This window comes from Acipenser ruthenus, chromosome 45 (assembly GCF_902713425.1).
Source record: "Acipenser ruthenus chromosome 45, fAciRut3.2 maternal haplotype, whole genome shotgun sequence".
In the NCBI taxonomy this organism is placed as follows: domain Eukaryota; kingdom Metazoa; phylum Chordata; class Actinopteri; order Acipenseriformes; family Acipenseridae; genus Acipenser; species Acipenser ruthenus.
In genome coordinates, this window is record NC_081233.1 from 1,615,493 (window position 1) to 1,683,906 (window position 68,414).

A 68,414-nucleotide genomic window follows, 5' to 3' on the forward strand; every position below is an offset into this window, starting at 1 on the left:
TCGTTCCTCTCTTTCTCTCTCGTTCCCCTCTTTCTCTCTCGTTCCTCTCTTTCTCACTCGATCCCCTCTTTCTCACTCGATCCCCTCTTTCTCTCTCGTTCCCCACTTTCTCTCTCGTTCCCCACTTTCTCGATCAGTCCTCTCTCTCTCGTTCCCCTCTTTCTCTCTCGTTCCCCTCTTTCTCTCTCGTTCCCCTCTTTCTCTCTCGTTCCCCTCTTTCTCTCTCGTTCCCCTCTTTCTCTCTTGTTCCCCTCTTTCTCTCGTTCCCCTCTTTCTCTCGTTCCCCTCTTTCTCGATCACTCCTCTCTTTCTCGATCACTCCTCTCTTTCTCTCTCGTTCCCCTCTTTCTCTCTATTTCCCCTCTTTCTCTCTATTTCCCCTCTTTCTCTCTCGTTCCCCTCTTTCTCGATCACTCCTCTCTTTCTCCCTCGTTCCCCTCTTTCTCGATCACTCCTCTCTTTCTCTCTCGTTCCCCTCTTTCTCTCTATTTCCCCTCTTTCTCTCTCGTTCCCCTTTTTCTCTCTATTTCCCCTCTTTCTCTCTCGTTCCCATCTTTCTCGATCACTCCTCTCTTTCTCCCTCGTTCCCCTCCTTCTCGATCACTCCTCTCTTTCTCTCTCGTTCCCCTCTTTCTCGATCACTCCTCTCTTTCTCTCTCGTTCCTCTCTTTCTCTCTCGTTCCTCTCTTTCTCGATCACTCCCCTCTTTCTCCCTCGTTCCTCTCTTTCTCTCTCGTTCCCGTCTTTCTCGATCAGTCCTCTCTCTCTCGTTCCCCTCTTTCTCGATCAGTCCTCTCTCTCTCGTTCCCCTCTTTCTCTCTCGTTCCCCTCTTTCTCTCTATTTCCCCTCTTTCTCACTCGATCCTCTTTCTCTCTCGTTCCCCTCTTTCTCGATCACTCCTCTCTTTCTCTCTATTTCCCCTCTTTCTCTCTCGTTCCTCTCTTTCTCTCTCGTTCCCCTCTTTCTCTCTCGTTCCCCTCTTTCTCGATCACTCCTCTCTTTCTCTCTCGTTCCCCTTTCTCTCTCGTTCCCCTCTTTCTCTCTCGTTCCCCTCTTTCTCGATCACTCCTCTCTTTCTCTCTCGTTCCCCTTTCTCTCTCGTTCCTCTCTTTCTCTCTCGTTCCCCTCTTTCTCTCTCGTTCCTCTCTTTCTCACTCGATCCCCTCTTTCTCACTCGATCCCCTCTTTCTCTCTCGTTCCCCACTTTCTCTCTCGTTCCCCACTTTCTCGATCAGTCCTCTCTCTCTCGTTCCCCTCTTTCTCTCTCGTTCCCCTCTTTCTCTCTCGTTCCCCTCTTTCTCTCTCGTTCCCCTCTTTCTCTCTCGTTCCCCTCTTTCTCTCTTGTTCCCCTCTTTCTCTCGTTCCCCTCTTTCTCTCGTTCCCCTCTTTCTCGATCACTCCTCTCTTTCTCGATCACTCCTCTCTTTCTCTCTCGTTCCCCTCTTTCTCTCTATTTCCCCTCTTTCTCTCTATTTCCCCTCTTTCTCTCTCGTTCCCCTCTTTCTCGATCACTCCTCTCTTTCTCCCTCGTTCCCCTCTTTCTCGATCACTCCTCTCTTTCTCTCTCGTTCCCCTCTTTCTCTCTATTTCCCCTCTTTCTCTCTCGTTCCCCTTTTTCTCTCTATTTCCCCTCTTTCTCTCTCGTTCCCATCTTTCTCGATCACTCCTCTCTTTCTCCCTCGTTCCCCTCCTTCTCGATCACTCCTCTCTTTCTCTCTCGTTCCCCTCTTTCTCGATCACTCCTCTCTTTCTCTCTCGTTCCTCTCTTTCTCTCTCGTTCCTCTCTTTCTCGATCACTCCCCTCTTTCTCCCTCGTTCCTCTCTTTCTCTCTCGTTCCCCTCTTTCTCGATCAGTCCTCTCTTTCTCTCTCGTTCCCCTCTTTCTCACTCGTTCCCCTCTTTCTCACTCGATCCCCTCTTTCTCTCTCGTTCCCCACTTTCTCTCTCGTTCCCCTCTTTCTCTCTCGTTCCCCTCTTTCTCTCTCGTTCCCCTCTTTCTCTCGTTCCCCTCTTTCTCGATCAGTCCTCTCTCTCTCGTTCCCCTCTTTCTCTCTCGTTCCCCTCTTTCTCTCTATTTCCCCTCTTTCTCTCTCGTTCCCCTCTTTCTCACTCGATCCTCTTTCTCTCTCGTTCCCCTCTTTCTCGATCACTCCTCTCTTTCTCTCTCGTTCCCCTCTTTCTCTCTATTTCCTCTCTTTCTCTCTCGTTCCCCTCTTTCTCTCTCGTTCCCCTCTTTCTCTCTCGTTCCCCACTTTCTCTCTCGTTCCACTTTCTCTCTCGTTCCCCTCTTTCTCTCTCGTTCCGCTCTTTCTCGTTCCTCTCTTTCTCTCTCGTTCCCCTCTTTCTCCCTCGTTCCCCTCTTTCTCGATCACTCCTCTCTTTCTCCCTCGTTCCTCTCTTTCTCGATCACTCCTCTCTTTCTCTTTCGTCCCCCTCTTTCTCTCTCTTTCTCTCTCGTTCCCCTCTTTCTCTCTCGTTCCTCTTTCTCTCTCCTTCCTCTCTTTCTCTCATTCCCCTCTTTCTCGATCACTCCTCTCTTTCTCTCTCGTTCCCCTTTCTCTCTCGTTCCCCTTTCTCTCTCGTTCCCCTTTCTCTCTCGATCACTCCTCTCTTTCTCTCTCGTTCCCCTCTTTCTCTTTCGTTCCCCTCTTTCTCTCTCGTTCCCCTCTTTCTCTCTCATTCCCCTCTTTCTCTCTCGTTCCCCTCTTTCTCTCGTTCCTCTCTTTCTCGATCACTCCCCTCTTTCTCCCTCGTTCCTCTCTTTCTCCCTCGTTCCTCTCTTTCTCCCTCGTTCCTCTCTTTCTCTCTCCTTCCTCTCTTTTTCTCTCGTTCCCCTTTCTCTCTCGTTCCCCTTTCTCTCTCGTTCCCCTCTTTCTCGATCACTCCTCTCTTTCTCTCTCGTTCCCCTCTTTCTCTCTCGTTCCCCTCTTTCTCTCTCGTTCCCCTCTTTCTCTCTCGTTCCCCTCTTTCTCTCTCGTTCCCCTCTTTCTCGATCAGTCCTCTCTCTCTCGTTCCTCTCTTTCTCTCTCGTTCCCCTCTTTCTCACTCGATCCTCTTTCTCTCTCGTTCCCCTCTTTCTCTCTCGTTCCCCTCTTTCTCGATCACTCCTCTCTTTCTCTCTCGTTCCCCTTTCTCTCTCGTTCCCCTCTTTCTCTCTCGTTCCCCTCTTTCTCTCTCGTTCCCCACTTTCTCTCTCGTTCCCCACTTTCTCTCTCGTTCCCCTCTTTCTCTCTCGTTCCCCTCTTTCTCTCTCGTTCCCGTCTTTCTCGATCAGTCCTCTCTCTCTCGTTCCCCTCTTTCTCGATCAGTCCTCTCTCTCTCGTTCCCCTCTTTCTCTCTCGTTCCCCTCTTTCTCTCTATTTCCCCTCTTTCTCACTCGATCCTCTTTCTCTCTCGTTCCCCTCTTTCTCGATCACTCCTCTCTTTCTCTCTATTTCCCCTCTTTCTCTCTCGTTCCTCTCTTTCTCTCTCGTTCCCCTCTTTCTCTCTCGTTCCCCTCTTTCTCGATCACTCCTCTCTTTCTCTCTCGTTCCCCTTTCTCTCTCGTTCCCCTCTTTCTCTCTCGTTCCCCTCTTTCTCGATCACTCCTCTCTTTCTCTCTCGTTCCCCTTTCTCTCTCGTTCCTCTCTTTCTCTCTCGTTCCCCTCTTTCTCTCTCGTTCCTCTCTTTCTCACTCGATCCCCTCTTTCTCACTCGATCCCCTCTTTCTCTCTCGTTCCCCACTTTCTCTCTCGTTCCCCACTTTCTCGATCAGTCCTCTCTCTCTCGTTCCCCTCTTTCTCTCTCGTTCCCCTCTTTCTCTCTCGTTCCCCTCTTTCTCTCTCGTTCCCCTCTTTCTCTCTCGTTCCCCTCTTTCTCTCTTGTTCCCCTCTTTCTCTCGTTCCCCTCTTTCTCTCGTTCCCCTCTTTCTCGATCACTCCTCTCTTTCTCGATCACTCCTCTCTTTCTCTCTCGTTCCCCTCTTTCTCTCTATTTCCCCTCTTTCTCTCTATTTCCCCTCTTTCTCTCTCGTTCCCCTCTTTCTCGATCACTCCTCTCTTTCTCCCTCGTTCCCCTCTTTCTCGATCACTCCTCTCTTTCTCTCTCGTTCCCCTCTTTCTCTCTATTTCCCCTCTTTCTCTCTCGTTCCCCTTTTTCTCTCTATTTCCCCTCTTTCTCTCTCGTTCCCATCTTTCTCGATCACTCCTCTCTTTCTCCCTCGTTCCCCTCCTTCTCGATCACTCCTCTCTTTCTCTCTCGTTCCCCTCTTTCTCGATCACTCCTCTCTTTCTCTCTCGTTCCTCTCTTTCTCTCTCGTTCCTCTCTTTCTCGATCACTCCCCTCTTTCTCCCTCGTTCCTCTCTTTCTCTCTCGTTCCCCTCTTTCTCGATCAGTCCTCTCTTTCTCTCTCGTTCCCCTCTTTCTCACTCGTTCCCCTCTTTCTCACTCGATCCCCTCTTTCTCTCTCGTTCCCCACTTTCTCTCTCGTTCCCCTCTTTCTCTCTCGTTCCCCTCTTTCTCTCTCGTTCCCCTCTTTCTCTCGTTCCCCTCTTTCTCGATCAGTCCTCTCTCTCTCGTTCCCCTCTTTCTCTCTCGTTCCCCTCTTTCTCTCTATTTCCCCTCTTTCTCTCTCGTTCCCCTCTTTCTCACTCGATCCTCTTTCTCTCTCGTTCCCCTCTTTCTCGATCACTCCTCTCTTTCTCTCTCGTTCCCCTCTTTCTCTCTATTTCCTCTCTTTCTCTCTCGTTCCCCTCTTTCTCTCTCGTTCCCCTCTTTCTCTCTCGTTCCCCACTTTCTCTCTCGTTCCCCACTTTCTCTCTCGTTCCACTTTCTCTCTCGTTCCCCTCTTTCTCTCTCGTTCCGCTCTTTCTCGTTCCTCTCTTTCTCTCTCGTTCCCCTCTTTCTCCCTCGTTCCCCTCTTTCTCGATCACTCCTCTCTTTCTCCCTCGTTCCTCTCTTTCTCGATCACTCCTCTCTTTCTCTTTCGTCCCCCTCTTTCTCTCTCTTTCTCTCTCGTTCCCCTCTTTCTCTCTCGTTCCTCTTTCTCTCTCCTTCCTCTCTTTCTCTCATTCCCCTCTTTCTCGATCACTCCTCTCTTTCTCTCTCGTTCCCCTTTCTCTCTCGTTCCCCTTTCTCTCTCGTTCCCCTTTCTCTCTCGATCACTCCTCTCTTTCTCTCTCGTTCCCCTCTTTCTCTTTCGTTCCCCTCTTTCTCTCTCGTTCCCCTCTTTCTCTCTCATTCCCCTCTTTCTCTCTCGTTCCCCTCTTTCTCTCGTTCCTCTCTTTCTCGATCACTCCCCTCTTTCTCCCTCGTTCCTCTCTTTCTCCCTCGTTCCTCTCTTTCTCCCTCGTTCCTCTCTTTCTCTCTCCTTCCTCTCTTTTTCTCTCGTTCCCCTTTCTCTCTCGTTCCCCTTTCTCTCTCGTTCCCCTCTTTCTCGATCACTCCTCTCTTTCTCTCTCGTTCCCCTCTTTCTCTCTCATTCCCCTCTTTCTCTCTCGTTCCCCTCTTTCTCTCTCGTTCCCCTCTTTCTCTCTCGTTCCCCTCTTTCTCGATCACTCCTCTCTTTCTCTCTCGTTCCCCTCTTTCTCTCTCGTTCCTCTCTTTCTCTCTCGTTCCTCTCTTTCTCTCTCGTTCCCCTCTTTCTCTCTCGTTCCTCTTTCTCTCTCGTTCCCCTTTCTCTCTCGTTCCCCTCTTTCTCTCTCGTTCCCCTCTTTCTCTCTCGTTCCTCTCTTTCTCACTCGATCCCCTCTTTCTCACTCGATCCCCTCTTTCTCTCTCGTTCCCCACTTTCTCTCTCGTTCCCCACTTTCTCGATCAGTCCTCTCTCTCTCGTTCCCCTCTTTCTCTCTCGTTCCCCTCTTTCTCTCTCGTTCCCCTCTTTCTCTCTCGTTCCCCTCTTTCTCGATCACTCCTCTCTTTCTCTCTCGTTCCCCTTTCTCTCTCGTTCCCCTTTCTCTCTCATTCCCCTTTCTCTTTCGATCACTCCTCTCTTTCTCTCTCGTTCCCCTCTTTCTCTCTCGTTCCCCTCTTTCTCTCTCGTTCCCCTCTTTCTCTCGTTCCTCTCTTTCTCGATCACTCCCCTCTTTCTCCCTCGTTCCTCTCTTTCTCCCTCGTTCTTCTCTTTCTCCCTCGTTCCTCTCTTTCTCTCTCCTTCCTCTCTTTCTCGATCACTCCTCTCTTTCTCGATCACTCCTCTCTTTCTCTCTCGTTCCTCTCTTTCTCTCTCGTTCCTCTTTCTCGATCACTCCCCTCTTTCTCCCTCGTTCCTCTCTTTCTCTCTCGTTCCTCTCTTTCTCTTTCGTCCCCCTCTTTCTCTCTCTTTCTCTCTCGTTCCCCTCTTTCTCTCTCGTTCCCCTCTTTCTCTCTCGTTCCTCTCTTTCTCTCTCGTTCCTCTCTTTCTCTCTCGTTCCCCTCTTTCTCTCTCGTTCCCCTCTTTCTCTCTCGTTCCCCTCTTTCTCTCTCGTTCCTCTCTTTCTGTCTCTTTCTCTCTCGTTCCCCTCTTTCTCTCTCGTTCCCCTCTTTCTCTCTCGTTCCCCTCTTTCTCTCTCGTTCCTCTCGTTCCCCTCTTTCTCTCTCGTTCCCCTCTTTCTCTCTCGTTCCCCTCTTTCTCTCTCGTTCCTCTCTTTCTCTCTCGTTCCTCTCTTTCTCTCTCGTTCCCCTCTTTCTCTCTCATTCCTCTCTTTCTCTCTCGTTCCCCTCTTTCTCTCTCGTTCCTCTCTTTCTCTCTCCTTCCTCTCTTTCTCTCTCCTTCCTCTCTTTCTCTCGTTCCCCTCTTTCTCAATCACTCCTCTCTTTCTCTCTCGTTCCCCTCTTTCTCTCTCCTTCCCCTCCTTCTCTCTTGTTCCTCTCTCTCTCTATCACTCCTCTCTTTCTCGATCGTTCCCCTCTTTCTCGATCACTCCCCTCTTTCTCTCTCGTTCCCCTCTTTCTCTCTCGTTCCCCTCTTTCTCGATCACTCCTCTCTTTCTCTCTCATTCCCCTCTTTCTCGATCAGTCCTCTCTCTCATTCCCCTCTTTCTCTCTCATTCCCCTCTTTCTCTCTCGTTCCCCTCTTTCTCGATCACTCCTCTCTTTCTTTCTCGTTCCTCTCTTTCTCTCTCGTTCCCCTCTTTCTCGATCACTCCTCTCTTTCTCGATCACTCCTCTCTTTTTCTCTCGTTCCCCTCTTTCTCTCTAGTTCCCCTCTTTCTCTCTCGTTCCCCTCTTTCTCTCTATTTCCCCTCTTTCTTTCTCGTTCCCCTCTTTCTCGATCACTCCTCTCTTTCTCGATCACTCCTCTCTTTCTCTCTCATTCCCCTCTTTCTCTCTCGTTCCCCTCTTTCTCGATCACTCCTCTTTCTCTCTCGTTCCCCTCTTTCTCTCTCGTTCCCCTCTTTCTCTATCACTCCTCTCTTTCTCGATCACTCCTCTCTTTCTCTCTCGTTCCCCTCTTTCTCTCTCGTTCCTCTCTTTCTCTCTCGTTCCTCTCTTTCTCTCTCGTTCCCCTCTTTCTCGATCACTCCTCTCTTTCTCTCTCGTTCCCCTCTTTCTCTCTATTTCCCCTCTTTCTCTCTCGTTCCTCTCTTTCTCTCTCGTTCCTCTCTTTCTCTCTCGTTCCTCTCTTTCTCTCTCGTTCCTCTCTTTCTCGATCACTCCTCTCTTTCTCTCTCGTTCCCCTCTTTCTCCCTCGTTCCTCTCTTTCTCTCTCGTTCCTCTCTTTCTCTCTCGTTCCTCTCTTTCTCACTCGATCCTCTTTCTCTCTCACTCCTCTCTTTTCTCTCGTTCCCCTCTTTCTCTCTATTTCCCCTCTTTCTCTATCGTTCCCCTCTTTCTCTCTCGTTCCCCTCTTTCTCTCTCGTTCCTCTCTTTCTCTCTCGTTCCTCTCTTTCTCTCTCGTTCCTCTTTCTCGATCACTCCCCTCTTTCTCCCTCGTTCTCCTCTTTCTCTCTCCTTCCTCTCTTTCTCGATCACTCCTCTCTTTCTCTCTCCTTCCTCACTTTCTCTCTCGTTCCTCTTTCTCGATCACTCCCCTCTTTCTCCCTCATTCCTCTCTTTCTCTCTCGTTCCTCTCTTTCTCTTTCGTCCCCCTCTTTCTCTCTCTTTCTCTCTCGTCCCCCTCTTTCTCTCTCGTTTCTCTCTTTCTCTCTCGTTCCCCTCTTTCTCGATCACTCCCCTCTTTCTCTCTTGTTCCCCTCTTTCTCTCTTGTTCCTCTCTTTCTCTCTCGTTCCCCACTTTCTCTCTCGTTCCCCACTTTCTCGATCGTCCTCTCTCTCTCGTTCCCCTCTTTCTCTCTATTTCCCCTCTTTCTCTCTCGTTCCTCTCTTTCTCTCTCGTTCCTCTCTTTCTCTCTCGTTCCTCTCTTTCTCGATCACTCCTCTCTTTCTCTCTCGTTCCCCTCTTTCTCCCTCGTTCCTCTCTTTCTCTCTCGTTCCTCTCTTTCTCTCTCGTTCCTCTCTTTCTCACTCGATCCTCTTTCTCTCTCACTCCTCTCTTTCTCTCTCGTTCCCCTCTTTCTCTCTATTTCCCCTCTTTCTCTATCGTTCCCCTCTTTCTCTCTCGTTCCCCTCTTTCTCTCTCGTTCCTCTCTTTCTCTCTCGTTCCTCTCTTTCTCTCTCGTTCCTCTTTCTCGATCACTCCCCTCTTTCTCCCTCGTTCCCCTCTTTCTCTCTCCTTCCTCTCTTTCTCGATCACTCCTCTCTTTCTCTCTCCTTCCTCACTTTCTCTCTCGTTCCTCTTTCTCGATCACTCCCCTCTTTCTCCCTCATTCCTCTCTTTCTCTCTCGTTCCTCTCTTTCTCTTTCGTCCCCCTCTTTCTCTCTCTTTCTCTCTCGTCCCCCTCTTTCTCTCTCGTTCCCCTCTTTCTCTCTCGTTCCCCTCTTTCTCTCTCGTTCCCCTCTTTCTCTCTCGTTCCCCTCGTTTCTCTCTCGTTCCTCTCTATCACTCCCCTCTTTCTCTCTCGTTCCCCTCTTTCTCTCTCGTTCCTCTCTTTCTCTCTCGTTCCCCTCTTTCTCTCTCGTTCCCCTCTTTCTCTCTCGTTCCCCTCTTTCTCTATCTCTCCTCTCTTTCTCTCTCGTTCCTCTCTTTCTCTCTCGTTCCCCTCTTTCTCTCTCGTTCCCCTCTTTCTCTATCTCTCCTCTCTTTCTCTCTCGTTCCTCTCTTTCTCTCTCGTTCCCCTCTTTCTCTCTCGTTCCCCTCTTTCTCTCTCGTTCCCCTCTTTCTCTCTCGTTCCCCTCTTTCTCTCTCGTTCCCCTTTCTCTCTCGTTCCTCTCTCGTTCCCCTCTTTCTCTCTCGTTCCCCTCTTTCTCTCTCGTTCCTCTCTTTCTCTCTCGTTCCCCTCTTTCTCTCTCGTTCCCCTCTTTCTCTCTCGTTCCTCTCTTTCTCTCTCGTTCCTCTCTTTCTATCTCGTTCCCCTCTTTCTCTCTCGTTCCTCTCGTTTCTCTCTCGTTCCTCTTTCTCTCTCGTTCCTCTCTTTCTCTCTCGTTCCTCTCTATCACTCCCCTCTTTCTCTCTCGTTCCCCTCTTTCTCTCTCGTTCCTCTCTTTCTCTCTCGTCCCCCTCTTTCTCTCTTTCTCTCTCGTTCCCCTCTTTCTCTCTCGTTCCTCTCTTTCTCTCTCGTTCTCCTCTTTCTCTATCTCTCCTCTCTTTCTCTCTCGTTCCTCTCTTTCTATCTCGTTCCTCTCTTTCTCTCTCGTTCCTCTTTCTCTCTCGTTCCTCTCTTTCTCTCTCGTTCCTCTCTTTCTCTCTCGTTCCTCTTTCTCTCTCGTTCCTCTCTTTCTCTCTCGTTCCTCTTTCTCTCTCGTTCCTCTCTTTCTCTCTCGTTCCTCTCTTTCTCTCTCGTTCCTCTCTTTCTCTCTCGTCCCCCTCTTTCTCGATCGTTCCCCTCTTTCTCGATCACTCCTCTCTTTCTCGATCACTCCTCTCTTTCTCTCTCGTTCCTCTCTTTCTCTATCACTCCCCTTTCTCCCTCGTTCCTCTCTTTCTCTCTCCTTCCTCTCTTTCTCTCTCGTTCCCCTCTTTCTCTCTCGTTCCCCTCTTTCTCTCTATTTCCCCTCTTTCTCTCTCGTTCCCCTCTTTCTCGATCACTCCTCTCTTTCTGTCTCGTTCCCCTTTCTCTCGTTCCCCTTTCTCTCTTGTTCCCCTCTTTCTCGTTCACCTCTTTCTCTCTCGTTCCTCTCTTTCTCTCTCGTTCCCCTCTTTCTCTCTCGTTCCTCTCTTTCTCTCTCGTCCCCCTCTTTCTCTATCTTTCTCTCTCGTTCCCCTCTTTCTCTCTCGTTCCCCTCTTTCTCTCTCGTTCCCCTCTTTCTCGATCACTCCTCTCTTTCTCTCTCGTTCCCCTCTTTCTCGATCAGTCTTTTCTCTCTCATTCCCCTCTTTCTCTCTCATTCCCCTCTTTCTCCTCGTTCCCCTCTTTCTCGATCACTCCTCTCTTTCTCCATCGTTCCCCTCTTTCTCGATCACTCCTCTTTCTCTCTCGTTCCTCTCTTTCTCTCTCGTTCCCCTCTTTCTCGATCACTCCTCTCTTTCTCGATCACTCCCCTCTTTCTCTCTAGTTCCCCTCTTTCTCTCTAGTTCCCCTCTTTCTCTCTCGTTCCTCTCTTTCTCCCTCGTTCCACTTTCTCGATCGTTCCCCTCTTTCTCGATCACTCCTCTCTTTCTCTCTCGTTCCCCTCTTTCTCACCCGATCCTCTTTCTCTCTCGTTCCCCTCTTTCTCGATCACTCCTCTCTTTCTCTCTCGTTCCCCTCTTTCTCTCTCGTTCCCCTCTTTCTCTCTCGTTCCTCTCTTTCTCAATCACTCCTCTCTTTCTCTCTCGTTCCCCTCTTTCTCTCTCGATCCCCTCTTTCTCTCTCGTTCCTCTCTTTCTCTCTCGTTCCCCACTTTCTCGATCAGTCCTCTTTCTCTCTCGTTCCCCTCTTTCTCTCTCGTTCCCCTCTTTCTCGATCAGTCCTCTCTCTAGTTCCCCTCTTTCTCTCTCGTTCCTCTCTTTCTCTCTCGTTCCCCTCTTTCTCTCTCGTTCCCCTCTTTCTCGATCAGTCCTCTCTCTCGTTCCTCTCTTTCTCTCTCGTTCCTCTTTCTCTCTCGTTCCTCTTTCTCTCTCGTTCCTCTTTCTCTCTCGTTCCTCTCTCTCTCTCGTTCCTCTCTCTCTCTCGTTCCTCTCTTTCTCGATCACTCCTCTCTTTCTCGATCACTCCTCTCTTTCTCTCTCGTTCCTCTCTTTCTCCATCACTCCCCTTTCTCCCTCGTTCCTCTCTTTCTCTCTCCTTCCTCTCTTTCTCTCTCGTTCCCCTCTTTCTCTCTCGTTCCCCTCTTTCTCTCTATTTCCCCTCTTTCTCTCTCGTTCCCCTCTTTCTCGATCACTCCTCTCTTTCTGTCTCGTTCCCCTTTCTCTCGTTCCCCTTTCTCTCTCGTTCCCCTCTTTCTCGTTCACCTCTTTCTCTCTCGTTCCTCTCTTTCTCCCTCCTTCCTCTCTTTCTCTCTCCTTCCTCTCTTTCTCTCTCCTTCCTCTCTCTCTCTCTCGTTCCTCTCTTTCTCTCTCGTTCCCCTCTTTCTCACTCGATCCTCTTTCTCTCTCGTTCCCCTCTTTCTCTCTCGTTCCCCTCTTTCTCTATCTCTCCTCTCTTTCTCTCTCGTTCCTCTCTTTCTATCTCGTTCCCCTCTTTCTCTCTCGTTCCTCTCTTTCTCTCTCGTTCCTCTCTCGTTTCTCTCTCGTTCCTCTTTCTCTCTCGTTCCTCTCTTTCTCTCTCGTTCCTCTCTATCACTCCCCTCTTTCTCTCTCGTTCCCCTCTTTCTCTCTCGTTCCTCTCTTTCTCTCTCGTTCCTCTCTTTCTCTCTCGTCCCCCTCTTTCTCTATCTTTCTCTCTCGTTCCCCTCTTTCTCGATCACTCCTCTCTTTCTCTCTCGTTCCCCTCTTTCTCGATCAGTCCTCTCTCTCATTCCCCTCTTTCTCTCTCATTCCCCTCTTTCTCCTCGTTCCCCTCTTTCTCGATCACTCCTCTCTTTCTCTATCACTCCTCTCTTTCTCTCTCGTTCCCCTCTTTCTCGTTCCCCTCTTTCTCGATCACTCCTCCCTTTCTCGATCACTCCTCTCTTTCTCTCTCGTTCCCCTCTTTCTCTCTATTTCCCCTCTTTCTCTCTCGTTCCCCTCTTTCTCTCTATTTCCCCTCTTTCTCTCTCGTTCCCCTCTTTCTCGATCACTCCTCTCTTTCTCCCTCGTTCCTCTTTCTCGATCGTTCCCCTCTTTCTCGATCACTCCTCTCTTTCTCTCTCGTTCCCCTCTTTCTCACCCGATCCTCTTTCTCTCTCGTTCCCCTCTTTCTCGATCACTCCTCTCTTTCTCTCTCGTTCCCCTCTTTCTCACCCGATCCTCTTTCTCTCTCGTTCCCCTCTTTCTCGATCACTCCTCTCTTTCTCTCTCGTTCCCCTCTTTCTCTCTCGTTCCCCTCTTTCTCTCTTGTTCCCCTCTTTCTCTCTCGTTCCTCTCTTTCTCAATCACTCCTCTCTTTCTCTCTCGTTCCCCTCTTTCTCACTCGATCCCCTCTTTCTCTCTCGTTCGCCACTTTCTCTCTCGTTCCCCTCTTTCTCTCTCGTTCCCCTCTTTCTCTCTCGTTCCCCTCTTTCTCTCTCGTTCCCCTCTTTCTCGATCAGTCCTCTCTCTAGTTCCCCTCTTTCTCTCTCGTTCCTCTCTTTCTCTCTCGTTCCTCTCTTTCTCGATCACTCCTCTCTTTCTCGATCACTCCTCTCTTTCTCGATCACTCCTCTCTTTCTCGATCACTCCCCTCTTTCTCCCTCGTTCCTCTCTTTCTCTCTCCTTCCTCTCTTTCTCTCTCGTTCCTCTCTTTCTCTCTCGTTCCCCTCTTTCTCATTCGATCCTCTTTCTCTCTCGTTCCCCTCTTTCTCTCTCGTTCCCCTCTTTCTCTCTCGTTCCCCTCTTTCTCGATCACTCCTCTCTTTCTCTCTCGTTCCCCTCTTTCTCGATCAGTCTTTTCTCTCTCATTCCCCTCTTTCTCTCTCATTCCCCTCTTTCTCCTCGTTCCCCTCTTTCTCGATCACTCCTCTCTTTCTCCATCGTTCCCCTCTTTCTCGATCACTCCTCTTTCTCTCTCGTTCCTCTCTTTCTCTCTCGTTCCCCTCTTTCTCGATCACTCCTCTCTTTCTCGATCACTCCCCTCTTTCTCTCTAGTTCCCCTCTTTCTCTCTAGTTCCCCTCTTTCTCTCTCGTTCCTCTCTTTCTCCCTCGTTCCACTTTCTCGATCGTTCCCCTCTTTCTCGATCACTCCTCTCTTTCTCTCTCGTTCCCCTCTTTCTCACCCGATCCTCTTTCTCTCTCGTTCCCCTCTTTCTCGATCACTCCTCTCTTTCTCTCTCGTTCCCCTCTTTCTCACCCGATCCTCTTTCTCTCTCGTTCCCCTCTTTCTCGATCACTCCTCTCTTTCTCTCTCGTTCCCCTCTTTCTCTCTCGTTCCCCTCTTTCTCTCTTGTTCCCCTCTTTCTCTCTCGTTCCTCTCTTTCTCAATCACTCCTCTCTTTCTCTCTCGTTCCCCTCTTTCTCACTCGATCCCCTCTTTCTCTCTCGTTCGCCACTTTCTCTCTCGTTCCCCTCTTTCTCTCTCGTTCCCCTCTTTCTCTCTCGTTCCCCTCTTTCTCTCTCGTTCCCCTCTTTCTCGATCAGTCCTCTCTCTAGTTCCCCTCTTTCTCTCTCGTTCCTCTCTTTCTCTCTCGTTCCTCTCTTTCTCGATCACTCCTCTCTTTCTCGATCACTCCTCTCTTTCTCGATCACTCCTCTCTTTCTCGATCACTCCCCTCTTTCTCCCTCGTTCCTCTCTTTCTCTCTCCTTCCTCTCTTTCTCTCTCGTTCCTCTCTTTCTCTCTCGTTCCCCTCTTTCTCATTCGATCCTCTTTCTCTCTCGTTCCCCTCTTTCTCTCTATTTCCCCTCTTTCTCTCTCGTTCCCCTCTTTCTCTCTCGTTCCCCTCTTTCTCTCTTGTTCCCCTCTTTCTCTCTCGTTCCTCTCTTTCTCAATCACTCCTCTCTTTCTCTCTCGTTCCCCTCTTTCTCACTCGATCCCCTCTTTCTCTCTCGTTCGCCACTTTCTCTCTCGTTCCCCTCTTTCTCTCTCGTTCCCCTCTTTCTCTCTCGTTCCCCTCTTTCTCTCTCGTTCCCCTCTTTCTCGATCAGTCCTCTCTCTAGTTCCCCTCTTTCTCTCTCGTTCCTCTCTTTCTCTCTCGTTCCTCTCTTTCTCGATCACTCCTCTCTTTCTCGATCACTCCTCTCTTTCTCGATCACTCCTCTCTTTCTCGATCACTCCCCTCTTTCTCCCTCGTTCCTCTCTTTCTCTCTCCTTCCTCTCTTTCTCTCTCGTTCCTCTCTTTCTCTCTCGTTCCCCTCTTTCTCATTCGATCCTCTTTCTCTCTCGTTCCCCTCTTTCTCTCTATTTCCCCTCTTTCTCTCTCGTTCCCCTCTTTCTAGATCACTACTCCCTTTCTCTCTCGTTCCCCTCTTTCTCGATCACTCCTCTCTTTCTCTCTCGTTCACCTCTTTCTCTCTCGTTCCTCTCTTTCTCTCTCATTCCCCTCTTTCTCTCTCGTTCCCCACTTTCTCTCTCGTTCCCCACTTTCTCGATCAGTCCTCTCTCTCGTTCCTCTCTTTCTCTCTCGTTCCTCTCTTTCTCTCTCGTTCCTCTCTCTCTCTCTCGTTCCTCTCTCTCTCTCGTTCCTCTCTTTCTCCCGTTCCTCTCTTTCTCGATCACTCCTCTCTTTCTCGATCACTCCTCTCTTTCTCTCTCGTTCCTCTCTTTCTCGATCACTCCCCTCTTTCTCCCTCGTTCCTCTCTTTCTCTCTCCTTCCTCTTTCTCTCTCGTTCCTCTCTTTCTCTCTCGTTTCCCTCTTTCTCTCTATTTCCCCTCTTTCTCTCTCGTTCCCCTCTTTCTCTATCTCTCCTCTCTTTCTCTCTCGTTCCTCTCTTTCTATCTCGTTCCCCTCTTTCTCTCTCGTTCCTCTCTCGTTTCTCTCTCGTTCCTCTTTCTCTCTCGTTCCTCTCTTTCTCTCTCGTTCCTCTCTATCACTCCCCTCTTTCTCTCTCGTTCCCCTCTTTCTCTCTCGTTCCCCTCTTTCTCTCTCGTTCCCCTCTTTCTCTCTCGTTCCCCTCTTTCTCGATCACTCCTCTCTTTCTCTCTCGTTCTCCTCTTTCTCGATCAGTCCTTTCTCTCTCATTCCCCTCTTTCTCTCTCATTCCCCTCTTTCTCCTCGTTCCCCTCTTTCTCGATCACTCCTCTCTTTCTCCATCGTTCCCCTCTTTCTCGATCACTCCTCTCTTTCTCTCTCGTTCCTCTCTTTCTCTCTCGTTCCCCTCTTTCTCGATCACTCCTCTCTTTCTCGATCACTCCCCTCTTTCTCTCTAGTTCCCCTCTTTCTCTCTAGTTCCCCTCTTTCTCTCTCGTTCCCCTCTTTCTCTCTCGTTCCTCTCTTTCTCTCTCGTTCCTCTCTCTCTCTCGTTCCTCTCTCTCTCTCGTTCCTCTCTTTCTCCCGTTCCTCTCTTTCTCGATCACTCCTCTCTTTCTCGATCACTCCTCTCTTTCTCTCTCGTTCCTCTCTTTCTCGATCACTCCCCTCTTTCTCCCTCGTTCCTCTCTTTCTCTCTCCTTCCTCTTTCTCTCTCGTTCCTCTCTTTCTCTCTCGTTCCCCTCTTTCTCTCTATTTCCCCTCTTTCTCTCTCGTTCCCCTCTTTCTCTATCTCTCCTCTCTTTCTCTCTCGTTCCTCTCTTTCTATCTCGTTCCCCTCTTTCTCTCTCGTTCCTCTCTCGTTTCTCTCTCGTTCCTCTTTCTCTCTCGTTCCTCTCTTTCTCTCTCGTTCCTCTCTATCACTCCCCTCTTTCTCTCTCGTTCCCCTCTTTCTCTCTCGTTCCTCTCTTTCTCTCTCGTCCCCCTCTTTCTCTATCTTTCTCTCTCGTTCCCCTCTTTCTCTCTCGTTCCCCTCTTTCTCGATCACTCCTCTCTTTCTCTCTCGTTCCCCTCTTTCTCGATCAGTCCTTTCTCTCTCATTCCCCTCTTTCTCTCTCATTCCCCTCTTTCTCCTCGTTCCCCTCTTTCTCGATCACTCCTCTCTTTCTCCATCGTTCCCCTCTTTCTCGATCACTCCTCTCTTTCTCTCTCGTTCCTCTCTTTCTCTCTCGTTCCCCTCTTTCTCGATCACTCCTCTCTTTCTCGATCACTCCCCTCTTTCTCTCTAGTTCCCCTCTTTCTCTCTAGTTCCCCTCTTTCTCTCTCGTTCCTCTCTTTCTCCCTCGTTCCACTTTCTCGATCGTTCCCCTCTTTCTCGATCACTCCTCTCTTTCTCTCTCGTTCCCCTCTTTCTCACCCGATCCTCTTTCTCTCTCGTTCCCCTCTTTCTCGATCACTCCTCTCTTTCTCTCTCGTTCCCCTCTTTCTCTCTCGTTCCCCTCTTTCTCTCTCGTTCCTCTCTTTCTCAATCACTCCTCTCTTTCTCTCTCGTTCCCCTCTTTCTCTCTCGATCCCCTCTTTCTCTCTCGTTCCTCTCTTTCTCTCTCGTTCCCCACTTTCTCGATCAGTCCTCTTTCTCTCTCGTTCCCCTCTTTCTCTCTCGTTCCCCTCTTTCTCGATCAGTCCTCTCTCTAGTTCCCCTCTTTCTCTCTCGTTCCTCTCTTTCTCTCTCGTTCCCCTCTTTCTCTCTCGTTCCCCTCTTTCTCGATCAGTCCTCTCTCTCGTTCCTCTCTTTCTCTCTCGTTCCTCTTTCTCTCTCGTTCCTCTTTCTCTCTCGTTCCTCTTTCTCTCTCGTTCCTCTCTCTCTCTCGTTCCTCTCTCTCTCTCGTTCCTCTCTTTCTCGATCACTCCTCTCTTTCTCTATCACTCCTCTCTTTCTCTCTCGTTCCTCTCTTTCTCCATCACTCCCCTTTCTCCCTCGTTCCTCTCTTTCTCTCTCCTTCCTCTCTTTCTCTCTCGTTCCCCTCTTTCTCTCTCGTTCCCCTCTTTCTCTCTATTTCCCCTCTTTCTCTCTCGTTCCCCTCTTTCTCGATCACTCCTCTCTTTCTGTCTCGTTCCCCTTTCTCTCGTTCCCCTTTCTCTCTCGTTCCCCTCTTTCTCGTTCACCTCTTTCTCTCTCGTTCCTCTCTTTCTCTCTCATTCCCCTCTTTCTCTCTCGTTCCCCACTTTCTCGATCAGTCCTCTCTCTCTCGTTCCCCTCTTTCTCTCTCGTTCCCCTCTTTCTCTCTCGTTCCCCTCTTTCTCTCTCGTTCCCCTCTTTCTCTCGTTCCCCTCTTTCTTGATCAGTCCTCTCTCTCTCGTTCCCCTCTTTCTCTCTCGTTCCCCTCTTTCTCTCTCGTTCCCCTCTTTCTCTCTCGTTCCCCTCTTTCTCTCGTTCCCCTCTTTCTTGATCAGTCCTCTCTCTCTCGTTCCTCTCTTTCTCTCTCGTTCCCCTCTTTCTCTCTCGTTCCCCTCTTTCTCTCGTTCCCCTCTTTCTTGATCAGTCCTCTCTCTCTCGTTCCCCTCTTTCTCTCTCGTCCCCCTCTTTCTCTCTCGTTCCCCTCTTTCTCTCTCGTTCCCCTCTTTCTCTCTCGTTCCCCTCTTTCTTGATCAGTCCTCTCTCTCTCGTTCCTCTCTTTCTCTCTCGTTCCCCTCTTTCTCTCTCGTTCCCCTCTTTCTCTCTCGTTCCCCTCTTTCTCTCTCGTTCCCCTCTTTCTCTCGTTCCCCTCTTTCTTGATCAGTCCTCTCTCTCTCGTTCCCCTCTTTCTCTCTCGTTCCCCTCTTTCTCTCTCGTTCCCCTCTTTCTCTCTCGTTCCCCTCTTTCTCTCTCGTTCCCCTCTTTCTCTCGTTCCCCTCTTTCTCGATCAGTCCTTTCTCTCTCGTTCCCCTCTTTCTCTCTCGTTCCCCTCTTTCTCTCTCGTTCCCCTCTTTCTCGATCAGTCCTCTCTCTCTCGTTCCCCTCTTTCTCTCTCGTTCCCCTCTTTCTCTCTCGTTCCCCTCTTTCTCTCTCGTTCCCCTCTTTCTCTCGTTCCCCTCTTTCTTGATCAGTCCTCTCTCTCTCGTTCCCCTCTTTCTCTCTCGTTCCCCTCTTTCTCTCTCGTTCCCCTCTTTCTCTCGTTCCCCTCTTTCTTGATCAGTCCTCTCTCTCTCGTTCCCCTCTTTCTCTCTCGTTCCCCTCTTTCTCTCTCGTTCCCCTCTTTCTCTCTCGTTCCCCTTTCTCTCGTTCCCCTCTTTCTTGATCAGTCCTCTCTCTCTCGTTCCTCTCTTTCTCTCTCGTTCCTCTCTTTCTCTCTCGTCCCCCTCTTTCTCTCTCTTTCTCTCTCGTTCCCCTCTTTCTCTCTCGTTCCCCTCTTTCTCTCTCGTTCCCCTCTTTCTCTCTCGTTCCCCTCTTTCTCTCTCGTTTCTCTCTCGTTCCCCTCTTTCTCTCTCGTTCCCCTCTTTCTCTCTCGTTCCTCTCTTTCTCTCTCGTTCCTCTCTTTCTCTCTCGTTCCTCTCTTTCTCTCTCGTTCCTCTTTCTCTCTCGTTCCTCTCTTTCTCTCTCGTTCCTCTCTTTCTCTCTCGTTCCTCTCTTTCTCTCTCGTTCCCCTCTTTCTCTCTCGTTCCCCTCTTTCTCTCTCGTTCCTCTCTTTCTCTCTCGTTCCTCTCTTTCTCTCTCGTTCCCCTCTTTCTCTCTCGTTCCTCTCTTTCTCTCTCGTTCCCCACTTTCTCTCTCGTTCCCCACTTTCTCTCTCGTTCCGCTCTTTCTCGTTCCCCTCTTTCTCTCTCGTTCCTCTCTTTCTCCCTCGTTCCCCTCTTTCTCTATCACTCCTCTCTTTCTCTCTCGTTCCCCTCTTTCTCTCTCGTTCCCCTCTTTCTCTATCTCTCCTCTCTTTCTCTATCACTCCTCTCTTTCTCTCTCGTTCCCCTCTTTCTCTCTCGTTCCTCTCTTTCTCTCTCGTTCCCCACTTTCTCTCTCGTTCCCCTCTTTCTCTCTCGTTCCGCTCTTTCTCGTTCCTCTCTTTCTCTCTCGTTCCCCTCTTTCTCCCTCGTTCCCCTCTTTCTCGATCACTCCTCTCTTTCTCCCTCGTTCCTCTCTTTCTCGATCACTCCTCTCTTTCTCTTTCGTCCCCCTCTTTCTCTCTCTTTCTCTCTCGTTCCCCTCTTTCTCTCTCGTTCCTCTTTCTCTCTCCTTCCTCTCTTTCTCTCGTTCCCCTCTTTCTCGATCACTCCTCTCTTTCTCTCTCGTTCCTCTCTTTCTCTCTCGTTCCTCTCTTTCTCTCTCCTTACTCTCTTTCTCACTCCTTCCTCTCTTTCTCTCGTTCCCCTCTTTCTCGATCACTCCTCTCTTTCTCTCTCGTTCCCCTCTTTCTCTCTCGTTCCCCTCCTTCTCTCTTGTTCCTCTCTCTCTCTATCACTCCCCTCTCTCTCTATCACTCCTCTCTTTCTCGATCGTTCCCCTCTTTCTCGATCACTCCTCTCTTTCTCTCTCGTTCCCCTCTTTCTCGATCAGTCCTCTCTTTCTCTCTCGTTCCCCTTTCTCTCTCGTTCCCCTCTTTCTCACTCGTTCCCCTCTTTCTCACTCGATCCCCTCTTTCTCTCTCGTTCCCCTCTTTCTCTCTCGTTCCCCACTTTCTCTCTCGTTCCCCTCTTTCTCTCTCGTTCCCCTCTTTCTCTCTCGTTCCGCTCTTTCTCTCGTTCCCCTCTTTCTCGATCAGTCCTCTCTCTCTCGTTCCCCTCTTTCTCTCTCGTTCCCCTCTTTCTCTCTATTTCCCCTCTTTCTCTCTCGTTCCCCTCTTTCTCACTCGATCCTCTTTCTCTCTCGTTCCCCTCTTTCTCGATCACTCCTCTCTTTCTCTCTCGTTCCCCTCTTTCTCTATTTCCTCTCTTTCTCTCTCGTTCCCCTCTTTCTCTCTCGTTCCCCTCTTTCTCTCTCGTTCCCCACTTTCTCTCTCGTTCCCCACTTTCTCTCTCGTTCCCCTGTTTCTCTCTCGTTCCGCTCTTTCTCGTTCCTCTCTTTCTCTCTCGTTCCCCTCTTTCTCCCTCGTTCCCCTCTTTCTCGATCACTCCTCTCTTTCTCCCTCGTTCCTCTCTTTCTCGATCACTCCTCTCTTTCTCTTTCGTCCCCCTCTTTCTCTCTCTTTCTCTCTCGTTCCCCTCTTTCTCTCTCGTTCCTCTTTCTCTCTCCTTCCTCTCTTTCTCTCATTCCCCTCTTTCTCGATCACTCCTCTCTTTCTCTCTCGTTCCTCTCTTTCTCTCTCGTTCCTCTCTTTCTCTCTCCTTACTCTCTTTCTCTCTCCTTCCTCTCTTTCTCTCGTTCCCCTCTTTCTCGATCACTCCTCTCTTTCTCTCTCGTTCCCCTCTTTCTCGATCACTCCTCTCTTTCTCTCTCGTTCCCCTCTTTCTCGATCAGTCCTCTCTCTCTCAGTCCCCTCTTTCTCTCTCATTCCCCTCTTTCTCCCTCGTTCCCCTCTTTCTCGATCACTCCTCTCTTTCTCCCTCGTTCCCCTCTTTCTCGATCACTCCTCTCTTTCTCTTTCGTCCCCCTCTTTCTCTCTCTTTCTCTCTCGTTCCTCTTTCTCTCTTGTTCCTCTCTTTCTCTCTCCTTCCTCTCTTTCTCTCTCCTTCCTCTCTTTCTCTCGTTCCCCTCTTTCTCGATCACTCCTCTCTCTCTCGTTCCTCTCTTTCTCTCTCGTTCCTCTCTTTCTCTCTCCTTACTCTCTTTCTCTCTCCTTCCTCTTTCTCTCGTTCCCCTCTTTCTCGATCACTCCTCTCTTTCTCTCTCGTTCCCCTTTCTCTCTCGTTCCCCTCTTTCTCTCTCGTTCCCCTCTTTCTCGATCACTCCTCTCTTTCTCTCTCGTTCCCCTCTTTCTCTCTCGTTCCCCTCTTTCTCTCTCGTTCCCCACTTTCTCTCTCGTTCCCCACTTTCTCTCTCGTTCCCCTCTTTCTCTCTCGTTCCCCTCTTTCTCTCTCGTTCCCCTCTTTCTCTCTCGTTCCCGTCTTTCTCGATCAGTCCTCTCTCTCTCGTTCCCCTCTTTCTCGATCAGTCCTCTCTCTCTCGTTCCCCTCTTTCTCTCTCGTTCCCCTCTTTCTCTCTATTTCCCCTCTTTCTCTCTCGTTCCTCTCTTTCGCTTTCTCTCGTTCCCCTCTTTCTCTCTCGTTCCCCTCTTTCTCTCTCGTTCCTCTCTTTCTCTTTCTCTCGTTCCCCTCTTTCTCTCTCGTTCCCCTCTTTCTCTCTCATTCCCCTCTTTCTCTCTCGTTCCTCTCTTTCTCTCTCGTTCCTCTCTTTCTCTCTCGTTCCTCTCTTTCTCTCCCAGTAGCAGGGCAGGATGGGGGGGTTTGTGTGTGAATCCATTGTTAATGTAATATTGCAGTCCCTGACGCTACTTGGATCACCTATCTTTCTCTCGTTCCCCTCTTTCTCTCTCGTTCCCCTCTTTCTCTCTCATTCCCCTCTTTCTCTCTCGTTCCTCTCTTTCTCTCTCGTTCCTCTCTTTCTCTCTCGTTCCTCTCTTTCTCTCTCGTTCCTCTCTTTCTCTCCCAGTAGCAGGGCAGGATGGGGGGGTTTGTGTGTGAATCCATTGTTAATGTAATATTGCAGTCCCTGACGCTCCTGGGATCTCCTGTCAGCTCTGTGGATGATCAGCGGGTTGGTCTGTAAGTCTCCTTGGATAAAGGCGTCTGCTAAATAAACAAATAATAATAAACACATCTGTCTACAAGTATAATATTCCACACATATTCAATAGCATCTGCTATTTGAATTCTGGTGTTGTCTTCTGGTTTAATTTTCTTCCTATTTTCTAGGTGTTGTAAACAATCCTGACTTACCCAGCAATTTTTCTTGGTTCTGTCTCGCAATCCTACTGCTTTGGAGAGTTTATATTGTTCAGGGTAGTTTATTTGCATTTCCGTCATAAAATACTAGTTAATGGACGTTGCTTAAGGATTAGGTTTGTTACACATTTAGCATTAAAAAGCAATCCATGTGATTTCTTTACCAGTCGTTCATTATTTTGTGTATCAGCCTCCACACAAAGCCGAGCGCAGTGCGGTATACTGTAATGATGCTGCAGTCAGTCTGCCCGGACTGCACCTGAACCATCTTAAAAACACGAAGCCTCCAATAAGCTCATTTGTAAAAGTTAGTAAAGAATGGCGCTATATAATCTAAGGAAGCTGAATGTGAACTCCTAGCTGGAGCAACGAGAGAGGTAGGATTTAAAAATGCCAAAGTTCCGAGCGGCGTCAGGCGCTTCGTTTAATTAACACACCGTTGCTGACATTTTAATTTGAGGATAACCATATTTTAAATACTCAAATAACACTGAATTAAAAAGCACTTTACTTCAGTTCCACACCGTTTCCCAACAAATAAAAGAAGGTGCGTATTTATAATAAGTATATTTGTTATGATATTAAGACTAAACGAATGTGCTACAGTTTGGTGTATAATGTATTTATTTATAAAATGTTGTAGTGTTTATTTATTTATTTTTTAATATTGTATTGTTTTCACAAAATAACATCCGTACATTATCAGTTCATCTGCTGGTGTAATCAAATCACAAATATGAGTCAGTAATTCATACATAGACACGGGGGGGGGGGCGTGACTGTGACTAAAGGGGCAGTTCTGTAAAAAAGAAAAAAGCTAAATAAATGAATGTTAACAAACACATTGTTAAAAGTCGGAGTGTAAGCGCAGCTCTGCAGCATACTGTAGCGGTCCGTGTGTTTGTGTTTCGTGTTGTGTATTCGCTCTTGTCTCCCCTGTCTGGGTGCTGTTATTACCGCTGTATTGTGTTCCTCCCCTCGTCTGTATTCCCTGTAGCTGCGGGTTCGCTCTGTCTCTGTGGCTGTGCGAGCTGTCCTGCACGCAGGGTGCGCCCTGCTCCCTGTCATTGGCTGTTAGTTGTGTGTGCCCATTGGTCCTGGTGAGCGGCTGGGGACCAATGGGATAGCTGTTCGCTTCGGCACTCGATTAGCATAAAGGGACGGAGCTGAGTTATAAAAGGGGGCGTTGCACGCTCGTTGGGTCGTTCCAGGGCAAACAGTTAGAGCGCTGGTCTCTGTAGGGTGCGACTTCTGTTCTGGCTACTGCGTGAAACGGTGCACTACATTGCTTAATCAAACGCGTCAATGGGCTTGCATGTTAAAAGCGCTATGCACACCGGACGCGAGCAAAAATAATGAAAACTATTGATTAAAATGGAGTACTGTACAACACAAGCGGTCCGAATGAAGCGAGCAAATACAGAAATACATTTGTTTTATTTCTATTTTGCTACGCGCTGTTCGCATCGCAATGGACCAATCAGAAATAAGGTCAAAGGTAGCTGCTGTCAGGCTGTCTCTTGCTCACGCAGACATTAAAACAGAAATAAAAAAAATCGACATCAATAAAAAATGTAATTATTAGAGTCAAAACATATAATGTTCTTTATGATGCCAGTGTCTGGTTAAGAAGACAATAAAAAGAAGGACGATTGAAAATTGATGGTATGTCTATCTCTCTAGTCCGAGTCCTGCCTTGCTGTTTTGTTTTCTTCTGCCTTTCTTTCTGCCTGTAGCCAATTATTTACAGATCTTATTCTGGTTTCTCTCTCAATTAATCAATCTGGGCCGAATGATCATAACAGACACTTCACCTACAATGACGGTGCCATCTCATTATACAATTAGTCCATCACAATGCTGCAAGCTAACTACAATTCCCAGAATCCCTTGTCCGTGTCTGTAGTCCCATGTGTGATGCCATAGGTCTGCCAGTCTCTGAGTTGTGATTACACAGGGATATTCTGCTGATTAGATTCCTTCTTGCTTTGACATGTTACTTTCAGTGTGCAAGTTTAGGGTGAAATTATCAACACTCCTTATATATATATACCCTGTTCCAGCATCACAAAAAGTGTGTAGATTTATATGGGACGAATATGTTTGTTTTTTGTTATGAATGCAAGTTTTTATTTATTTTGTTCACTGCGGTTCATACGTCTCTTACTGGAAGTAGTCCCTGGTGTGAGCCCCAAGTGAGGTATTAGCAAACCGGTACTTAACAACATGTAGGCACTGGTTTCCCCTATGGGGGGATCTTTAAATCTGTGCACCAGTCGGAATCGGAAGTTACATTGCTTGGGTTGCTTGGAGAAAAAGACACGAGAAAACAGAAAGAATATAAGGTAGAGAGAGAAAGAGAGCGGTGAGTTATTGGAATTGAATTCACTCCACCCTCTGGGAACCCCGTGTGTGGTACAGGGGTGTGTAATGTGTTTATATTATATAGAGGACCGGGAGTTTGATGCGAGACTCGAGCAGACACAGCAGCGCATTCATTATTATTAAAGCTGCTCGCAGACTCTCCGGCGCCGGCACTCTGAGCGCTCTTTGAAACAGACTGAGTTCGGATCGGATTTGTATTCATGTTGGGTTAATCAGAGATGACTGTCGGCGGCTCGTCTGTAGTACTGCAGGAGATTTGAATCGCACAGTTTGTACCGCTCTGTGCAGCGCCGTCCCGTTTGTAACGCGGTGCATGAACTGCATTCTGCTAAACTGTCAGGTGTCCTGTACTGTACGTGCATCGGCGTGCTTAATAATAATAATAATAATAACAACAACACAATGACCGCTGCTTTCTTATACGATCGCAATGTGCTGTGTGTCAAGCAGGGCTACCAGATATCACTATCTCCATAGTTATACTACATTTATATTAACTCTATATTGCTATGAATTGTAATGTGTTAAAGTAAAGGATTGAGCAGTATGAATTATTTTTCGCTATATTCTGTGTCGGTTAGCAGTTCTAATTTGTTTTTGTTTACAATGAGAAATGGATCAATCGGAAGCAGAGATGGAGTCTCGAGGCCACATTTTAAGGTCAAGGTCTTGGTCTCAGGCTCAGCACGTCTGGTCTGGGTCTTGGTTTCGGCATGTTGGGTCTGGTCTTGGTCTTGATAGCAGGCAGCACACAGATTGGTCTCATTCATAAACATTCAAGATTATTTTATTTCCTCTTTTATCATATATCCTTTTTTATCCTTCAAAATTCACTCACATGGGGCTCCCAAGTGGTGCATCCAGTAAAGGCGCTCCGCGTGGAGTGCAGGATGTGCCCTATAGTCTGGACATAGCGAGTTCGAGTCCAGGCTATTCCTTTGCCGACCGAGGATGGGAGCTCCCAGGGGGTGGCGCTCAATTGGCCGAGCGTCGTCCGGGGGGAGGGAGGTTTTAGGTCGGCCAAGGTGTCCTCGGCTCACCGCGCACCAGCGACCCCTGTAGTCTGGCCTGGTAGCCATTATACTGTAGAGCAGCATTCAAATTACTAAATTTAACACATCAGACTTCGTACTGCTACAGCGTCTCTCAGCCTCCCCCATGAAGCAAACTGTCCTCCTGCCACCAAATACCTTTCCTGTGATATATTAGTTACCTTAACAAAATGGTGTGAGTAACACAAATGCAGAGAAATATGACTGTCTGTACATACCTGTCAAGTCTTCTGTTTTGATCAGGAAACTCTTTAAGATGTTTCCAATTAGGTGTAACTATTTAATGTAAATGTTTTTATACACCTTTTCAGGGTATGTAGTGTCTAAGTGAATTGACTGTAGCTGGAAAAAGTCAATAGAACACATTTTTCAGTTGTTGCATTTTTTGTGTTTATTTGGTTTATCAAAAGAAAATTAGCTTTCAAAAAATAAATAGTTATTATCGTTGTTGTTGTTCTTATTCTTCTAGCAAAAATTAATTTAGTTTGGTTGGTCACAACAAAAATATATATTTATGTTTGGTCTTGGTCTCGGTACATTTGGTCTTGGTCTCGGTTTTGGTCTCTGTACATTTAGTCTCGGTCTTGGTACGTTTGGTCTCGGTATGTTTGGTCTCTGTTTTGGTTTTGGTCTTGGTCTCGGTACGTTTGGTCTTGGTCTTGGTCTCGATACGTTTGGTCTCGGTCTTTGTATGTTTGGTCTCGGTCTTGGTCTCAGTATGTTTGGTCTCGGTCTCGGTATGTTTGGACTCGGTCTTGGTGTCGGTGTGTTAGATCTTGGTCTTGGTACATTTGGTCTCGGTCTTGGTCTCGGTACGTTTGGTCTCGGTCTCGGTATGTTTGGTCTTGGTCTCAGTCTTTGTATGTTTGGTCTTGGTCTCGGTACATTTGGTCTCGGTCTTGGTCTCGGTATGTTTGGTCTTGGTCTCAGTTTTTGTATGTTTGGTCTTGGTCTCGGTACATTTGGTCTCGGTCTTGGTCTCGGTATGTTTGGTCTTGGTACGTTTGATCTCGGTATGTTTGGTCTCGGTATATTTGGTCTCGGTCTCCGTCTCGGTATGTTTGGTCTCAGTCTTGGTGTTGGTATGTTAGATCTTGGTCTCGGTACGTTTTGTCTCTGTCTTGGTCTCGGTACGTTTGGTCTCGGTCTCGGTATGTTTGTTCTTGGTCTGAGTCTTGGTCTCTGTCTTTGTACGTTTGGTCTTGGTCTTGGTCTCAGTATGTTTGGTCTCGGTCTTGGTCTTGGTCTCAGTACGTTTGGTCTTGGTCTTGGTCTCAGTATGTTTGGTCTTGGTCTTGGTCTCGGTACGTTTGGTCTTGGTCTTGGTATGTATTATTTAAATAAATAAATAATAATAGTACAAAGTGTAGTGTTGTACTATTATTGTGTTTTTATCACTTTAAACAGTATAGCCTTTTTATTTTGTACATGATCTTTAAAATATATCAATCATATATACTGAATAAACCAATTGAAATATGAAGAACAAAGTTGCTGTCTGCAAAGTAGTATAGTTGATATCTTGCCTAGTATCTTTATAAATCCTGCAGTACCTCAGTAGGAACAGTGGGTGGCAGCATAACTCCAAACGTCTTATGTTTAGGCCAGCTCCTCTGTAACAGTGGATTATATTTCAGGATGATTAAAATGTTGTGAAGTTCTTAGTGATAAAGTGATATTTGTTATATATACAGAAATCAAGAAACAAAAAGACTGATGATTCAAACAGTAAACCTTTATTAATCTTATAATCCCAAGAAATCCACACAGAAATACAGACTATAAACAGTGAGCTATGACTCACTCTATTACATGTTTCCTGTTTAGTTAAAACTGCAGCATCATATTCAAATATAACTACGGTGTGCCTGTTTACTACATTCAATAGAACAGCATGAGGTGCAATCTGCTTCATCAGAAACCAGGCCTTGTTGGCTGTCCAGTTTGTTTGCATTCCCTAGAGGCAGGTCGTTTCAGCTGCAGGCAGGCAGGCACACAAGCTTCCTCCCTCCTTGAAGCTTTCTGGCCACTCTTTGTGTCACTCTGATGTCACTAAACAGGCCTAACCCTAACCAGGCTCACTCCTGCCACTACCTGCAGCAGCAGAGGGTATGACTGTCCGCTCTGCTGCAGCTCAGGGAAGCAACACAAAAGTGCAAACAAGGAAAATAAAAGGTTTCTTTCTCTTTTGTTTTCCAAGTGGAGTTTTTGTATACTGGTGCTGATGACCTCATACAGGGCCAACTACAGACACATGCTCTTAAATATATAAAAACTTCTAACTATGTAAAAACTAACACAATATTGTAAAACTATTGTTATATTTAAAGACAAGAAAGTGCTTAAAAGAAACACTAATGAGAATGGCAAGTTAACCCGTCCCCCCTCTGTGCTTCTCCCCTCTATCCTATACTAAAGCACTGCTAACCAAGGTGGTCCGATTCATTTTCTGAAAGCTTACTGACCCCACAATATTATCACTGGACCCCTTTTTGTTTGCTTGTGTTTTACACTTCAGTTTGGATCATGTAGATATTTCAAAAGGCAGCGTTCTAGATGATAATAACTAAAACCAAACTGCTGCTGCGTCCTCAATCAGACCAAGTGAGCCACAGCAAAGGTACCAGGATGCAGCAGTTTATTAACAAGCTGCATTTTAAACAGCTGTGGATCCAGAATTAAAAAAAACAAGTGAAGCAGCTTCGGAAAAGACTCCTCAAGGCTGATTGTGAGGAAGTGAGGTGGGGAAGCATATTAGCGTTGCGCAGCGCACTGAAGCCCTGAAGCATTGTACACTGAAGTATGAGCAACACTTGTATGCTTCCCCACCTCGCTTCATCACAATCAGCCTTGAGGAGTCTTTTCAGAAGCCGTGATTGCTGGAATAGTTCGTAAGCATGGCAGATCATGCTCTGAGCAGAAACAATAGAGAATCATACAGAGCCAGGGCTAGAAGCTATCTTTTTAAGGCAGTCGTGAGGATTTGCTACCTGCCTGGAAAGTAGGTATCAAAATCATCTTATTCAGTAGAGGTTTATTCAACTAATAATTATATATAAAAAGAATTTAAAAAATAAACTCCTACCTACCTGTTTTAAATAGACTGAATAACCCAAACTATCACCTAGTATGCCTATATTTAAATCAGAAAGTATTTATTGAAACCACCTAAACTCAACTAAGTAATGGAACTAATGTGATTCCTTGTCAAAATGTATTTAGTTTTATCCTTAAGTTCTACAAGAATGCAACCATATCTGTCTTTTAAGCATCTGATATGCCATCAGTACGGTTAACCAGGTTCTGTTTCATCGGTGCACATTAAGTGGTGCGAAATTATCCTCTTATCTGTCTTCAGTTGTTGACTGAGATTTCCGTAACTAACAAATCATACACAGCTATAAATACAGCGACTAAAAAAAAAATGAACGTGTGCCTCATTATCGTTGAATCCTGCATTGTATGAGCTTATAATGATGATGGATTATCTTGTTTCTGCATCTCGTACAGTGCTTTATGATGGTGGTCCACGATGAAAGGTGCTATATAAAATAGATTGGTTGATTGATTGATTAGGTTACAACCACAATCGAGCTGTTTTGAAAATGAAAGCTAATTCCAGCACGGTACCGCTACATTTAAAAGATTCAAGCAACATGTTACACTAATTGGTTTGTTCATAAATATGTATGCTCACATTCTGCCTTTTCACTGTATTTTTAAATGCTGTACAATTTTGAATAAATTAACTAAGAAGTAATAACAGAATAAGGGATATCAACCAAGATTTTTAAAAAAATATGCTTGGTTGGTTTTTATTAAACAGTGACATTAATTAGCTATGTGTGTAAGTTATAGTTTGACTGTGCAATATATATATATATATTAGCTCAAAGAGCCAGCTGCCCAACGTTTCGATATGTTGTACATATCTTTCTCAAGGGAGCCTGTGTTTGACTCACATTGGAGGTATTTATAGGTTTTTGACGGCATGACAACGACTTGTTATTGTTTACATTCAAATCCATGATTTATTCTTACATGATGTAATGGTGTTCTATATATTGACATCATTTTTACTTCTATCTTTGAATCTGTATTAATTCTAATTAACATTACTTTTATATAAATTTATATTTTTATTATATCATGCAATGCTGGCTCTGAGGATCAGTCTTGATTTGGCCCCCCCAGCGCATCAGCATGCACAACCTTTGAATGAATTTTGTTTATTTATTTAAATGTTATATATTGAAGTTCATTCTTTTCTGTTGAGTCCCGCTGGCATAATCGTGTTCAGTCTATTTATCCATTTACTTTCTTTTATTCTTCTATATGTCGCATTGTCTAATTTTAGCTGTTCTAATACTACAAACTTTACATCATTTATGTCATGTCCTTGACTCGTGAAGTGCTGTACTGTTGGTTCATTCATTTTTTTTATTTCTAATTAATGAAAGGTGGTTCTGAATTCTTTTATATAAAGTTGTTCCAGTCTCTCCAACATATTTGATTTCATCACATTTTTCACAGGCTATTCCATAAACAACATTGCTATTTTTACAGTAGGTATTAGTTTTTAGTGGATATGTGTTCTTATGTTTAATTATATTTTTACGTTTGTCTATGTATTTACACACTTTACATCTACTGGTGCACATGTTCGTAGAACCTATTTTGTCAATTATTCTTTTATGTTTACTGTGAACTAAAATATCACCTAAATTAGCTTCTCTTTTGAATGCTACAACTGGGGCCTTAAGAAATACTTTTTTAAAATTTTTCGGAATTATGTAGAATCCGCAAGTGTCTCCAAACTATCTTAGAAATATTGGGCAAAGGTTTAGAGTAAGTCATTACTAATGGGACTCTTTTTATCTCTATTTTTATAATCTAGTAGATCATCTCTTTTTAGTTTATCTTAACTCCATCTCTATAATTCTTTCTTTGTATCCTCTTTTTTTAAGATTTGTTTTTAATACATTTCTTTGTTTTGCATAGTCACTTTCTTTAGAGCATATTCTTCGTATTCTTATTCCTAGACCCTTTGGGATTGCCCTTTTAGTGTATATCGGATGTGCAGAGGACATGTGTAAATACTGGTGCATGTCAGCAGGTTTACAGAAGAGGTCAGTCTCAACTGAACCTTCTTCAAGTTTTACTATGGTATCTAAGAATTCTATTTCTATCCTTGTCCATCGAAGGTCCACCTTAATATTACTGTGTATTTCATTTGCCATTTTATGAAACTGGAAAAGACTCTTCTCCATGTGTCCAAACCCCAAAAATATCATCTACAAACCGAATGTATTCGAATGTAATAGAATGTAACCGAATGTATTCGAATATATATTATATATATATATATTCACTAGTAACGAAGTACGCAAGGTAGTGATAATCTATTATAGAAATAAAACCGATAGATATATAAATGCACCTCAAGATTGTATTTCGTCTCTTATTAGTACTAATAAAGCAAGGATCATGGTAGCGCTATAGCTAGCTATTTGCTCCTGTTATATATATATATATATATATATATATATATATATATATATATATATATATATATATATATATTCGTAGTCAGAATTTTGATAAAGTAATAATTATCTGCTATTATGTGTTCATTTTTAGCGTGGGTGAAACCAGGATTAACATTATAACAAGACTGGAGCCTCTATTCTCCATACAGATTAAATTAGCATTTTATAGACCCTGAATAAACTTCATATCCTGTTAGGTCACTGTCTGTTATATTATAACATTGTTATGTTTTATCAGTTATTTAATTGTACTTTTGTTCTATAAAATAAACTTTTAAATTGTAAGCACGTTGTGATTAGTGACAGTATTTGTACTCCATATGATTTGCATTGTGGGCCTCACGCGTGTATCTTCACCGGACGCTGTCGTACAGAATTCTGCACTGCTTTGAGATATGTGCATGCGTGAGTGTCTCGCTGAAGTTTGGCCGTGTGGTTACTTAAGATGTTCATTGATTTATCGGCCTGGTTCATGAACTTTTGATTTACAAATGAAATGTACATTTTAGACAGCAAAACAGTATAAAAACATCAAAACACAAAATAGCTGGCGAACGGCCATTTCCTCACATTAAGCTTCTTTAAAACTGACCAGATGAGATTTTTATTTGAATATTTTAGTGATAAGCAGGGATCCTAGCAATCCGTTTGCTGCGGAATAACACGGAAAAATGCGGATTAACTACAATAAAACGGAAAAACGCGGATTAACTACAAGAAGACGTTAAAAACGCAGATTAACTACAAGAAGACGTTAAAAACGCGGATTGTGTGTTTCCGGAGATTTTTTGGTTTTACACTTGGGGAGGGGCAAAAAAACATTCAAGGCTTTTTTTTTTGTTTGTTTGATAATAACAGAATCAATACACGTATAATATCTAAACATTAACACAGGCAACTCTGCTTTAAATTTCCATAAACATGCCTGTCTAATAAAACTGCTTCCGGTATTCAAGTTCAGTTTACTTCAGTATCCAGAGCTGTTCAAACAATAACAATCACCCCTATATATATATATATATATATATATATATATATATATATATATATATATATATATATATATATATATATATATGTTTGATTGTTTTATTAATTAATGGTGCTGGTAAGCTTGTAACTTGCTTAGAATTTGAAAGTGTAACCATTTATATTTTATTTATTCATTTATTTAGCAGACGCATTTATCCAAAGCGACGAACACGGGTTCCACTGTAATACAAGGTTACAGTTGAAGAATAATTAAAGATATAAACTAAAATACAACAAAGAGACACAGCAAGTGTAACACGAACAACAAGAAATACTTCCTGTGTTAACTGTTACCCAATAGTACTGTTTGTGTGTCTTATACTGTGGCAGGAAAACTCATTTGAGCCCTGCGGAATAACGCGGATTTTTCTCTTTTCTTATTGGAGAATTTCATTTTTTTATTGTGGAAAACTAGGATCCCTGGTAATAAGACAGTTAAGTGATCCTCTGTTTAATCTGTATAGTTTACTCATCGCCGTGGTTTGCTGTTAACTTTCTTCACCACACATTAAATGTTCATTTAGACCTCATATACTGTATATCTATATACATGCATCGCTTTACACACAGCAGAAGGGCTTTGCTCGAAACATCCTGAAATATATAAACCAGTTAAATCATTTAAACCTTGTGTACATCCAAAAAAAATCATTTTTCTATCTTTCAATTTTGTACACTGCAGTTATACCTCCTTCAAACATATATATATACCTCCTTCAAATATATACTTTGTTCAAATATATACTTTTGCATTACTGTCATTTGTGTGCGTTTGCGTTCCCGTGTTTCATTGCTATCTTTATCGTGCTAAACCGTGCTGCTCTGTATTGCATTAAGCATTTCATAGCATGCTAACATTGTTTGGATTCTGCATCAATCTTTTCATGCTGCTATTCACAATTCAGTGGTGCAATACTGCACTGCTAATAAGACTACTGCTCACCACTAACACAGATCGTATTGCACATGCAGTGTGTGGAAAAGGGCGCATGATTTATACGTTTAGATGATTTTAAATGGGTCGACCTTTAATTTGAGTCTCTAAATATATATTTAAAAATGACATGAGTCATCTGAGGCTAGATATAGCGAAAGCTCACAGTAAACAACGTTGAATAAATTAATAGCTTAAATAAATCACACAGACAAACTTCAACAAAACACTCACGCATGCGCATCTCAAAATCCAGCAAGGGGCAGAATTCGGCACGACAGCGGTACAAACCTCAGGCATCTACAGATCAGAAAGCTCTATTAGAAATGGTGTCCTGCTTTATGAAAGATACTAGTAATGTACATGTTTAAAAAACTAATAGTGGTAATTGTGTTCCTGTTCACTCAGGGTCGGTCATATAAACTGCAGCTTAAGGGATCAGAAAAATGCTACTGCGTAAAAAAACTAGTAGCAAATTAAGAGTTTTGGTAGCAAAATGCTACCAAATGTGTGTTAATTTCGAGCCTTGTACAGAACACACACACAATAGGATATTAAAGGATTCTCTTTGATAGGAATGTGTGTATTTTGCTGCACTACTCTATAGTAAAGCTCTGGGTTCTGTGGAGACAGTGGTTCTCAGACTGGGGGTTGGGACCCCCTGGAGGTAACAGAAAGGTTTTTAACGACCACATCACAAGCAGACCTTCCATCCGCGATGGCTGCAGTGCATTGCAACAGCTCTTTATAGAGAGCGGACATGGCATTGCAAACTCTGTCAGATAGGAGATTTCATTCTGCTTTATTATTGACACATTCCATGTTCACACAATTTAGATTGAGATATTTCATTTTCTTAGTAAATGTTTTTTTTCAGACTAAAGTGCCTTTAAAAGGGGTCCCAGCTGGAGATAGTTTGAGAGCCACTGCTGTAAAAGCTTTTCAGGATGTTTTTAATCTTTGAAACAGATAAAGGGGAGCTGTTCATAGCAGCACAGATCATTCCACTCAGCCCCCCCATCCTCCCTCAGCACCATCTCCCCACAGTGCTCATAGTAAGGATTGTTGGGCTCCCCGGGGGCCCAGTTAGTGTAGTTTAGGGGGGCCTTCTTATCCTTACCAGCAACCCAGTACCATTTATCATACACAACGGTTCTGTGCAGTCCGATCCAGAATCGCGACGCAGTGCTGTTCCTGACGAGCTCCGACACTCTGTTCTGTGCAGCCAGGCTTGTGAGGCTCACTAGGTCAGTGTAGCGATCCCTGCAGTACTGCCAAGCCTCCGGCCAGACCATACTGTGAGAGATCAGGTGGAGCTCCTCAGGGACTGGAGTGCCTGGTGATGATGACAATAATAATAATAATAATAATAATAATAATAATAATAATAATTTCATTGACTTTAATAGGCTTTTAAATGTGTGACACTCGTGCTATTCATGTGCCAGTCATGAGTGTTGGTTTAATGTTTGCAGTAATATTTAAAATGTGCTTCTACAGCTGCCATCAGCCTGCACTGTGGTTCAGATTATCCGTGAGTCAGACTGCACTTGTATCTCACATGCAACAATGTAACCTGTACACACTGCAGCATAGCCTACTGATGAGAAAATCATTCGAGTGCAGGGTGACATTGTCAGGTAGTAGATTTTGTTTAAAAATATATATTCTTTGTACTGCACAATATAATGTAACTCTATAGATTAGGATGCCAAGCCAAAAGCCAACCTTGTGCTATCCTAGTGTTGTTGCCGAATAGTTGCACACACTCTCCCACAGCTTATATAGCTCTAGTGCAGGGGTGTCCAATCACGGTGCTGGAGGGCCATTCCAATCCAGCTTTAACAGGTGGAATGAGATCAGTAAACTACTTCAGGGACTGGATGGAGTTTTAATTGGTTCAATTATCCAATTTAGAACAGGGTTGGAACAAAGACCACGAGTGGAAGGGACCACTTTGGCCCACTCTGGTCTAGTGGATCACATGACATGTGAGGTGGGCTGTCAATCAAACTGAACAGACTGCCATCTTAAAACTGCACTTACCTTGAGAGAGCGGAGTGGAAGAGGGCCTCGAGGATTCTGCTTCTGTAACAAGAAAGATAGAAAAAAGAAAGTTTATAACAAAGCCAGATTCCTGCAGTGGTTCTGAATCCACTGAAGTGATTACACTGCATAACTTGAGAGACCGGAGTGGAAGGGGGGCTTGTGGGGTCTGAATCTGTAAAGAAAACACACAACAACAAGATTTAGTGTTTCCTGTTTCAAGTGTATTGTTCAAATGCATTTAAATGAAACTGTGTCTATGCTGCTGTCTCCACCAGGGCAATGCTGACAATGACATGGTTTATTGTTTTCAAATAAATATAATAAATAGACAGTAAGAATGTATATCACAGCACACGTCTCTCCTGGGTATAACAATGAGGGGTAGCTGCTCCCTCTCACACTCTTAATGACCGGGCTGGATTCTGGTTCTTCAGATCTCTAGGCTACACCCTACCCTGCTCTGGAGGTCAGACAGCTACTGTAGTCTGAGTCCCTGCTCACAGACTGGGGTACAAACACGGAGCTGAATAATTAAATAAACCCCACGTAGTGTGTAACGAGCAGCACAGAAGAGTTCACACAGCCATTAAATAAACCCCATGTCAAACAATAAGACCCACGTAGTGTGTAATGTGCAGCACAGAAGAGTTCACACAGCCATTAAATAAACCCCATGTCAAACAATAAGACCCCACGTAGTGTGTAATGTGCAGCACAGAAGAGTTCACACAGCCATTAAATAAACCCCATGTCAAACAATAAGACCCCACGTAGTCTGTAATGTGCAGCACAGAAGAGTTCACACAGCCATTAAATAAACCCCATGTCAAACAATATGACCCACGTAGTCTGTAATGTGCAGCACAGAACGGGAGCAGCGTTCCCTTTTTAGATTCTGAGAAATGCCATTTTAACTGAGAAAGGAACAATTATCAGTGAGGAACCGTCGACGACGCACTAACCCTTTGAATGTATTCATTTTGTTGCATTATACAATTTTGAAATATAATTTAATTAAAAAAAACTGCCTTTGTTTAATATTGCTAATTACAGCTTTATTAAAACACAAGTAGCATAGAAATAAATAAAGTAAACAATCATTAAACACGCAATTCATTTTCCTTCCATACTTCAGGAAAGCCCCGCCTTGAATGCAGTGTCTTAGACCTCAGTTTTCAGCATAGTGAATGCGGTGTCTTAGATCTCAGTGTTCAGCATAGTGAATGCAGTGTCTTAGACCTCAGTGTTCAGCATAGTGAATGCAGTGTCTTGGATCTCAGTTTTCAGCATAGTGAATGCAGTGTCTTAGACGTCAGTTTTCAGCATAGTGAATGCAGTGTCTTAGACGTCAGTTTTCAGCATAGTGAATGCAGTGTCTTAGACCTCAGTTTTCAGCATAGTGAATGCAGTGTTTTAGATCTCAGTTTTCAGCATAGTGAATGCAGTGTCTTAGATCTCAGTTTTCAGCATAGTGAATGCAGTGTCTTAGATCTCAGTTTTCAGCATAGTGAATGCAGTGTCTTAGACCTCAGTTTTCAGCATAGTGAATGCAGTGTCTTAGACGTCAGTTTTCAGCATAGTGAATGCAGTGTTTTAGATCTCAGTTTTCAGCATAGTGAATGCAGTGTCTTAGATCTCAGTGTTCAGCATAGTGAATGCAGTGTCTTAGATCTCAGTTTTCAGCACAGTGAATGCAGTGTCTTAGATCTCAGTTTTCAGCACAGTGAATGCAGTGTCTTAGATCTCAGTTTTCAGCATAGTGAATGCAGTGTCTTAGATCTCAGTGTTCAGCACAGTGAATGCAGTGTCTTAGATCTCAGTTTTCAGCACAGTGAATGCAGTGTCTTAGATCTCAGTTTTCAGCACAGTGAATGCAGTGTCTTAGATCTCAGTTTTCAGCATAGTGAATGCAGTGTCTTAGATCTCAGTGTTCAGCACAGTGAATGCAGTGTCTTAGATCTCAGTTTTCAGCACAGTGAATGCAGTGTCTTAGATCTCAGTTTTCAGCACAGTGAATGCAGTGTCTTAGATCTCAGTTTTCAGCATAGTGAATGCAGTGTCTTAGATCTCAGTTTTCAGCATAGTGAATGCAGTGTCTTAGATCTCAGTTTTCAGCATAGTGAATGCAGTGTCTTAGATCTCAGTTTTCAGCATAGTGAATGCAGTGTCTTAGACCTCAGTTTTCAGCATAGTGAATGCAGTGTCTTAGACGTCAGTTTTCAGCATAGTGAATGCAGTGTTTTAGATCTCAGTTTTCAGCATGGTGAATGCAGTGTCTTATATCTCAGTGTTCAGCATAGTGAATGCAGTGTCTTAGATCTCAGTTTTCAGCACAGTGAATGCAGTGTCTTAGATCTCAGTTTTCAGCACAGTGAATGCAGTGTCTTAGATCTCAGTTTTCAGCATAGTGAATGCAGTGTCTTAGATCTCAGTGTTCAGCACAGTGAATGCAGTGTCTTAGATCTCAGTTTTCAGCACAGTGAATGCAGTGTCTTAGATCTCAGTTTTCAGCACAGTGAATGCAGTGTCTTAGATCTCAGTTTTCAGCATAGTGAATGCAGTGTCTTAGATCTCAGTTTTCAGCATATTGAATGCAGTGTCTTAGATCTCAGTGTTCAGCACAGTGAATGCAGTGTCTTAGATCTCAGTGTTCAGCACAGTGAATGCAGTGTCTTAGATCTCAGTTTTCAGCATAGTGAATGCAGTGTCTTAGATCTCAGTTTTCAGTATAGTGAATGCAGTGTCTTAGATCTCAGTTTTCAGTATAGTGAATGCATGCTTTGCCATTGTTGCCGTCTTATTTGCTTTCTTGTTCTCTCTACATGTTTATGACTGGCAATATGATCTTTTAATGGTACTGACTCATGCATGATCAACGGCAGCAAAACTTGAACAATAGTGTCCCACCATCCTCATAGAGATAATCAGATTTTGTTTTAGCTCTGTCTTTTACTGAAACATTGCTTTTTTTTCTTCGTTGGTGCAGCTGTCACGTTGAGTTTCAACAGAGACACGCGAGTGAAGTCACCTAAACTCAACTTGCAAACAAATGCACGTGGTATGTCGTCTTCAACCACTACACTGAACACTTACCTGTGTATTTTCAACTCTAATATTGAGATTACATTTTTACCAGTTTCTAAACGCTTGATATGATGATATTTCTGAAATGTTTGTTTTTTAAAAGGGAAATAAAACAAAACCTGTGAAAGTATGAGTATTGTGATTTTTATTTATGTTTATTTATGTTGGCTTTTTATACTTCTAAATAATGCAGTAAGATTGTGCTTCAACAACGTTTTCAATTATATGACGAGTTCAAAACTGAGACGTTCCTAAGCAGCACTGGGCAGCCCTCTCCCTAGAGGCAGAATCTCCAGACGCCTGCTTCGCCCGTCCTGCACTACTGGATTCACTGCAGCCCGAGCGAGCTCTGTACTAATGTGATGTGCATTTTAACAGGGAAATCAGAGAATCACCTGCAAGACACACAGAAATGTGCTTATGTTAATGCTTTGCACGAATGCTCTCAAAATGAGATGTTGGAGTTTCGAGTGAGGTTGATATTTGATAACTTGTAAAAGTTAGTAAACTGAGTGGAAGGTTGTTGCCAGTTACTGTGTAAAATGTGCGCATTTTACCCTTAGAGGGAAATCTGAATGTGAGTTAAGTGCAGGGCTCAGGTGAGGTGCTGGTACCTAGAACACAAGAAGCAGACGTGTAGAGGTAGATTTTCAAAGATGAACTCTTGTGTTTAGATGTTTAGATGAGTGTCTAATGTTAGGGCAGTTTTCAACAGTATAAACAGGGTTACCTGAAGACAGATTATTTGCTCTGGTCAATATAATGTAACTCTATACATTAGGATTCCAAACCGAAAGACAACCGTCTGCTCTCCTAGTGTTGTTGCTGAATAGTTGCACACAGCTCTCCCACAGCTTATATAGTTCTAGTGGATCACATGACACGTGAGGTGGGCTGTCAATCACACTAAACAGACTGCCATCTTCAAACTGCACTTACCTTGAGAGAGCGGAGTGGAAGGGGGCCTCGTGGATTCTCCTTCTGTAACAAGAAAAAAGAGAAAAAATAAAGTTTATAACAAAGCCAGATTCCTGCAGTGGTTCTAAATTCACTGAAGTGATTACACTGCATACCTTGAGAGACCGGAGTGGAAGGGGGGCTTGTGGGGTCTGAATCTGTAAAGAAAACACACAACAACAAGATTTAGTGTTTCCTGTTTCAAGTGTATTGTTCAAATGCATTTAAATGAAACTGTGTCTATGCTGCTGTCTCCACCAGGACAATAAATAGTCATTTATTACAAAGCCACATTCAAACTGAACTAGTGCACTCCATACCTTTAGAGGCTGGTGTTGAGAGAAGGCTTGAGAGGTTTGGATTTGCAGTAAAAAATACATCATTTGCATTTCTACATTATTGTTTAAATATATTTGAGCGACACTGTGTGTGTCTGTATGTCAGTGTGTGTGTCTGTGTGTGTCAGTGTGTCTGTGTGTGTGTATCATTGTGTGTGCGTGTATGTGTCAGTGTGTATCAGTCTGTGTATCAGTGTGTCTGTGTGTGTCAGTGTGTGTCTGTGTGTGTGTGTGTGTGAGAGTGTGTATGAGTGTGTGTGTGTGTGTGTGTGTGTGTGTGTGGTGCTGTCCTCACCAGGGCAATGGTGAACTCATTGTTAAATTAGTGAGGTTGATAAGAACACTGAGATTCATTTATAACTCATGGTGTGGGCTGTCAATCACACTGAATAGACTGCCATCTTCAAACTGCACTTACCTTGAGAGAGCGGAGTGGAAGAGGGCCTCGAGGATTCTGCTTCTGTAACAAGAAAGATAGAAAAAAGAAAGTTTATAACAAAGCCAGATTCCTGCAGTGGTTCTGAATCCACTGAAGTGATTACACTGCATACCTTGAGAGACCGGAGTGGAAGGAGGGCTTGTGGGGTCTGAATCTGTAAAGAAAACACACAACAACAAGAAGATTTAGTGTTTCCTGTTTCAAGTGTATTGTTCAAATGCATTTAAATGAAACATTGTCTATGCTGCTGTCTCCACCAGGGCAATGCTGACAATGACATGGTTTATTGTTTTCAAATAAATATAATAAATAGACAGTAAGAATGTATATCACAGCACACGTCTCTCCTGGGTATAACAATGAGGGGTAGCTGCTCCCTCTCACACTCTTAATGACCGGGCTGGTTTCTGGTTCTTCAGATCTCTAGGCTACACCCTGCCCTGCTCTGGAGGTCAGACAGCTACTGTAGGATCAGATGGACTGAGCCTCTGAGTCCCTGCTCACAGACTGGGGTACAAACACTGAGCTGAACAAGAGCACAGTGAACAGGGAGCCTTCATCACAGCAGAACAAGGGGTACTGATAGCTGCAATCCACATCACCCCATTACCTCTGGAAAGATATTGACCATCCCATCAGCCTGAGTAGGGTGCCTGTCATTGATTCTCAAAGTGGAAACTGCTAGATTTGTCACCACCAGGACCTACTGAAGCGATCTAATCATGCTTCCCTCTTTCAACCTGAAGGTTTACACTGAATTAAACGAGAACACAGTCTGAACAGGGTCCTCACCCTCACAGCAGAAGAAGGGCAACTGAAAGTGGCAGCCATAGTCATTCCATCCACCAGTCTTACTCATCACCACACAGTTCTCATCCCCTCCCCAATTGTTTGGTTCCCAGTAGTTCCAGCTGTGAAATGTGTAGTTATCCCCCTGGTGTGACCACTTCCAGGGCTCATTGAACAGGCCTATCCAGAAGGGCTTGCCCTGCGCTTTCTTCACTATTTCTTCATTTTCACTGGCGTTCTTTATACTGACGAGGTCGGTGTGGTGTTCTCTACAGTACTGCTGAGCTTCAGTCCAGGTTTTGAATTCTTTAATCAGGGTGTATCTCTCAGTGATGGTGCTGGTCTCTGTAAACACAAACAGCAGATCAAAATCCATGTCAGCTGTGGAGGTGCGCTGGCTCTCCTGTTGTATAGTGATTGAACCCGAGTCACACCCGGCTCAGCTATCAAGGTCCTGAAAAGCAGCATCTCTAGCAGTGCATGGGAGTCTCTTTAGTTTATGTCTGAAAAGTATTTAATAGCAAAGTGGGGGATGGGGGAGTCTATTTAATGATTTAGGAATAATGACCGTTCTTTTTCAAATTGATCATTCATTTTCCTCACAGTCGGTGCACAATCAATATGAAGCAAACAGGATCATTATGAACACATCCCCCCCACTCCCCATGTGCTTTCATGTCTTCTGTACTGGCTGGTATTTGTCTGTTTTGAAGTCAGCCTGTTCCAATGACAGTTTCAACATTCTAAAGCTCTGAGGGTGTCGACTGCATGATAATGAGCACTCTACCAGGAACCTGATTGGCTGAGGCAGTGCAATGACTGCTTAGTTCAGGTGGCTGTGATATTATTATTATTATTATTATTATTATTATTATTATTATTATTTAAAATGTAAATAAAAGTTACATTTGTCACAAGCAACAAGACTGGCTCATCACTGTGCAGGCTGTACCTCATGAAACATGGCACCTGCTGTGCTATCAGCTGTGTATCAAAGTCTGTCCTTTGCTCATGGTGACTGAAACTAACTTGCAACAGGGAGATGCAGCTTTTTTATATTTTTTTAATACCCGTCAGACCCCATTTGCATAACAAACAAATCAGTCATGTGAGGTTCAGCCCACTACACACAATACAGCAAAACTACAACCTTCTTTATCACCTTTTATTCAAATACAAATAGTTATTTAACTGTTAAACATATTTCTTCTACATATATAATAAGGGTCTGTGGCAGGAACGGCTGAGGGTCTGACGTCACGGCAGAAGAAGGGACCACAACAACAAAAAGGTATTGTGCAGTGGCGCGGGCGCCGTTTTATTTAATGAATTCAAAAAAATAAATAAAATATTTAAACAGAAAACAGTCGCTCACAGAGCAAAATAAATAGTTAAACAAAACAAAATCACGAACACAAAATAATAACTGCAACACAGGTCAGGCTGGGCAGATTGCCTTCACTGTTCCTATGTTTACTTTCTCTCTCGTTTCTCCGTCACTCCTCTCGCACACTCTCCTTCTGACACCCACCCTGAACTGGAGAACTGCAGGCTTTTTATATTCAGGTGACCATCTCCCGATTAGCAACTAAATTAATCACTTAATTAATTCGGGAGATGGCCACCTTCTGCACGAGTATTTTTCATTACACCTGGCAGAGGACGAGCACCGATCTCGCCTCTGCCAGGACACGTTTTAAAAATAAACAAAACAATAACAAACATACGGCGCTCGCCGTCATGCATACAACAATCAAAATAAACAAACACAAAATAACACAGGAGCGGAGGGGGAACCCTCGTTCTAAAAATAAACAAATCAATGTACAGGGCTGCTCGCCCTGTTACATATCCCCCCCCTTGTGCAAAGCACACATGGCCCAACGGCCACCTTCCCCCTCAGTCTCATAGTTCCGGAAGAGGGGAAAGCCCAGTGTCCATGGGGGTGGCCATGGTGGGATGTCCTCCACCCCCCAATTCTTCATGGCCGGCAGCTCCCTCTTCCGGGGCTCCCGCCACACTCTCTCCTGCCGCGAAATTGCGGCTGGGGGAGCTGGTCTCCTGACCTTCCCCCTCCTCTTCATGGCCAGCAGTTCCCCTCCGGGGGGCTCTGGCCACACAAACTCCTGCCGCGAAAGTGCGGCTGGGGGAGCTGGTCTCCTGACCTCCCCCCCCTTCTTCATGGCCGGCAGTTCCCCTCCGTGGGGCTCCGACCACATTATCTCCGGCCGCGAAAGTGCGGCTGGGGGAGCTGGTCTCCTGACCTCTCCCCCTTTCTTGATGGCCGGCAGCTCCCCTCCGTGGGGCTCCGACCACATGACCTTCGGCCGCGAAAGTGCGGCTGGGGGAGCTGGTCTCCTGACCTCTCCCCCTTTCTTGATGGCCGGCAGCTCCCCTCCGTGGGGCTCCGACCACATGACCTTCGGCCGCGAAAGTGCGGCTGGGGGAGCTGGTCTCCTGACCTCTCCCCCTTTCTTGATGGCCGGCAGCTCCCCTCCGTGGGGCTCCGACCATAGCGTAGTGATCCCAGGCGAAGCCGGATCTCTGGCGACCCCAGGCGACGGCAGCGGACCCTCGGGAGGCGACGGCAGCGGACCCTCGGGAGGCGACGGCAGCGGACCCTCGGGAAGCGACGGCAGCGGACCCTCGGGAGGCGACGCAGGACCGGCAGCAAACCTAGGAGACGCAAGGGAAACACAGGCAACCCAAGGCGATGCCGACGGCGGGAGGGGAGCCCCTGGCCATGAAGGCGGCAGCAGGAGCTCCACTTCTCCCAATGGTGGTGGTGGAGGTAGAGGTAGCTCCTGCTCCTCTCCTCTTGACAGTAAAGGTGGCAGGGGCTCCTCCTCTTCTGGTGGCCAAGGCTTCTCCCCTTCAGGCGGCCAAGGCGGCAGGGCTTCCTCCCCTTCAGGCGGCCAAGGCGGCAGGGCTTCCTCCCCTTCAGGCGGCCAAGGCGGCAGGGCTTCCTCCCCTTCAGGCGGCCAAGGCCGCAGGGCTTCCTCCCCTTCAGGCGGCCAAGGCGGCAGGGCTTCCTCCCCTTCAGGCGGCCAAGGCGGCAGGGGCTCCTCCCCTTCAGGCGGCCAAGGCGGCAGGGCTTCCTCCCCTTCAGGCGGCCAAGGCGGCAGGGCTTCCTCCCCTTCAGGCGGCCAAGGCGGCAGGGCTTCCTCCCCTTCAGGCGGCCAAGGCGGCAGGGGCTCCTCCCCTTCAGGCTGCCAAGGCGGCAGGGCTTCCTCCCCTTCAGGCTGCCAAGGCGGCAGGGCTTCCTCCCCTTCAGGCTGCCAAGGCGGCAGGGCTTCCTCCCCTTCAGGCTGCCAAGGCGGCAGGGCTTCCTCCCCTTCAGGCTGCCAAGGCGGCAGGGCTTCCTCCCCTTCAGGCTGCCAAGGCGGCAGGGCTTCCTCCCCTTCAGGCGGCCAAGGCGGCAGGGCTTCCTCCCCTTCAGACTGCGAAGGCGGCAGGGCTTCCTCCCCGTCAGGCTGCGAAGGCGGCAGGGCTTCCTCCCCGTCAGGCTGCGAAGGCGGCAGGGCTCCCTCCCCTTCAGGCTGCGAAGGCGGCAGGGCTTCCTCCCCTTCAGGCTGCGAAGGCGGCAGGGCTTCCTCCCCTTCAGGCTGCGAAGGCGGCAGGGCTTCCTCCCCTTCATGCTGCGAAGGCGGCAGGGCTTCCTCCCCTTCAGGCTGCGAAGGCGGCAGGGCTTCCTCCCCTTCAGGCTGCGAAGGCGGCAGGGCTTCCTCCCCTTCAGGCTGCGAAGGCGGCAGGGCTTCCTCCCCTTCAGGCTGCGAAGGCGGCAGGGCTTCCTCCCCTTCAGGCTGCGAAGGCGGCTCCTCCCCTTCTGGCAGCGACAGGGAAACCAGCAGGCATGTTCCCTCTGCTGGCGGTGGTGGTGGGAGCGACATGTCGTCCTCCCATGGAGACGGAGGTGGCACCAGCAGGTATTCTCCCTCTGCTGGTGGTGGGAGCGACACGTCGTTCTCCCACGGCGGTGGAACCAGCAGGTATGCTCCCTCTGGTGGCGGAGGTGGGAGCGACACACAGTCCTCCCACGGAGACGGAGGTGGCACCAGCAGGTATTCTCCCTCTGCTGGTGGTGGTGGTGGGAGCGACATGTCGTCCTCCCACGGAGACGGAGGTGGAACCAGCAGGTATGCTCCCTCTGCTGGTGGAGGTGGGAGCGGCTCACAGTCCTCCCACGGAGACGGAGGTAGCACCAGCAGGTATTCTCCCTCTGCTGGCGGAGGTGGGAGCGACTCACAGTCCTCCCAGGGCGGTGGAGGTGGAACCAGCAGGAATGCTCCCTCTGCTGGCGGAGGTGGGAGCGGCTCACAGTCCTCCCACGGAGACGGAGGTAGCACCAGCAGGTATTCTCCCTCTGCTGGCGGAGGTGGGAGCGACTCACAGTCCTCCCATGGAGATGGAGGCGGCACCAGCAGGTATTCCCCCTCTGCTGGCAGGTACCTGGGCTGTGGACCTTCGGCCTTCCCCTTCTTGGGCCGTGGACGCACCGACTCCCCCCTCTCGGGCCGTGGACGCACCGACTCCCCCCTCTCGGGCCGTGGACGCACCGACTCCCCCCTCTCGGGACGTGGACGCACCGACTCCCCCCTCTCGGGCCGTGGACGCACCGACTCCTCCCTTTTAGGCGCAGGACGTTCGGGCTCCTCCCTTTTAGGCGCAGGACGTTCGGGCTCCTCCCACTCAGGCGCAGGACGTTCGGGCTCCTCCCACTCAGGCGCAGGACGTTCGGGCTCCTCCCACTCAGGCGCAGGACGTTCGGGCTCCTCCCACTCAGGCGCAGGACGTTCGGGCTCCTCCCACTCAGGCGCAGGACGCACCAACTCCTCCCTCTTGTCTCCCCTCCAGCAGCTGTAATCCCAGTCTTCAGGGAGGGGGCAATTAACTGGGAAATGCCCCCGCTCCCCACAGATGCAGCAACAACTCAGCTGGCTTATGCTATGGAGGAGGGCTTCCCAGCTCATCTCCTCCTGTGCCTGCTGTTGTTGCTGCAGCGGCTGCTGTCTCCTCATCCTCCTTCCTCCCATCTTCCTTCCTCCCATCCTCCTCTTCACTCTCCTTTTCTCCACACACAAAAACGAAAAAAAAATGAAAAAGATGCAGTACCCTCTTCTGCCTGCGTCCTGGAGGCGCTGCAATCCCACGCAGGACACCACGTGTGGCAGGAACGGCTGAGGGTCTGACGTCACGGCAGAAGAAGGGACCACAACAACAAAAAGGTATTGTGCAGTGGCGCGGGCGCCGTTTTATTTAATGAATTCAAAAAAATAAATAAAATATTTAAACAGAAAACAGTCGCTCACAGAGCAAAATAAATAGTTAAACAAAACAAAATCACGAACACAAAATAATAACTGCAACACAGGTCAGGCTGGGCAGATTGCCTTCACTGTTCCTATGTTTACTTTCTCTCTCGTTTCTCCGTCACTCCTCTCGCACACTCTCCTTCTGACACCCACCCTGAACTGGAGAACTGCAGGCTTTTTATATTCAGGTGACCATCTCCCGATTAGCAACTAAATTAATCACTTAATTAATTCGGGAGATGGCCACCTTCTGCACGAGTTTATTAATTATTACACCTGGCAGAGGACGAGCACCGATCTCGCCTCTGCCAGGACACGTTTTAAAAATAAACAAAACAATAACAAACATACGGCGCTCGCCGTCATGCATACAACAATCAAAATAAACAAACACAAAATAACACAGGAGCGGAGGGGGAACCCTCGTTCTAAAAATAAACAAATCAATGTACAGGGCTGCTCGCCCTGTTACAGGGTCACATATTTAAGACGAGGATTTTGCTGTCTGGAATATAAACAATCTGAATACACATTTTCTTATGTTTCTTATGAAGGAAAAAAAATCATAAGAAACGGTGTTATGAATAACACATTTCCTTAACATTTTTTCTTAATAATAAACTTAGAAACATACTGTATTTGAGAAGATGTTTCTTCTTTTGAACGTTTCAAGATTATGGCCCCTGTGCAGTATCCAGGGGACCTGGCTTCATCCCCCAGTCCAGTCAGCTGTTTCATTAACAAAGGAATTGAATCTCAACTCACCGCTGTAGCACATGAAATAGTTTCTCTGACTGCAGAGTGAATCCTCCCACTCTCCCTCTGAATTCACTGAAGCACAGAAGAGGTATGGTTCCCAGTTGGAGTAGATGACATCACCTCCACTGGACCACTGCCAGTTCTCTTTGTCATGATACAGCCCGATCCAGTGATCCGAGTCACTAGTTGAAGGTATAAGACCTATAAACTCATTAGCCCTGGCCAAGTCTTGAATGCTGGGCAGGTCTCTGCCTTGGTTTCTGCAGTAGCTCTGAGCTTCCTGCCATGTCTTCCCAGCTCCTTCATAGAAACACTGACCAGAGGAGCCTCCTGGGGAGAGGGGACAGCACAATAAAGATGAGTGAAAGCGTGTTCTTCACAGAAAAGATTTCCACTGGAAATGGAACCAACAGTCACAGATTACTGGGCTTGTAAGAATGTAGGACACTAGTAGAAGTGTATGGTGATAATAAATATACTAACATGCTTGTGGTTTGTACTGTAACACGAGTATCATTCTGGCATGAGTGACGAAGGTCATGGAAACACCAGGTAGACAAAGAAATCGTTGTGAGAAAAACTCAGTTCACTGTCAATCAATGTTAATGTTATTTTAGTATGTGTAAAGGAACATGTCTTGTTATTATAGGATATTGCACAGCACAGCACAATACCATAAAGCCTAAGGAAATATAACTGTTTTTTTTTTACCCTTTTAACCCCATTTAGACCCTCTGTGATTGATTCTCAAAGTGGAAACTGCTAGATTTGTCACAGGAACTACTGGAGATCTAATCATGCTTCCCTCTTTGAACCTGAAGGTACAGACTGAATTAAATGAGAACACAGTCTGAACAGGCTCCTCACCCTCACAGCAGAAGGCGGCTAACTGAGAGTTGCAGTCATAGTCAATCCATCCTCCACTCTTACTCATCATCACACAGTTCTGATCGCCTCCCCTATTGTCTGGTTGCCCATTGTTCCAGTTGTGAAATGTGTAGCTATCCCCCTGGTGTGACCACTTCCAGGGCTCATTGAAAAGGCCTATCCAGAAGGGCTTGCCCTGCGCTTTCTTCACTAGGTCTTCATTTTCACTGGCGTTCTTTATACTGACGAGGTCGGTGTGGTGTTCTCTACAGTACTGCTGAGCTTCAGTCCAGGTTTTCAGTTCTTCAATCAGGGTGTATCTCTCAGTGATGTTGCTGGTCTCTGTAAACACAAACAAACAGCAGCTGAGAGGCTGGGAGGGGAGCTGGCTCTGAACCCAAAACAAACTGTGTTTTCATCAATCCTACAATTTATCACAAAGTGCATCCTGTCTACAGTCAGGTACATCTGTGTGTTATTTAAAAATAAGGGGCAACATTCTCTAATTGGCTAATTTACTCCTGTTTCGGTGTTCTCAGTTTGGTATTGTAGATCACATTGCAGACCGATTGGTATTCTCAGTAATAAGTTTAAGTCTGTGAATGTGTAGACACTGACTATCACTAATTAATCAATGTAATTTACTCAGTATGCAAACGCAGAGACACAGGTTATCACTAATTAATCAATGTAATTTACTCAGTATGAAAATACAGAGACACTGGCTATCACTAATTAATCAATGGAATTTACTCAGTATGAAAATACAGACACAGGTTATTACTAATTAATCAATGTAATTTACTCAGTATGAAAATACAGACACAGGTTATTACTAATTAATCAATGTAATTTACTCAGTATGAAAATACAGACACAGGTTATTACTAATTAATCAATGTAATTTACTCAGTATGAAAATACAGAGACACAGGTTATTACTAATTAATCAATGTAATTTACTCAGTATGCAAACACAGAGACACGGGTTATCACCGTGTGTAATCTACTCAAAGTGTGCCCGACACAGGAGACAGTGATTGGCACCTCCACTTCAAACAGTGTCTCAGCTCTGATATGACCAGCCAATCAGAAACGCTCTCTGGCCTCCCTTTGATCTGAAAGTCCAAGTCAAAGTTGTCCCTTCAGAATGGCAGCAAAGCTGTGGAGTTGATGTACCACGTCTCTGGTTCCCTTAAGAGATCCTGCTTTACCTAAAACTGAACTATACCAACGGGAAGTACACGCATGTATCAAGCTAATGGTTATCAGGGGATGATATATGTAGTAAAATTACTATCGAAAATAAAATCATACACAAACAGACACATACACGCACAGACACACAGACAGGACACAGACACACAGAGACACACACACACACAGACAGACACAGACAGTCAGACAGACACAGAGACAGACAGATTACAGACAGTCAGACACACACAGACAGGACACAAAGACAGACAGACACACACACACAGGCAGGACACACACAGACAGATGCACACACACACACAGGACACAGACACACACACACACAGATGATCGAAAGGCAAAGTCAATCTACTGCTGACAATGTGAGAAGAATCCAAAGATGCGATTGCATCCAGATTTGCCACTATGCTGCTGTTGGGGGCGACAGGCCCTCAAAGATGCTGAAATCCAAAAGGACACGGTCCAGAAGAAAAACTCTAAGGGCTTTATGTATGATTGATTTTTCAACCTGAACTGAGAACTAATGGTTTACACCAAGTCCACAAGTTAGCGTCAACTATCAGCAAGTTTGAACATCACCATTGAGAGAAAACATCAGTCATATCCAGGATATTATCGTCGATTGGGAACTGACAAGTGATCTGCATGAGGCCAGACTGCTATCTCTCACACTTGTAGACACAGTACAGGAGTGGACCAGGAAAAACGTTGAGAAACTATGCGCTGCCTTAACAGAGAAATGCTCCAAGTATGGTGATCCCTGCACAGCCCTGCACACAGCCTGTCTGAGACAATATGAGAAGGATGAGGACCCAAGAGACTTCTACAAGGAGCTGAAACTCCTTTACTATGCAGGTGAAGCACATCCAGGGGACAATGTAGACAAGAGCTTCCAGCTGCTGTTCATACGTAACCTGTCTGCAGAGGTCAGAGCTGCCATGAGCACAGTGGAAATGCAGACAACTCAATGCCCAGCATCCTGGAAGCTGCAGAGAGTATGGTGAAATATACAGATACCCGGCCCAATACCAGCAGCACTCGGGTACTAGGAGATGAAGCAGAGCCTGACTTTCCTGGATCTGAAAGAAATGAACTGCCACAGAACTCCCAGAGAAGATTTCAGCCTTCACACAGCAAACCCCAGCCCAGAGGGGAAGGTAAACCTGACAGCCCTACACCTCACCAGAGGGTGGAAACACAGTGTTATAGATCCATCCATCTATCACTAATGAAATGTAGGTATTTTTTTAAACGGCCTCTGAAACACACCAAACACATCTAATAACTGTATGTTTTTGTATCCTTTCAAGGGCAACTTGTATTCAGGGTTTTGACTGAAAATATTTGCAAGCTGAAATAGTTTATGAGATATTAGCAGCTGTAGGAGTGGGTGGATTTGCAAACTCATACAAGCTCCCCTCACAGGGATGCTTAATAATTATAATAACTAAAATGAATGAATAATCAATAGCAATAAAACAACAATTACGTCTTTACCTTTGTAGCACATGAAGGCTTTCTGAAGGTGGCAGGGTAAATCAGTCCACTTTCCCTCTGAATTGACTGAAGCACAGAAGACGTCTGCCCTCCAGTTGGAGTAGATGACATCATCGCTGTTAGACCACTGCCAGTTCTGTGTGTCATCACGATACAGCCCGATCCAGGAATCCCCGAGAGAAGCTCCTGTAATATTTAAGAGCTGCTCTGCTTCTTCATGGCTGCACACAGTGGCCAGGTCTGTGTGCTTCTCTCTACAGTAGCTCTGAGCTTCAGACCAGCTCTTCTTAGTTTCCACAAACACGTGTTTTCTGATCTGGTTGTACGCAGGCACACAAAACCCTGATAAAGAAAAAACAACATGATTAACACTAGAACGAGCAAGGCGGTCATTTTGATCGTTTTTTGGATTTTAATTTAAATATTAAGATACAGAGCTGTGCTTTCCTGACTTTTCCTAAATATATGTACTAATTACCTTGACAAAGAAAGAATCGTGTCGCTCCAAAAATTAGTGAGATAAAATACTGTCATACCTATTCCGACCAGGAGCAGTCAAATTGACCGCTACATAGAAAACCTATTATAACAACGAGATGTTGCGGTATTATTTGTATTCATCAGTCAGGACTTGCAGCAATGTATTGAAGTTTGATTAAATCAGTCTGCATTCCTCAAGTGAGCGGTCTGTTGACATTTCTATTGTTTCAATGAGCCTCCTGATAGCCCATCAATCAGCCTTGACAGCTCACTGTGGCAGGCTGTGTGCAGAGCGGAGCGAGCCCATTGTATATGGAGCAGGGGAGCGGAGCGGACATTTCCAGCCTGCTCTTTCACAGCACTAACAACTGAGCATGGTTTGATTTTACATGTTCTGCCAGGGAGTTTGCACAGAGAATTAAAGAAAAAAGAAGCAGTCACTATACAGTATTTTCCATCATGCCTGTGCATGATAACCATTCATTTTCCAGTTTCAAACCTAAATTTCATCTTAAGTGACAGACAGACAGACAGCCTTCATATACCTCCCACTGTACCGATCAGTAGCTTGTGCTGAGCTGAGCAGATATAACTGCAGCCAGGTCTGCTCTGTAGAAGTGGAGCAGTGCAGTAAACACACACACCCAGGAATCACATGTTAGTTTCACAGTGAACGTGATTGAGGGACACTGCAGCTTTAAGAACTGCGTTAACTTTTCTGAGAGAGAATGTGGAAAATATCAAAGCAAATAGTGAGAAATAAAGGAAACCCACCTGCAAGCAGAAGGATGAGCAGCCCCCTCTCCCCCATCACAGCAGACTCTGCATTAGAAAGAGAAGACTTTCTATTAATCACCTTCATAAGGGAAAGCTTCAAATATAAAAAACAGCAAAACAAAATAAAAAACAGAATTCTCAATCACATTGGAACCTCAATAGAAATGTTGTTGTTATTATTAGTAGTAGTCCTATTTGATGACCAACAGGAAGACTATATCAGCTTTCACTCAGCACATGGTGTTCCAGGTGGTCTCCCATCCAAGTACTAACCAAGCCCAACCTTACTTAGCTTCTAAGATCATCTGAGATGAGGCTTACTCAAGATGGTACGGCTGATGTAATAGCTGATGAAAAAAATGCTAATCAGCATCCCCTAATCAAAAAGCCGGTGCTAACACAAACTCCCATTAACTATCTATCAAATAGTACAGGGTTCTCCTCATTGCAGAGCGGAGGAGGGTCGAGGAGAAATCAGAGATCCTGCTCAGGTTGTTCTCGAGGGGAGGCTGAGGAGGGTCCAGCAACTTTGTTTCAATCAGTAGGACCGGCTCTCCAGTCCTAAGGACCCCCTCGAGATACCTGTTTGAGATCCCTGAGGGGGAGATGACTCGGAGGTGTGCGGTGCTGGCGTGGATGGGTTTGCGCTCTGCTTGAGTTTAGGGCACTTCTTATTTTGGTGCCCCAGCTCTCTGCAGTGGTAGCACTGCACCTCCTCTGAGGAGAAAAAAATCACACAGTTTCCATCTCCACCAGGTGGATGGTAACATGGCGTCAGAAGGACAGGACGTGGCGGAGGGGCTGGTCTTTGCACCCTAGGGGGGATGGGGTGGATCGCTGTTTTCAGCTCCCCTAGGGCCTGAAGATGGGGCTTCAGAAGGTCATCCTTTAAGAAAGGTGGGACGTTCGAAAGGACGACCCTGCTGCCCAACCCCTCCATGGGTTCTATGAGGATGTACATCCCCCCCAACTGCGAGACCCCTCTCAACCCGCAGTGTGTGTCGCCACAATGGTCGACGGTCTGACCACCTTGGCCATGGCCATGGATGGGAAAATGTTAATTTGCATATAAAGAATTATATTATATTAAGTTTTAGGCTACCAATAATCAGTATAATAATTTGAATTAATAGTAGAACACGCTAAACTGTAAAATTCTGCCAATCTCACTGTTGGGTAGATTGTCTATGGAAGGTTCCCAGCCCAGAATAAAAAAGGAGACTCTAAACTAGGAGGGCTATCCTTGCCTGTTATATATTATTTGGCTGCAAGGATATATTCGGCAATATCGGATTTTCAAAAATGTTAATGCCGGTTGTGCGCACATGAAACCATTTGGAAAACAATCTGACAATTCAGATCTCCTAACTGGTCCCAAAGAAAAGTGTTTTAAAAAATAAAACAAATAAAAACAGTTATTAAATACACTAAATGTCTGGTATAATGTTTAAAACAACGTTAGGATTAGACAAGGATTATTTAAAACCAGAGAGCAAAGATATATCTTCCACAAAAAGAGAGGCAACTAACAAGACCCTGAAGTAACATGTCCACTGTAATGAGAACATCCTTCCTGCTTTCCATCATCGGTGTGTTATTGATTGATAATAATACTATTACTAATAATAATAATAATAATAATAATAATAATAATAATAATAATAACGGTCATCATAATCTGTGTTAGATAGCGTCTTTCATTATAAGGATCCTAAAGCTCTTTACAATTAAAAAGCCATAAAAAAAGACCATGCAACCGCAAATAAAAACTAAAGCTTAAAAAACTCTGATAACAACCAAACACGTGTGCCCTTTTACATACAATATAGTATCCCAAAGCTCTTTTACAACAACAACTATAGAGACCATACAGACATCACAGAAACAAGAAACAAGCAAATAAAATTAAAAAAGAGAAAAAAACACATTAAAATCTGACACGTCACAATTAAATATATGCAATACACAAAATGTATGCAATAAAATAAAGAACAGAAGGCTTTATATTATAGCCTAGTAAAAACGAGTGTGCAGTGTCTTCATATACACACAGATAGGATATTAAATAACTTCCGCTGTATTATAAGCTTTCACAATTATTTTCAGCAAATCGAGAGATGCTAGGAACGCAGGACCGATGAGGGAGGCCGTGCCTGTTGTGGAGTAAATGCTGCTTTTCATCGAGTCTGTCGCATAGTGTTTAGTTTGTCAGTTTTGGAAGAAAAAAACAAGGTCAGCTGTTATGCTATTATTCACTTAGTTTACTTTAGAAATGTATTAAATTAATCAAAACATGTTATTATTATATGATAACATTCTTTAAAATATGCATTCGTCCTTTAATAAACAGCTGTCACATGAATTTCAGTTTACGGTGCCGCTTATCAATTTCAGTGCAAGACTCCAGTGACTGTTTAGCCAGAGAGCATGCGCAGACGCATAAAAGGAAAAGTCGCGTCAGGAACATTAAAGGATTAAGTATTGGGGAGAAATCAAATAGGCTATTCAAGACAAATAACAATGAAGATGGACTGTGGAAAATGCTGTTTCAGCAAAAACAGTGGGTGGACTGTGTCCAAAAAAAGTGAGTGGACTGCATCCACCGCGTCCAGCCCCCAGTCTAACACTGTGCGCACCACACCCGCGTCCAGCCCCCAGTCTAACACTGTGCGCACCACACCCGCGTCCAGCCCCCAGTCTAACACTGTGCGCACCACGAGTGAACGGCCAGCCTTGTACCATCGCTGCTATCAGGTTGCGCCCTGAGTAGAATCACAGTGCCACCTTGTGGCTGAAATAAATCAATGCACCAAGGGCGTTTCAAATAAAGTTCTGTCTCCTGTGTGTCAGTGAGTTGTCCATCACCCTTCCACAAACTGTTTGAATTGGAGGAGCTCTGAAAAAGTGCCAGTAGTCATAGTAGTAATAATAGTAGTATGATAATTGTTGTTGTTGTTGTTGTTGTTGTTGTTGTTGTTAACATTATTTTAGTAGTAGCATTGATTATGACAACACAGTCCTTTAATATGTGGATAGATAGATAGATAGATAGATAGATAGATAGATAGATAGATAGATAGATAGATAGATAGATAGATAGATAGATAGATTTATTATTATTATTATTATTATTATTATTATTATTATTTCTTTGCAGAGGCCCTCATACAGGGCTACTTACAGTTGTAAACAAAAATACATTTCAAGAATCACAGTACAAGTATTAATACAGTTAAGAGCAAGATAAAATATAATGACTTCGATAGATAGATAGATGATCTTTGGTGAGTTACAGGAATATAATTCCAGACAGGGTTTCTGTGACGTCATCAATTATAATCCACGGATACCCTTGTGATGCTGATATTAAGAAGACGAGGTTCATCAGTACAGTGTTTTTTTAAACGTCGTGTTTCAGCGCTGTACATGCGTTCTGTGTCGTTATCCATTAGAGCTTCAGCTTCATTTGGATGATCACCTTTACCTGGTTTAAATTTTCCACATCATGTTAAAAGCAGTGTGGACACAAGAGTAAAACAAATAATACTGGAATCCCTTGACAGAATACAGAACACAATATACCAAAAAAAAATCCTCCCAAATACAATATTCTGTTCTCAAAAGAACACAGTTAATAATACAGGGACGAGGACTCGCCAATATTTCCTGCTACATAAAAAACCCGAACCTCTTACTGTTAAACAGAACCCCTAAATCCTGCTATGCGAATCACAAATACTAAAAAAAATCTTAGTAATAGGCCTGTTGTATAAAATTGATAACTTTATCTGTGCCTTACAAAACATACAAGAAGCATATGATTGTGTCACTATCGTCTTACCGACAGGAACAAAAACATCTTCTACACTCCTCCTCTTCATCGTATATTAACGGTCATAACAGTGAAATATTCTAACGTTCATAAAATACACGATGGCGGTTTTATGGTTGTTGACAAAGATAAAAAAAATGGACTTTTCTATTTCTTATTGGTGTGTGTGTGTGTGGGGGGGGGGGGGGGGGGGGCGTGTCCACTTTGTCAGGACTCATACAGAAGGCAGCACGAAAAATCCATGCAATTTGAAGTTATTTATGGTGGGGAATTTACTTCATATAGTATTTTATATTTTATTCATTGATTTTTGTTTAAAAAAATCGTAATGAAAAATTGCACTCACCCCTGCCCGCCCACCCCCCACCCCATAAAAGTGGGTGGACGATGTCCACCCTTGAAAAAAGGTGAGTGGACGGCGTTCACCTGCGTTCACCCTGGAGTCTAACCCTGCTAGTTCAGTAGTATTGAGGACTCTGTTTGTGAACTGCGGCTTTAATGACGCTTTCAACGCCGCTCCATCCTTGCACAGCTACAGACTGCGCGAGTTCCTGCCAGAAATCAAATCTCCCGTCGAGCGAGCGAGAGAGCGAGAGTTGAGACAAGCGGCTTGCAGCGAATGGAAGAATTATTCAGTTTTCTATTTAAAATACTAAAAAAAATCTGCTATATAAAAGTACTATATTCCACGAAGCCTTCCCTTCATTATGAAAACTCAAACACCTACAAAGTCTCCCGGCTTTCACTGTACTATCAATATAATCATCTTCAGAAGCGTAGCATTGTGATTGTCGTTCCATCACTACAGAATAGGGAACATGCTTCACCCGGTTGCGTGTTTCAAAAGTATGTTTATTTGTGTGTGTTGATCGGAGACATGGAAAAGTAGTATTAACATGAATACTGAATATGAATTAATTAAATACAAATGTAATTAAATAAAAGATTAGATGACCTAACTAAATAAAATACTATTCGCTCTGTTATCTGCATAACAATATGATTCCACACTGAGCCAAGCTGACTGAGACACGGGATCAAGCTTTGTAAAGATCCAGTCAGATCATTACTGTGGTAATAATTGTAAGTGTTTTCACACATGACTTTCCTGGTTTGGTTTCTCCTATCGTTTAGCGGACTGTCTCGTATGAATTGTTTGAATTTCACATTTATTAGGACATGTCAATACTTTACAATGCTTTCGTATTTAAAATGGCAAATATGATTTTAAAGAGTAGGGGGTTACTTAACTCGTTGAGTTTGAGATTTAAAAGACGAGTCGAGTTTGTAATAGGCGTTGTTCAAGTCTAACTCCACAGTTTTGCAGCTCCAGAACACCGCTGCTAAGCTGCTATCATGCCGCCCGCACTGTGACAACCAGGCGCTTTACACATCAATCACTAACTCGATGACAATTAAACTTTTTAAAAAAAACGTTTGCCTGCAACAGACATTCATATATTAATATACCGAATCTACTCCAGGTGAATCACTTTTACTAGGAATACGTTTTAACCAAACGCGATGGCAATAGACCGAATAGGGCTGTATAATGACAAAGAGACACCCCTGTCTCTCGAATGATATCATCTGCAGGACAATAAAAAGAACAATACAATAATAAAACGGTTTACGCTCTGGCTTTGATTTATACCAGCGCGTCTATCCTTCAGTGCACGTTTCTAGCATGTTATTTACTAATCTATTTTGCAATCCCTTTTCTATTTCTCTGACGCGTTCAGTACCAAAACCCGACTGGACGTCAAAAACAGAGAAAAGGAAAAACGAGTGGAGTTGTGCTGCTGCCCTGGAACCCTGTGAGATGTATTGATCAAATAAACTGCTTCACACCATCAGTCACTTATTGGGTTGTTATGCGATGGAAATTAAAATGTACAAGTACTATTGCATGAAGCAAACAATACTATATGGAATACACATCACCAATTATAATGATTTCGTTTCACTATGTTTGCATAAAGACCCAATATTGCACTTTGAAGTATTGAAAACATCTGATTTGAATGTTTTCTTGGCAGGTTTGACTAGGGTAAGCAAGGCTATGCAAAGCACAGCACATCCTCCAAATGACTTTTTATGCTGCTACAGATTGAATTGAATATATTTCTACACTTTATATATTTTTAGAAGAATTCCTGCTCAAATGACTCCCGCATTTAACCCTTAAACAGACTTAAACAGAGTAGGGCTGTATAAGAAACACATATGCATCTAAAACAATACAAAATAAAAATATTAAAAAGCAATACATCTCAATATAATGATAATAGTAATAATAATATTTTTGTTGAGTTTATTTCCTATAGAGTAGTAAACTCCTTCTGCAAGAAGCAGCTATAAATGTAAAATGTTCAACGTGGGCTATTGAGGAAACTGCCTCCTTAAAATCTATATTCAAAACCTATTGGGACACTGGACTTTCACATATACACATGCTGCTGTTTTTAATGGATATTTAGTAATCTACATACAGACAAACACATCTAGATAATGTTTTTGGAAAGTCTTACCTTAGACACAAAGCAGTGCCGAAGTGTTCTCCCTGGTCTGAAACGCGCTGACACTGTGACGCTCAGTTTAGACCTGCTGTGATATACTGAGCATGATGGGCGGAGACAAACAGCACAGCCAGTGACGTCATTCAGTAAGCAGTGATAGTCACGCCCATTTAAAAAAGGTACACCTTTTATATATATTAAAATATACAACAGCACCAAACATGATTAAGACAATTACCCCACGTTTTAATATATGTGCTTCAATACATTATACAATGGCACACAACATGATTCAGACAACAGTGTAGATATGAAATAGAAATGTTAAACTATCTAAGGAACAAACGAAATGATAATCTGCAAAAAATAAAGCCTCTGAGTTTATAGCTTCGTCCAATGTACTTCAATCCAAATAGTTCAGCTAAAGAGGCATCTGCTTTGTACCCGTGTGAGGCTTGCTGCACTGTACTTGTGTGAGGCTCACTGCACTGTACTTGTGTGTGGCTCACTGCACTGTACCCGTGTGAGGCTCACTGCACTGTACTTGTGTGAGGCTCACTGCACTGTACTTGTGTGAGGCTCACTGCACTGTACCCATGTGAGGCTCGCTGCACTGTACTTGTGTGAGGCTCACTGCACTGTACTTGTGTGAGGCTCACTGCACTGTACTTGTGTGAGGCTCACTGCACTGTACTTGTGTGAGGCTCACTGCACTGTACCCGTGTGAGGCTCACTGCACTGTACTTGTGTGAGGCTCACTGCACTGTACTTGTGTGAGGCTCACTGCACTGTACCCGTGTGACGCTCGCTGCACTGTACTTGTGTGAGGCTCACTGCACTGTACTTGTGTGAGGCTCACTGCACTGTACCCGTGTGAGGCTCACTGCACTGTACTTGTGTGAGGCTCACTGCACTGTACCCGTGTGAGGCTCACTGCACTGTACTTGTGTGAGGCTCACTGCACTGTACCCGTGTGAGGCTCACTGCACTGTACTTGTGTGAGGCTCACTGCACTGTACTTGTGTGAGGCTCACTGCACTGTACCCGTGTGAGGCTCGCTGCAGTGTACTTGTGTGAGGCTCGCTGCACTGTACTTGTGTCAGTTGTCATCTTTTCTATTTGAGAGAGATAGAGGTATCAGGACGTGAGTCCTGTCACTGTGAACAGCAGTTCATTAATTACATACAGTGCACAGGTGTGCTTATTTAGTTTATTATTTTTTTTTTACAACATTTGCACAATTATATAAAAAAGGTTATTTCCTGTCGCGGAGTGAGATTTCAGAATGTTAGAGAACACAGTTTTTTTTATGAATAAACACGTTTTTACAATTCTCACTATTACAGGTTTGCTTCACCAGAACGTTGTCGGGAGATACGTCTTTAAAATAAACTGCTTTACACGATCAATCACTTATTCAAATACATTTTCAATTTTAAAATTATTTTGCATGAAACAAATACAGATTGAAATGACACAATCAATTATAATTTAGTTTGCATAAATACCCAGCATTTACCTTTTTGACCAGCATGTGTTGCAGTATTGAAAACATCTGATTTGAATGTTTCCTGAGCTCGTTTGATCAGGGATAAGCAAGGCTGTGCAAAGAGCTAGATGCAACGCAATACAACCTATAGTTATAGAAAGCCTTTCTGTACTGTTCCATAATTCATCTTATTTAATTATATATTTTGTTTCAGAAAATGAACTTCACAAAGGACCAAAGAAATTCAAAACCATTAACGTGGCACCAAACCAGACTCAACCAGCTCCCCTATGGTTTAATAGCCACAGCTGTTTATATGATACAGTGGCAGCAAACATTGTTCAGACAGTTCCTATACATTTCAGTATCCTTGTTTTTTGATATACAGTCTGTTATGTTTAGTGGCCCATTACAGCAGTGGTTCTGAACTGCTATCACTTTGAGAACTGTCACAACATCCCCCCCCAACAGCCGTCAGGTTTTTATTAAATTCAATGCTCAGTCACACAGACTCTCACCCAGGCTGGGGAAACTCTAGCCCTTTGAGGCTGCCCTGCAAAGGAAGTGGGGCAGGTGGATCTGGAAGGCCTCTCATGTCTGGACAGGTAGCGAGCTTGAGCAGGAGCTCCATGTAATTCTCTGCAGATGTCGACCTGCAGATGCTCCCATGGCCCAGCCTGCCACTCTACTGGGAACAAGGGTGCTGGTGTTGGCTGGCTGGCCTTACTGATAAGGAGGCACTAATAGCTCCACATCCTGGTCAAGATTTGGCCACCTAACGGTATCCCTACAGCATTGTTTGAGCTTTACAATGCTCAAGTGTCCTTCGTGTGCCATGCATAGCACCCGGGCCAGAATGGCCTCCACATGAGACAAGATCGATGTGATGCCCTGACCGGAGAGATTGTACCCCACAAACAACCTCTGGAACCCCAAACACATATTTCTCCACATTAAGCCCGACAAGATGCAGGGGCAGCTGGTGAAAAACTTGCTTCACAACAGGCGTCATGCTGAGGCTGGGCAGCGCCGTGCACCACAATGTCATCGTCATGCTGAGGCTGGGCAGCGCCGTGCACCACAATGTCATCGTCATGCTGAGGCTGGGCAGCGCCGTGCACCACAATGTCATCGTCATGCTGAGGCTGGGCAGCGCCATGCACCACAATGCCATCGTAATGCTGAGGCTGGGCAGCGCCGTGCACCACAATGTCATCGTCATGCTGAGGCTGGGCAGCGCCGTGCACCACAATGCCATCGTCATGCTGAGGCTGGGCAGCGCCGTGCACCACAATGTCATCGTCATGCTGAGGCTGGGCAGCGCCGTGCACCACAATGTCATCGTCATGCTGAGGCTGGGCAGCGCCGTGCACCACAATGTCATCGTCATGCTGAGGCTGGGCAGCGCCGTGCACCACAATGCCATCGTAATGCTGAGGCTGGGCAGCGCCGTGCACCACAATGCCATCGTCATGCTGAGGCTGGGCAGCGCCGTGCACCACAATGTCATCGTCATGCTGAGGCTGGGCAGCGCCGTGCACCACAATGCCATCGTCATGCTGAGGCTGGGCAGCGCCGTGCACCACAATGCCATCGTAATGCTGAGGCTGGGCAGCGCCGTGCACCACAATGTCATCGTCATGCTGAGGCTGGGCAGCGCCGTGCACCACAATGTCATCGTCATGCTGAGGCTGGGCAGCGCCGTGCACCACAATGTCATCGTCATGCTGAGGCTGGGCAGCGCCGTGCACCACAATGTCATCGTCATGCTGAGGCTGGGCAGCGCCGTGCACCACAATGCCATCGTCATGCTGAGGCTGGGCAGCGCCGTGCACCACAATGCCATCGTCATGCTGAGGCTGGGCAGCGCCGTGCACCACAATGCCATCGTCATGCTGAGGCTGGGCAGCGCCGTGCACCACAATGCCATCGTCATGCTGAGGCTGGGCAGCGCCGTGCACCACAATGTCATCGTCATGCTGAGGCTGGGCAGCGCCGTGCACCACAATGTCATCGTCATGCTGAGGCTGGGCAGCGCCGTGCACCACAATGTCATCGTCATGCTGAGGCTGGGCAGCGCCGTGCACCACAATGCCATCGTCATGCTGAGGCTGGGCAGCGCCGTGCACCACAATGCCATCGTCATGCTGAGGCTGGGCAGCGCCGTGCACCACAATGCCATCGTCATGCTGAGGCTGGGCAGCGCCGTGCACCACAATGCCATCGTCATGCTGAGGCTGGGCAGCGCCGTGCACCACAATGTCATCGTCATGCTGAGGCTGGGCAGCGCCGTGCACCACAATGTCATTGGGATGCCAGCCAACAGGAAGGTCATCATTTTTTGGAAGCAGCTGGGCGCAGAGCAGAGACTGAAAGGCGTGCGTTTGTATTGAAAGAACCCCATGTGGGTGACGAATGCTGGTGGGTGCCAGGGGCACCTGGAGACAGCCTTGGCGCACGTCAAGTTTGCTGAAGACTGTAGATCCATGGTGTGGCAGGGTGAGGAGACGTGCACATGAAAAGGGGGCGGGGCATAATGTATTGTTTATTTTTAGAGCGGGGTACCCCTCCGCCCCTGTGCAATTTATTATTTTGTATTTGTTTTGTTGTATTATTATTATTATTATTATTATTATTATTATTATTATTATTATTATTATTCATTTATTTGTTTATAAATATGATGGTGAAGCCGTATATTTTGTATTGTTTGGCAGCGTGGATGGGAAGCCCCATCCACATTAAAAACCTTGTGGTAATATGTGGCTGTTGGCTAGTGTGTTGTTAAACTAGTCGGCAATCACATGCAATTAAAAAACTCATGCAGATTGTGGCGGAGGGATAATAGAATAATAACTAGGTAGTTAAACCCCTCGGCCCCTCGGGTATTTGTCTGGCACAATGGCCTTGTTAACAGCATGCAGGTCAACACACAAGCACAGCTTCCCATTCTTGCGTTCAATCACTAAATTGGAAACCCAGGGCGATGCATTGATGGGCTCAATAATGTCCAAATCCAAGAGACATTGCAGCTCCTGGGAGACCTGGTCACAGAGGGAGAGGGGAACACGCCACAAGGGCTGAATGACGAGGGAGACAGCTGTATCGACTGTAGGCTGGTGTACAATTTCAGTGAGACAGCAGAGGCCCTCAAACAGAGCTGGATATTGATGAGACGAAGGAGCTGAGACATGAAAAACATCCAAACCGGCCGAGCGAGATTAAAATCCAGAGCCTGAAGCAAGTCTAGTGCCGTCAGGTTGGCAGCAGCAGCTGAGACGTAGAAGAGGGCAGAGGGTGCAGCACACATCTTGAAACGCATGGCAGACAGACAGTCCCTATAACAGCGATGAGAGTGTGGCCATACCTAGAGATGAGATGGTAGGTTACTGCAGAGGCACATGAGAAAAAAAAAAATCTCTCATAAGAGGATTGTTCAGCAGCGACACTACAGCGCCTGTGTCAGCCAGCAGTGGAAGCAGCACATCACCACACAGCACCACATTGTTTGATTTCTGCAGCACGGAATTAATAGAAACGGCGATGGAGCCTGCCCTGAGCGGCACCGGAGGGAAAAATGGTTGGGTAATGTGACACTAAACATAACACAGGCACTCTTGTACCTGACCACCCCTGCTGGTTTGTGCTTCTTGGGGTGGCATTTGTGTCCCATGTTACCTGATCCAGACTGCCTGCTTCCTTACTGGAATCCCTGAGTGGATAAGCATCCCCTCTAACAAAACAGTCAATAGATTTTAATAAGGAAGCAATGGCACTCCAGTCCTTATAATGCACAGTGACTGGGTGGGATATCTGCTCTTCATTGCACCTCTTCAGTGGGTTTCTGCAATGCTGACTGTCCAGACAGTGATCACACTGAATGCTGTACCAGTCTCTGCACTCCTGATGATCTATTCAGGTTAAGAACATGGTTTAAAATCCCCCTGCCCTCATTGTAGAGCCAGTGGAGTTCGACCCTGGGGTTCTATTTGTGCCCTGTATCAGTATTGCTAATTCTGTAGAAACCTAGTTGCTCAACACATGACCTGTACTGGAACCCTGTTGGCATGGAAATATTCAAATCTTTCTGCTTTGTATATGCACTAACAACAGGTGTGCGCTGCAGCCCTGCTAATCAAATCAGATGTTTTAACTACTGCAATGTGAGCAGCTCAGTTAAAGAAATGAAAAAACAAAACCACAGCAAAGTATATTTGCGGCTTGGTTATACAAACACAGCATGATCGCTGCACTTCATATATTTATACAAACACAGCATGATCGCTGCACTGCATATATTTATACAAACACAGCATGATCACTGCACTTCATATATTTATACAAACACAGCATGATCACTGCACAGCATATATTTATACAAACACAGCATGATCACTGCACTTCATATATTTATACAAACACAGCATGATTGCTGCACTTCATATATTTATACAAACACAGCATGATCGCTGCACTTCATATATTTATACAAACACAGCATGATCACTGCACTTCATATATTTATACAAACACAGCATGATCACTGCACTTCATATATTTATACAAACACAGCATGATCACTGCACTGCATATATTTATACAAACACAGCATGATCACTGCACTTCATATATTTATACAAACACAGCATGATCGCTGCACTGCATATATTTATACAAACACAGCATGATCGCTGCACTTCATATATTTATACAAACACAGCATGATCACTGCACTGCATATATTTATACAAACACAGCATGATCGCTGCACTTCATATATTTATACAAACACAGCATGATCGCTGCACTTCATATATTTATACAAACACAGCATGATCACTGCACTTCATATATTTATACAAACACAGCATGATCGCTGCACTTCATATATTTATACAAACACAGCATGATCGCTGCACTTCATATATTTATACAAACACAGCATGATCACTGCACTTCATATATTTATACAAACACAGCATGATCGCTGCACTTCATATATTTATACAAACACAGCATGATCACTGCACTGCATATATTTATACAAACACAGCATGATCGCTGCACTTCATATATTTATACAAACACAGCATGATCACTGCACTGCATATATTTATACAAACACAGCATGATCGCTGCACTTAATATATTTATACAAACACAGCATGATCGCTGCACTGCATATATTTATACAAACACAGCATGATCGCTGCACTTCATATATTTATACAAACACAGCATGATCGCTGCACTGCATATATTTATACAAACACAGCATGATCGCTGCACTGCATATATTTATACAAACACAGCATGATCGCTGCACTTCATATATTTATACAAACACAGCATGATCGCTGCACTGCATATATTTATACAAACACAGCATGATCGCTGCACTGCATATATTTATACAAACACAGCATGATCGCTGCACTTCATATATTTATACAAACACAGCATGATCGCTGCACTGCATATATTTATACAAACACAGCATGATCGCTGCACTTCATATATTTATACAAACACAGCATGATCGCTGCACTTCATATATTTATACAAACACAGCATGATCACTGCACTTCATATATTTATACAAACACAGCATGATCGCTGCACTTCATATATTTATACAAACACAGCATGATCGCTGCACTTCATATATTTATACAAACACAGCATGATCGCTGCACTTCATATATTTATACAAACACAGCATGATCACTGCACTTCATATATTTATACAAACACAGCATGATCGCTGCACTTCATATATTTATACAAACACAGCATGATCGCTGCACTTCATATATTTATACAAACACAGCATGATCACTGCACTGCATATATTTATACAAACACAGCATGATCGCTGCACTTCATATATTTATACAAACACAGCATGATCACTGCACTGCATATATTTATACAAACACAGCATGATCGCTGCACTTCATATATTTATACAAACACAGCATGATCGCTGCACTGCATATATTTATACAAACACAGCATGATCGCTGCACTTCATATATTTATACAAACACAGCATGATCGCTGCACTGCATATATTTATACAAACACAGCATGATCGCTGCACTGCATATATTTATACAAACACAGCATGATCGCTGCACTTCATATATTTATACAAACACAGCATGATCGCTGCACTGCATATATTTATACAAACACAGCATGATCGCTGCACTGCATATATTTATACAAACACAGCATGATCGCTGCACTTCATATATTTATACAAACACAGCATGATCGCTGCACTTCATATATTTATACAAACACAGCATGATCGCTGCACTGCATATATTTATACAAACACAGCATGATCGCTGCACTTCATATATTTATACAAACACAGCATGATCGCTGCACTTCATATATTTATACAAACACAGCATGATCACTGCACTTCATATATTTATACAAACACAGCATGATCGCTGCACTTCATATATTTATACAAACACAGCATGATCGCTGCACTTCATATATTTATACAAACACAGCATGATCGCTGCACTTCATATATTTATACAAACACAGCATGATCACTGCACTGCATATATTTATACAAACACAGCATGATCGCTGCACTTCATATATTTATACAAACACAGCATGATCGCTGCACTTCATATATTTATACAAACACAGCATGATCGCTGCACTTCATATATTTATACAAACACAGCATTATCCCTGCACTTCATATATTTATACAAACACAGCATGATCGCTGCACTGCATATATTTATACAAACACAGCATGATCGCTGCACTTCATATATTTATACAAACGCAGCATGATCGCTGCACTGCATATATTTATACAAACACAGCATGATCGCTGCACTTCATATATTTATACAAACACAGCATTATCCCTGCACTTCATATATTTATACAAACACAGCATGATCGCTGCACTGCATATATATTCTTTACTTTGAAACTTTGCAACTCTATCCAGCACCGCGCTCCCCCATGCTGGTCTGCAGGTGTGAGAGTCACTCAGGGCTCTCTGTGCTGGACACAGTGTTCTTTCAGGTGTGAGAGTCACTCGGGGCTCTCTGTGCTGGACACAGTGTGCTTTCAGGTGTGAGAGTCACTCAGGGCTCTCTGTGCTGGACACAGTGTTCTTTCAGGTGTGAGAGTCAATCGGGGCTCTCTGTGCTGGACACAGTGTGCTTTCAGGTGTGAGAGTCACTCAGGCCTCTGTGCTGGACACAGTGTTCTTTCAGGTGTGAGAGTCACTCGGGGCTCTCTGTGCTGGACACAGTGTGCTTTCAGGTGTGAAAGTCACTCGGGACTCTCTGTGCTGGACACAGTTTTCTTTCAGGTGTGAGAGTCACTCAGGGCTCTCTGTGCTGGACACAGTGTTCTTTGAAGTGTGAGAGTCACTCAGGGCTCTCTGTGCTGGACACAGTGTTCGTTCAGGTGTGAGAGTCACTCAGGGCTCTCTGTGCTGGACACAGTGTTCTTTCAGGTGTGAGAGTCACTCAGGGCTCTCTGTGCTGGACACAGTGTGCTTTCAGGTGTGAGAGTCACTCGGGGCTCTCTGTGCTGGACACAGTGTTCTTTCAGGTGTGAGAGTCACTCGGGGCTCTCTGTGCTGGACACAGTGTTCTTTCAGGTGTGAGAGTCACTCGGGGCTCTCTGTGCTGGACACAGTGTTCTTTCAGGTGTGAGAGTCACTCAGGGCTCTCTGTGCTGGACACAGTGTTCTTTCAGGTGTGAGAGTCACTCGGGGCTCTCTGTGCTGGACACAGTGTTCTTTCAGGTGTGAGAGTCACTCGGGGCTCTCTGTGCTGGACACAGTGCTCTTTCAGGTGTGAGAGTCATTCGGGGCTCTCTGTGCTGGACACAGTGTTCTTTCAGGTGTGAGAGTCATTCGGGGCTCTCTGTGCTGGACACAGTGTTCTTTCAGGTGTGCGAGTCACTCGGGGCTCTCTCTGCTGGACACAGTGTTATTTCAGGTGTGAGAGTCACTCGGGGCTCTCTGTGCTGGACACAGTGTTCTTTCGGGTGTGAGAGTCACTCGGGGCTCTCTGTGCTGGACACAGTGTTCTTTCAGGTGTGAGACTCACTCGGGGCTCTGTGCTGGACACAGTGTTCTTTCAGGTGTGAGAGTCACTCGGGGCTCTATGCTGGACACAGTGTTCTTTCAGGTGTGAGAGTCACTCGGGGCTCTGTGCTGGACACAGTGTTCTTTCAGGTGTGAGACTCGGGGCTCTGGTGGACACAGTGTTCTTTCAGGTGTGAGAGTCACTCAGGGCTCTCTGTGCTGGACACAGTGTTCTTTCAGGTGTGAGAGTCACTCGGGGCTCTCTGTGCTGGACACAGTGTTCTTTCGGGTGTGAGAGTCACTCGGGGCTCTCTGTGCTGGACACAGTGTTCTTTCAGGTGTGAGACTCACTCGGGGCTCTGTGCTGGACACAGTGTTCTTTCAGGTGTGAGAGTCACTCGGGGCTCTATGCTGGACACAGTGTTCTTTCAGGTGTGAGAGTCACTCGGGGCTCTCTGTGCTGGACACAGTGTTCTTTCGGGTGTGAGAGTCACTCGGGGCTCTCTGTGCTGGACACAGTGTTCTTTCAGGTGTGAGACTCACTCGGGGCTCTGTGCTGGACACAGTGTTCTTTCAGGTGTGAGAGTCACTCGGGGCTCTATGCTGGACACAGTGTTCTTTCAGGTGTGAGAGTCACTCGGGGCTCTGTGCTGGACACAGTGTTCTTTCAGGTGTGAGACTCGGGGCTCTGGTGGACACAGTGTTCTTTCAGGTGTGAGAGTCACTCAGGGCTCTCTGTGCTGGACACAGTGTTCTTTCAGGTGTGAGAGTCACTCGGGGCTCTCTGCGCTGGACACAGTGTTCTTTCAGGTGTGAGAGTCACTCGGGGCTCTCTGTGCTGGACACAGTGTTCTTTCAGGTGTGAGAGTCACTCAGGGCTCTCTGTGCTGGACACAGTGTTCTTTCAGGTGTGAGAGTCACTCAGGGCTCTGTGTGCTGGACACAGTGTTCTTTCAGGTGTGAGAGTCACTCGGGGCTCTGTGTGCTGGACACAGTGTTCTTTCTTTCTGTCTTTCTTTCTTTCTAACTTATTGTAGTCATCCTTTGAGACTGTTAAAAAGCAAAACATACCAATTTAATGGTAACTAAGAACAGTGCTACTAATACATCTTAATACATATTAATACACTGGGTGACAAAGAATCAATTTGAAGCAAGAGAGATGTATTATTATTATTGAGATGTTTTACTTTTTAATGTTATTTTTTGTTGCTATT

General features: G+C 45.3%; 1 protein-coding gene across 1 annotated transcript; it reads right to left on the reverse strand.

Moving 5' to 3' along the window:
• Positions 1-33,527: 33,527 nt before the first annotated feature.
• LOC131720846 (macrophage mannose receptor 1-like) lies at positions 33,528-57,701 on the reverse strand. Its single transcript, XM_059013032.1, has 6 exons — positions 57,629-57,701; positions 51,263-51,310; positions 50,001-50,350; positions 46,433-46,748; positions 40,359-40,700; positions 33,528-34,035 (listed from the first exon to the last, which is right to left on the reverse strand). Exons 2-6 carry the CDS (start codon positions 51,297-51,299, stop codon positions 33,653-33,655), a joined length of 1,428 nt encoding a protein of 475 aa, XP_058869015.1. The 5' UTR covers positions 51,300-51,310; positions 57,629-57,701; the 3' UTR covers positions 33,528-33,652.
• Between the last annotated feature and the right edge of the window lie 10,713 nt (positions 57,702-68,414).

Bases quoted from the DNA above. Each gene is read 5' to 3' on its own strand.
- LOC131720846 (XM_059013032.1), bottom strand. From the start codon at position 51,299: ATGGGGGAGAGGGGGCTGCTCATCCTTCTGCTTGCAG. The intron at 50,351-51,262 runs GTGGGTTTCCTT...TTTCTTTATCAG, and splicing joins GCTCATCCTTCTGCTTGCAG to GGTTTTGTGTGCCTGCGTAC. The intron at 46,749-50,000 runs GTAATTGTTGTT...CCAGGAGGCTCC, and splicing joins TGTGCTACAAAGGTAAAGAC to TCTGGTCAGTGTTTCTATGA.